Consider the following 63,465-nt stretch of genomic DNA (forward strand, 5'->3'; position numbering starts at 1 on the left):
GACTTTTAGCTCCACCAGGCTCTACTAATTCCTTTTATGGCCCTTAGTAATTGTGTTTTGGTACCGATCGGATGTGTCTACGGACCCTCCAAAAATGTCCAAGTTTATATGGAAATTAGTATGGAAAATGGGTTAAAATTGAAAATAAATTCTTAAAAAATCACCTCATCAATTAATTCATGAAAACACTATATATTTCTAAAGGTATTCTTCAACTGAACACAATCGTGGAACATTGTAAATTTGTAAAAATTCGTTGAGAAAAGTTATTAACTAAAGAAGCGGCATAACTTCAAAACAAGTGAATTTTATTATTAATCATAGCAACCCTGCTTGAATTGCTGAATCAGTTATACACTTGTATAACGATGGAGCTATTCAAACAGGGTTACTATGATTAATAATAAAATTCACTTGTTTTGAAGTTATGCCGCTTGTTTTGAAATCATGCTACTTCTTTAGTTAATAACTTTTCTCAGCGAATTTTCACAATTTTTTACATCAAACAAATCATGTCGCAATATGTAGAAGTAGAATCTATTACGAATGACTCCTGGAGAAATTTTTTCACCGGCATTCCCAACGGCGTTCGTATTGTGAGGATGCGAGTGACTAAACCAATACCTTCTTACATGACTATCGAATGCAAATCTCCGAAGGATGGAGTGACCTATAAGCAAACAACGCTAATCACATATCCCGGACAGACACCAACGTGCCAATTCTGTAACCATACAGCCCGATACGGAAAAACATGCGCCGAAGCAACTAACCGTCGTCTACTACAGCCAACTCAAACAAGCAGCCACCGACACCTTCAGATAAACCAAAAACCAAAAAATTAACCAATAATGCAGGTACAACGACCACGAAAACCGCTCCCAAACCAACGACTAGCATCACCAATAAAGGAGAAAATACCGATGAAGACGGATTTACAACAGCGACCCGTAAAAACAAGAAACGAATAAGAACCTCTCATCGTGAACAGCAAGAAAGCAGTACCGATGATGACATGAAGGGGAACAAGAACGCGAGAGAAGGCAGACTGAATGACCCCCAAGCGGCTTCACCGCCAAGGAAAAGGATCACAACACGCAGCAGCAAGCTGCGTCAACAAGATCTGGAAGACCGACATTCTCAGCATTCCATTTTTTTATTTTTACTTATTGTAAAAAATTGAAAGACCCACGGCTCAGGCTATCAAAAAAAGTCAAAGAACTCAACGTCTGTGCATCCAATTTTGTTTTCAGGTAGAAATGCGGGCCTCCATATAGGACCCGGGCCCCAGGGCAATTGCCCTGGTTCACCCCACCTCTCATCGGGCCTAAAAGTGTAACATTTCGGAATAGAAAGCTGGACGAACGATTTTATAAGTTGTTACAATATAAACAGAATATAGCTTCCACTTTCACTTTCTTTAGGTCAAATTGGTTTCTCATCCGGTGTAATGCTAATAACAGCTTGTTCTCGACACTTTCTAATAGATGAACTTTATCCTATTTGCATTTTGATTTTCATTGAGAGATTCTATGACTTTTAATTCTAATCGAGCAAAATATGCACTTCCCATTAAAAACTAATAAAAATGAAATGGATTACTAGTAATTGAATTTGATATGTGAAGGTAAAAGTATCCTAGCCTCCAATCAATAAACAAAGCCATCCAAACTGCCTGGAGCCAATACTATGACTAAGAGTCTATCTATAGGACTTCACCTAGTCCTACTTTTCGCTTCATAAGGTGAAGAGAATAATTGGAACAAGCTGAGCAGCATGACAGCACAGAAACAAGCACGACAGAAGCCGCATAATCAGCCTCTTTTTGTTTGCAGCGCACACAAAATGAGAGCATCAAACAATTTTGATGTTCTTTTTGTGTGCTTTTTGATTAAAAGTACATGCTCCAATTACTGCTAATGTCTACAAGCTGGATCCTTTACGAACACCGTCGTCGCTGCTGGATGAGGCCGGAAGGCATTTCTTTGAACTCGAAGTGCCTCAAGTAGACAGAGGCAATATGAGTAGAAGCACTTGAAAATAAAGCAGGACATCCAGCAACATTTTCTCACATGAAAAAATAATCTGAGGACTCTTTTAATAAACGTTGCCGGTGGTTACTGTCGGGTGGGAGGAATACAGATTACAGTATAATGAACGGTCCATGAGGGGCGTTTCATTCGGAGCAGACAGCCCCGCAACAACTGTATGTAATTTAATTCAAATTCTGTAATTAAACCACGAATAGGAAAAAAATCAATTTACTTAAACAAAATTTAAAAAACAGTCCAATAATTCAATCTGCAAATATCCGGGCGCTGCATTTGGGAATGCGTCATTTTGCATTCAAACTCCCTTCAGCAAACGCAATAACGCCCGACCAAACGCGACGTTCTGGATAGCACTTTCCGCAAACACAGTGCGCAAATTTCCTCTTTTGTTTGCACTGCTGTACAACAAAGAGGCTGGAATTTTAATTAAAACACCTACCGATTACTGTACTTTCAGTTCACTCAAACAAAGAGTGAACTATGCGGATGGACATGCACACATACGTCGTCGGTCGAAGCGAGAGAGAAAAGCTCCCGTTCGGTTGATGCGCTTCGTTGGGTGCGGGTTGGGTTGCACGGACGAATGAAGGACAGTTAAACGTTTGGCATTTCGTTTCCCGCCGGCCGAGAATGATTTCATCCATTCGGCCCTAATGAGAATACGATTTAGGGTTGATACGTCAGTCAGTATGGTAGTGTGAAAAAAATACAAAACTTTTTGCTCACAAGAGATGGTAATGAAGTGATACGTTCTTTTTTTGGTTGATCATTACCAATTTGGAAGATGAATAAAACTAGACACACGTTCGTTTAAATGATGTTTGATTATGACGTTTAAATGTCCCAAGTTTTCTCTGAGATTAGCATTCTGGAAGTGAGTCAGTTTTTGCCCTAACATGTGGTCAATGAGGCTGTCTCGATTAGACTGCTTCGAATACGGACACAATGCAAATGCAAATGTTTAATGTGCTTAGGCATTGTGAGTGGATACCGTTTGCACAGTCGCATATACAAGAGAAATACGCATTGTAATGCCAGAGTAGGCATTGGTATTTATTTGAAAACGATAGCTACTAGTTTTGAGATTTATAGTACGAGTTTTTTTTCCAAATAAAAACTTTTTCTGGTTGTTCATTTTCTATATAACGACACAAATGAGATACTTTCCATAAATACTCGGCAAAATACATGTAAACATAATAATAACTGCATTGCACAGAAGGAAAATCAATTACATCCCATAGTAAAGACACAATTCAAAATTTAATTATCCTAAAACGATGCTAATCCCGCCTCAAGCTCACTATATTGAAGTTTCATCGTTCCACTGAACCACTATCATCCTTCCTAGCCATGATTTATGATCTCTCGCTGTGAGAATAAATCCTAATATACACATGAATATTTATGCCTGCTCATATTTTTTATTCCCGCTACGAATGAGCGAAAGCGACTCCTCCATGCAATATCCTTTCCGTCCCCGGCGGGACACAGCAGAAGATCCCCAGTGGAAAACTAGGACCGATGATCATTTATCACACCCCACCCACACATCGACGGACAAATGCGCTAGGCCACATGTCGATGACAAATACGAATTATCTCCCGAAGGGGACCCAAGAAAACGAGCAGGACAAAACGCAGCCGGCTACCACGACCACGGGTGCCTTCCTTCATTTGACGGAGGACGAAATTCCAACCGAAAGCTGTCAGCACGCCGCGCCGTGTCGTCTTTTTCTATTCCCCCTCCCCGCCCACATTCCGTTCTCTATTAGATCGGCATAATGTGATCCACCTGTTTTTGATGAGGGTAACGTGAAGAAGAATACGTGCCTATGCTTTCTGCACTGTCGTTTACGGAGATGGCGATCCATGGCTTGCTGAGCGAAAGTTTAAAATTTATGCCTCATCACATCACAGGATATCATCAGTCCTGTCGAGTACCCCCGCCCGCCTACTGTTGGCCAACTATGCAGCGGATCGAATTTCGCGCTAAATTAAGCATTCCGTTATCATTCCGCAATTGTGCCAATATTTCGTCGTCATTTGTCCACAAGTGGCTCGTTGGTTTTTCTGCTCCATTCGGTTCTACTCACAGAGTGCGGCTGCATAATTTGCATTTGTTTGGAACACTCCAATCAGCCAGTTGCAATGTTCAGCAGTACATATACAAGGAGGCAGCCAGTTAGTGATGATGCTGGCTGCTGGCGACTGAGAGCAAATTTATAGCAAATTGCATTTGCATCATCAGCCGGGCTCGTGCTTGGCTCGGACTCTGCTTGGGTTGCCTGCCGGCAGTAGTCTCGCTCGGCTCGTTCGAGCGTACTGTGTTTGCCCGGTAGCTGGGAACGGAACAAAAGCAACCGTCTCCATCGTTTCGGGAGGAGTTGCTTGGTTTATGCTAAAAATGTGTTGGTTTGTACAAGACACATTTCAATGGTTCACTAGTGTCATTCTCATTATGCAACAACGAGTGGTTAGAGTTTTCAATAGATTTCTAGGGTAGAGGAATGTTTATTTTATGTTAACCTAGTTATTTAAGATTATGTATTACTACTTTATCGATATTTGAAGGGTTTCAAGGGGTTGTAGAAGCATTTTTATCATTTTTTTTCTATAGATATAATAGGTCCATTATTTCAGTTAAAATTGCAATCAAATAAACTCGCGAAGAACATATCACGAAATTTTTATCCGAAATATAAAACATTTGCGATGGGACTTGGTTGCCAAGATTACACCAGTTTTTGCTTCTCATAAATCGAGTGATGAAGAACTAACGACGATCAATTATTTATTAGAGCACCAACAGAACCCTAAACTCTCGAAGGTTTCTTCCAGATAAGCTCAGAAAAGTACTCTGTCAAAAGGAAAACCAAGTGACATTACTTGCGACAAGTCTTTCATGAAGGGCTTCAGCATCTATATGTCCGCTCACTAAGTTGAGATCGACGGTGTGGTCACATTGCTCCAGTGAGCGAAAGTTTGTGATGATAATCACATTAGACGCGATAAAATTGTGTATTCTTTTAAAATCATATCGGGCGATCTTTGGCTGGACTTCTTTGCGCTTAATTCAAGAATCGTCCGTTTATTCGTCTGTTTGTCATGCATTGTAGCATTGCTTTAAATACAAGCAAATGAGTCATTGTAACAATATGGCTCGATGTGGCCATTGTGGAGAGAATCAAGAGGGGTCATTGGGAATGCTGAAAAGAATGCTTACTGTGGGGAGAGTGCACATGATCTATTAGCACACAGTGCGTACAGATAGCGACCAAGGAATCTTTGGCGTTCCCATAAAAAATCCTAGCCTTTCATTTACACTATTGCTCTCTTGTCTCAGGAAAAGTGTGACGATCCATATGTGGGGAAAACGTTGAATGTTCCTAAAAATTATAGACAGATGATATGAGGCGGCCAAATATAACAGTTTGAGGAAGCTCTAACACAAGCAAGGAACTGCTGGTCTTAGAAATTTGAGGTCAAATATTCAGTCAGCTTCAAAAAGTCGATTTTTTTCTTTGCTTCAATTGTTAGAAATATTACCGGAGAGAATTCTTTGAAAGTTTTAAGATACAGCTAATTAATATCTAATGCATGTAAGTTTTTTTATATGAATCTTTCTCCTTCTAAAAATGAAAACCATTTTTTTCAAAACTCCGTGCACAATTACAAAAACTACAAACTCTAGGTATAGAAGTTAAAGACGGTTTTTTTTTAGAGAATTCAATTGTGCACAGAATGAACTAAAAATCTTCTTTACAATGTTACACTTACTACTTTCTTTAAAAAATGACTAAAATACTAAACTTATTAAAACTTACAATCACCATAATAGTCTATCCTGTGTAGAAAAGCCTTACGAATAAGGGAATATTCCACTTTTTGTTTTCTGGTAAACAAACGGACTAAGTGGTGCACGAAGTTTGAATAGGCCGCGGCGAGCTGCTGCCCGAGATTGTATATTAATCCGTCATTTTCATTTATTTTGACATTCAAAAAACCTTATTGTTGAGTAAATTCAGGGTGTTTGGTTCATGATAAAGAACCTCTCGAAGGGTGATTGATTGGCATATTTGGAGACCAAAATCGTTCTTCCTATACCATCAAATCTCATCCGTTAAAGTTATTGAACTTTTAATGTAAAAAACTTTTTTCTTAAAATACCTCTAACTCGAAAAGTATACTTTGTATTTGAAATTCTTTAGTTCTATTAGAAAGGTGAGAAAATTCCCTAAAGAATGGTGTTCTAACATCTTTCAGCTAAAAGTAAAGCATTAAATATGACCATAAAGCATTTGTTCCTCGTGCTGAAAAGATTGCTGCAAATTGGTAATTGGTTTTAAATTGTTCTTGCGAATCGTCAATTCTCAACCCTCATATATAATTCAAAAGTCATCTTTCACTCAGACAAGACCATGCGTATTCCCCACGCGCATTAAGTGCCCAGTAGATTAGTTTCCTAGTTGGTCAAATAAACACTAAACAAACAAAGAAATTAGTTTGCTCAGTCTAAAGAAATGTCAGCTCGATTGGCATCAACCGGCGGATACGTGTTCCCTTACAATGCCATCAAATCAAAGAACATTTAAAATTACATGCGGAAAAATATGTGCAATTCAGAATATAACGAAATGAAGACTGCTTAATTATTTGCATTAAAAGAAGATAGGAAAAAAATATTTGCATAATCGAGGTGGATCATTTTCAAAAATAGAACTGCTGATGAATCACTTTATAAAAATAAATGATAAGGGACGCGGACGAAAATAGCTGACCACCGCCACATTTCTGTAACTATTATTGTGTATTATTAACTGAATTTAATTATCTTGTCTTATATCAAAACCTGTTTAAATCCACCTTGTGCAATTGTGCCTCTATCCTCATTGCCTCATTTATCCAAACTATGATTCAATAGCTGGTTGTGTTCAATAGAATTGTGGAAATATCCATTAAATTCCCATTACACTTAGCACGTATCTCACGACTACCATGATAGTCGACGCTGACTCACCTTAAACAATAAGTGAAATAATTATGGTAAAGTGCCTATTCTCATCCTATTTTGAAGGGTGCCTCACTAATTCATTAATTAATCGTTCTACAATCAATGGAATGTGTACAAATTGGCATCAAAAGCATTACTTCATTTTTAAGAACCAAGATAATAACACAAATGCTCTGAAAACGGTGAAATGTTCGTGTTTGAATGCAACGAAAACTCGAATCGAGAGTCCCTATTGTTGCCCTACAATTTGACTCAATGCGTTAAACAAAGATGGTAGACTCTGCTCTAACCAACGGCTTCAAATGGGAAGCGTGATAATATAAATATGGCACAAATAGGCTAATTTCCCTAATTAGCTTAAGTAGCATGAGTTTAATGTTATCTTTATATGATCATAACTTAAAATGCTTGGAGAATGGCTTTGGAAGGGGACTGGGGGAGGATTAGCAGAATGAGAGTGGAGGCTACGTCAGAAATACTTCATTTAATTTCGGTATGCGACATGGATGAAGAAAATGCGGGTATGAAGGTCGTCTAGGGGGAGGGGGGGGGAGGTGATGAAGTAGGGAGGTGTATGGGTAAGAGGAGGAAGGCGATGCAATATTCAACTGCATACTATGCCTTCCATTTGAGACTTTATTTGTGAAAATCGGTTTAGTCATCACCGAAGAACCGATGTGACATTAATTGTGGAATCCGGAACTTCCGGAATGGTCAGTAGTGGACAATATACTCAAAGAATGTTTCATTGGCAATCAGTGATCTAGATCTGCGAATTGCAGTAATTTGGTGTTCATTTCAATAGTTTTTAGCCTCTGAGGTATTGCGATTGTAACGGTTAATATGGGAAATTACAGTGTTACCTTACTAACCAACCTTTAACTCCGGAACCAGAATCCAGAACCGAATAAAATTTATCAACAGTCAATGGGTTTATTGTATCTTTCATTTGAAATCAAGTTTCTAAAAATCGGTCAAGCATTCGCTGAGAAATAGGTGTGATATTAGCTTAGAAACTTGGCGAGTTCCCGGGGGCATCATGAACTGTCATAGGTGGCCAATGTGATCAAAGCTACTTTGAATGATAACACTAGTTCACATCATTTCTGAACTAAATAAGCTAGTGGTCATTTTCAATGTAAAATCGTGTGCTGAATCCGAAAATGAGGTCCAAAAAATTTATAGTAGAACAGTTTTCGAGTTACAGTGAAAAAATGAATTTTACCTTAGAATTAAAAGTACGTTCAGTAAAATCCAAATATCTTCGGTTGTAGCGCATCGATATGCAATATTATTATGTTGAATTAAAGGTAACTGAATGCACTTTTGATCGTTAGAACATTTTGTTTTAGTGCGACTTCTGGTTCTGATGTTATTTACGAATCTATTGAGCTTTTTCTTAATTTTTCGTCGTTTTTTGCACAAAAATGAGAGTGTGGTCAATATTTTCGGCAAGATAAAGCAATCTCCAAAAAAAATTTTTAAGGGTTATTAAAGCCTAATCATAACCAATGAAAATAAGCACTTGCTAGTTTAAATCCGATGACAATTGCGAAAGTTATTCAATTTTTTGTAAAATGGTAATTTTTGTGTTTCTCTGGGCCAACTTATTGAACCGTTTCGATTCCATTTTTTTCTAGGACTTGTTTAGTAATATATGAGGGGCTTTCTGTCGGAATTCTGTTAATCAAGTAAATGGAAGAATTTTTAAATAATTGAATGTGTGGTAATATTCGAACTCGTTTATCCAAATGATTAAGGACTTCTGATAACAATAATTACAGCCTCAGTGGAGTAATGTCATCAAAAATTCGGCATTAAAAATACGCATAATAAAATAAGTCTTGTTCGATGTCCTACATAGTGTCAAAACACGAACTGCTAGATGTTCTAGGAAGGAACACAAATTAAAAGTGTTACAAATTATTAATGTTATAATACTTGACGTATGTAGTATCACATATTTCTACGGAATCGTATAGTTTGTATTAACATTGTACAAAACCCAATTGAGCAGCTAGCGTTTCAAAATACGAATTTTATAACGTGTGCGGGTTTAGTTTACAACGAATTTTGTATCATCAGAGTGTTATTTTATGTAATACACTTGTAAATATTACACGCAGTATTGCATACCAATCATTCGATGACTTATAATTTCATAGACCCTGAAATTATTGTTATCAGAAGTCTTTAATCATTTGGATAAACGAGTTCGAATATTACCCCACATTAAATTCTTTCAAAATTCTTCCATTTACTTGTTTAACAGAATTCTGACAGAAAGTCCCTTATATATTATTAAACAAGACCTAGAAAAAATTGGAATCGAGACGGTTCAATAAGTTGAACCAGAGAAACAGAAAAAATGCTATTTTACAAAAAATTGAATAACTTTCGCAATTTTCATCGGATTCAAACTAGCAAGTGTTTATTTTCATTTAATTTCCATAAAAACATATTTTTAGGATTGCTTTATCTTGCCCAAAATATTGACCAAACGCTCATTTTTCTTCAAAAAATGACGAAAAATTAAGAAAAAGTTCAATAATTTCGTAAATAACGCCAGAATCAGTAGTCACACTGAAACAAAATGTTCTAACGATCAAAAGTGCATTCAATTACCTTTTATTCAACATAATAATATTTCATATCGATGCGCTACAACCGAAGATATTTGGATTTTACTGGACGTACTTTTAATTTTAAAGGTAAAATTTCACTGCAACTCGAAAACTGTTCGACTGTAAATTTTTTGGAGCGCATTTTCGGATTCAGCACGCAATTTTACATTAGAAATGGTGTTCCAATATTGTAGTTCAGAATTTTATTTTTATTTTGTAAACTAGTGTAAATAGTGATCTAGACCTGCAAAAATCAAATGCATTACATTACTTGGACATCATGGCGGTACCAGTTTTTATATGGGAATTTGCTGTGGGACCGCACTCTCCAACCCGTAACTCCGCAACCAAAAGTCGGATCAACTAAAAATTCAACAGCAGCTCACGGGAGCGTTATACCTTTCGGATGAAACTAAGTTTGTGAAAATCGGTTCAGCCATCTCTGAGAAAATTGTGTGAGTTTAAATGACACACACACAGATACATACATACACACACATACTCACATATATACACACATACATTTACCGATCTCGACGAACTGAATCGAATGGTGTATGACACTCGGCCCTCCGGACCTCGGACTTTTACAGTGATTGCATAGCCTTTCTTTATATGAGAATGGCAAAAACATATTTTGAAGATTTTTCGTTCTTTCGGAATCGTTTCAATCAAAACCCTTTCAATACTTCGTTCAGTTGCACAATCATCTGTAGTGAACCGAACCAATTAAATTATTAATTAGTTTGTTTTTGTTTTGTTTTATGTACGTTTGCGTTAGCTTAAAGGCGCCAATTTTGTTTTGTTTTACATTTTGAATTTCCTAATACTAGGGGATTAGGGGGAACTGGGCCAATTCGTATTAGGGGTTCATGGGCTACAGAACTGGTACGTGTCAACTGATTCACAAATTTTTTTTTCCTAAAAGCCTGATCGATTGCGCATAATTTTTTCTAAGGCTACTTTTCCCGATCTTTAAACGCCTTGTGCGCAGAAGTACATAAAATGTCCCAATTACTCCAACCCTCTTTCTAATTCGGACCACCCATTTTCTATCGATTTTTTCAATAGAATTGAAATACTATTTCGGCCAAAGTTGATTTTTTACTAAATTTCGACTTGTGAAAGAAAAAATTCTCTTTGATAGATAAAACTATGTAGTAAATATACAATAAAAAGTAAGAGCTGAGCCAAATTACCTAAAAATAGGTTATGAACTATAACGTCGAAATCTGTCAACTGATTTGCGAAAACTTATGTTTTCCTAAAAGCTTTTCGCTGTCGCGTATCAGATCGTATATACGGCAAACGGTCCGAATGGGACCAACCTATATTCTATTAATCACACACCGATTAAACGAATAATCTCACCCAAAACAAGATATTTAATAAAAGATGTTTTCCGGCAGATTCCAAACCACGATAATGCATTTTACTTATTATATTGTTGTTGCACACAAAAACGTTGATTTTTGGTTTACACATTTTTCAAAAAAAGTGCTCCGAAACAACATTCGCCCCTAGAGCACGCACACGAAAACTGAGAACCGCAGAATTTTGTGAAATAAGCTCTGTTTTATTTCATGACAGCCATGAAAATGATATAGGATGATGAGCCCATTTTTCTATCATCACCCTACCCATTTGAAGCCGTTGGTTAGAACAGTGTCCGCCATCTTTGTTCAACGCATTGAGTCAAATGGTAGCGCAACAATAGGGGCACACGATTCGAGCTTGCGTTGCGCTCAAACACGAGAATTTCACTGTTTTCAGCGCATTTGTGTTATTATATTGGTTCTTAGCAACGAAGTAATGCTGTTGATGTCAATTTTTACGCATTCCATTGATTGTAGGCCGAGAAATTTATGAAATAGTGAGGCACCCTGCTTAGTACCCTATACGCTTTTCATAATATTACCATAGTTGAGAAACAGCTGGGGGTCCGAATTGGCCAGCGGACCGAATTGGGCCACTTCCCCCTACATGTTGACTTTTTTAATGAAACTAAGGAGATTGTATAGCAATCTTATACATATACATGAGGGGGTAATATAATTTTCGTAAGATTAGGTGGGGGGGGTCACATAGTTTTTATGGTAATACGATTACACATTTTTAGCAGGGAAATTATTGTAGCAAGTAATTTTTAACTGTGGGAGATAATTTTTACATCTTAAAACTAGGAATAACTGGATGGCTTGATTGAATTTTGTAAAGATTCGGAGAGATTAATTAGAGCTATTTTTATGAGTAGTAGTAGAGTTGGGCATTTTCAACGATATTATGTAATATAATAGTTAAAACTAGAAGAGACAGGAAGAGCAAAATTCTTCGGGAAGATATTTGGGGGGCAGCGTAAGGGGTAATACTCGAATGGCCTTCATCAGGAAGATTTTGTATGCTTGAGTCCTTGAGTCGATAGGGGTTCCTACACGGAAAGATAGAAATCAGCTCTAGTGCTAAATTCTATTTCTGTTTTTCAAATTAGTTGAATTCAACAACAAATTCCTAAAAATAACAAGCGATTTAGTTAAAATTCAGCTTTTATTTTTCTAATTGAGTTTTTGTTTTAAGGGAAGGTTTTAGTTAAATAAAATCCTGGACACAATCCAGCAAAACAAAAACTAAAAATAAAATTTGTATTTTCAACTTTGTTTGCGGTTGAATTTAGGAATAAAGAAAAACAGCATTCTCAACCAAATAGATAAAGAATGCTATTTTGTTATTTCGGGGCAGTGTATATATGCTGTGAAAATTCAGCACGGCGAATAACAAAAACCTTTACTGAATGTTATAACCAGAAACATTGTTTTTGCTCATGTCAAATTTACTTGAACGAAAAAAATAAATTGTAAGTAATTGGTGTTGTGGCAGATTTTTGCACGAAATATTTTGTGAATTGACGTTGTTTAGTTTTAGTTCAAAAGGATTATTGTCAATAAGTAGTGCACATCATACGTCTCCCAACCTTTGAACGGAACGGATCGTTATATTTCACAGTGGTGTTCGGTGTGTAAATTTTAGTGAATCAAGGTCATCCTTTGTTCGTTCGTTAGCTGCCGTTCTGCTGGTGCCGACAGTAAATCCAGTACATTGTTTTCGCTGGTACGGAACAATCGACGTTGTTTGCAGATAAGTTTTGCTTTATTTTTTTTTTCCTCGTTTGCTTTCTTTCCTTTTCCCTACTTTACTCAAATCAAATAATAAGACACATTCCCGTTTATATAACGCTCTGCCCTCGTGCTTAAATGGCCGAGGGCGAAATACCATCTGATGTAATCATGGAAGTCCCTGATCCCCCTAATACTCGCATTGCTCCCCGTATAAAGCAGTACCCAGAAGGTTCCTCTGGGCCATGGGTGGTATATTTTCGGACCGGAGAGAAACCGGTTAATATATTAAAACTTTCTCGAGATCTGACTGCTAATTACCCGGCTGTAGCTCAGATAACACGTGTTCGGGCAAACAAGATACGTGTTCTAGTGAATGATCTCGGCCAGGCAAACGCGATTGCTTGCTGTGAGCGCTTTACACGGGAATTTAAAGCATACGTGCCTTGTGTGGCCTGTGAAATCGATGGGGTAGTGTCCGAACCGGGCCTGAAATGCGAAGAACTGTTGGAGCACGGGGTTGGCTGCTTTAAGGACCCCTCTCTTGAACAGATTAAGATCTTAGAATGCAAACAATTGTATACCGCAAACACCGAGGGAGGTAAGACTACCTACTCTCTATCAGGCTCGCTTCGGGTGACATTCGCCGGGTCCTCTCTTCCCAACTACATCCTCCTTGACAGGGTTCGCCTACCAGTTCGCCTGTTTGTACCGCGGGTCATGAGCTGCAGCAATTGCAAGCAGTTGGGCCACACAGCCACATATTGTGGAAATAAGAAACGATGCGGCAAATGCGAAGGAGAGCATGAGGATAACACTTGCGACAAAGAAACTGAAAAGTGTATTTGCTGCGGGGGCCCTTCACATGCTCTTAAGGCTCAAGTTACCTCAAGGCTTGGTAGTATGCGTAAGAAAAATTGTGTTCAGCTTTGCCACCAGATTATCCATTTAAACCTTTTCAAAACTCTAAAAGAAGAATATCAGTCGATTTATTAGATCATCACGATTCAATTCATGCAATATACCTGCTGAAAAAGCCATCGGCTTAGCTGGATGGTGCTTTTGAAAAAGTGGCTGTGATTTTTTATCACACTACCACACCGAGCTGGGGTACGCAACACAACTGCGCAATGAAAAAACCACAGCCACTTTTTCAAAAGCACCATTTAGCTAAGCCGATGGTTTTTCCAGCAGGTATTTTGCATGAATTGAATCGTGATGATCTAATAAATCGACTGATATTCTTCTTTTAGAGTTTTAAAAAGGTTTAAATGGATAATCCGGTGGCAAAGCTGAACACAAATTTTCCTACGCACACTACCAAGCGTTCAATTCTAACACATGCTTAAAAAAGGTAACTTGAACCTTAAATCATGTCCTGCGTACAAGCAGCGCGGGGATAAAATTAAGCGCTCCCTTAAGGAACGCTCAAGGCGTTCTTATGCAGAAATGCTAAAGAATGCTTCGCCATCTGTCCTGTCCGAAAATCCCTATGCTGGTTTGGCTAACGTTGAGCAAGAATCTGACGACCCACGAGAGGGAACATCTTTGGTTAACCCAGGGGAATCCAGGAAGAGGAGAAATCCAGCCTCCCCTACATTGCCTCGTAAGGGTGCCAAGGTGTCGTCCACTCAGAGTGCGCCATCTACAACCAATAAATCCAACGGAAGTGATGCACAAAAGCCGAAGCAATTTGCTCCAGGACTTGGAAATATTAATTCTAACAAGGAGTACCCACCACTTCCAGGGACATCCAAAACCCCAAGTGTCCCCTTTTTTCAAACAGATACTCAGTCCAGTAGCGGACTAATGAAATTTTCTGACATAGTGGACTTAATTTTCACAGCTTTCAATGTTACTGATCCTCTTAAAAGCCTTCTGATACGTTTTCTCCCTATAGTGCAAACATTTTTGAAGCAGTTGACTACTAAATGGCCCCTCCTTGCAGCGATCGTATCCTTCGATGGCTAAGTCATCGAACGAGGTCACCGATTCGATCACTGTTCTACAGTGGAACAGCAGAAGTATCCTCCCGAAAATCGATTCCTTTAAATTTTTACTAAATAGTTTAAAATGTGATGCTTTCGCATTATGTGAAACTTGGTTAACTTCCGATATAAATCTCAATTTCCACGACTTTAATATAATTCGTCTGGATCGAGAAAACCCCTATGGAGGAGTACTTTTGGGGATCAAAAAGTGCTATTCTTTCAACCGAATTAACCTCCCTTCGACACCAGGCATTGAAATTGTCGCTTGTCAAGTTTTAATCAAAGGTAAAGACCTTTGCATTGCTTCCATCTACATTCCTCCTAGAGCCTCGGTAGGGCACCGAACGCTTTGTAATATCACGGAATCCTTACCGGCACCGCGGCTAGTTCTGGGAGACTTTAACTCGCACGGTACGGTATGGGGCTGTCTTCATGATGATAATAGATCAACATTAATCCAAGATCTTTGCGATAATTTCAACATGACCATCTTAAACACGGGAGAAATGACGCGGATTCCTACACCACCAGCACGCGCAAGCGCGTTGGATTTGTCGCTTTGCTCGACATCGCTACAGTTAGATTGCATGTGGAAGGTGATCCCTGATCTTCACGGTAGCGATCATTTGCCTATCGTGATTTCAATTGCTAACGGTTCAAGACCATCGGAAACAATCAATGTCTCATATGACCTCACACGGAACATTGATTGGAAGAGTTACGCGACCGCGATATCCATTAAAATCGAATCCACTCAAGAACTTCCTCCGGAGGAAGAGTACAGGTTTTTGGCTGGCTTGATTCTCGACAGTGCGAATCAAGCTCAGACTAAACCAGTACCCAGCGCGAATACCCATGGACGATCTCCCACCCTGTGGTGGGATAAAGAGTGCTCAGAGCTGTACGCGGAAAAGTCCACTGCATATAAGGCCTTCCGGGAAGACGGGTTACCCGCTAGCTATCAACAGTACGCGTCGTTAGAAAGGCGAATGAAGAGTCTAATGAAAGCCAAAAAACGCAGTTATTGGCGCCGGTTCGTCGACGGGTTAACGAGAGAAACAGCGATGAGCACTCTTTGGGGTACGGCTCGACGTATGCGTAATCATAATAGTACCAACGAGAACGTGGAATATTCAAACCGTTGGATATTTGCTTTCGCCAAGAAGATCTGTCCGGACTCTGTCCCGGTACAGAAAACGTACCGCGCCGCGTCTTCTCACGATACCGCGAACGAAACACCGTTTTCGATGGTGGAGTTCTCACTTGCTCTCTTATCGTGCAACAATAACGCCCCAGGGTTAGACAGAATCAAATTCAACTTGCTGAAGAATCTGCCTGACACTGCAAAAAGGCGCCTGTTGAATTTATTTAACAAGTTTCTTGAGGGTAACATTGTCCCTTATGAATGGAGGCAAGTGAAGGCCATCGCCATCCAAAAACCAGGAAAACCAGCCTCCGACCACAACTCGTATCGGCCGATTGCAATGCTGTCCTGTATTCGGAAGTTATTCGAGAAAATGATCTTGTTTCGCCTCGACAATTGGGTTGAAGCAAATGGCTTACTGTCAGATACACAATTTGGCTTCCGCAAAGGCAAAGGGACGAACGATTGCCTTGCGTTGCTTTCTACAGAAATCCAAATGGCCTATGCTAACAAAGAGCAGATGGCATCAGTCTTCTTGGATATTAAGGGGGCTTTTGACTCAGTTTCTATCAACATTCTGTCAGAGAAGCTGCACCAGCATGGTCTTTCACCAATTTTAAATAACTTTTTGCTAAACCTGTTGTCTGAAAAGCACATGCACTTTTCGCATGGCGATTTAACAACATCGCGATTTAGCTACATGGGTCTTCCCCAGGGCTCATGTCTAAGTCCCCTGCTCTACAATTTTTACGTGAATGACATTGACGATTGTCTTGCCAATTCATGCACGCTAAGGCAACTTGCAGACGACGGGGTGGTCTCTGTTACAGGGCCCAAAGCTGCCGACTTGCAAGGACCATTACAAAATACCTTGGACAATTTGTCTGCTTGGGCTCTTCAGCTGGGTATTGAGTTCTCCACGGAGAAAACTGAGTTGGTTGTTTTTTCTAGGAAGCGTGAGCCGGCGCAACTCCAGCTTCTATTAATGGGTGCAACGATCAACCAGGTTTTCACATTTAAATATCTCGGGGTCTGGTTCGACTCCAAAGGTACCTGGGGATGTCACATTAGGTATCTGAAACAGAAATGCCAACAAAGGATCAATTTTCTCCGAACAATAACTGGAACATGGTGGGGTGCTCACCCAGGAGACCTGATCAGGTTGTACCAAACAACGATATTGTCGGTGATGGAGTACGGGTGTTTCTGTTTCCGCTCCGCTGCGAACATACACTTCATCAAACTGGAGAGAATCCAGTATCGTTGCTTGCGCATTGCCTTGGGTTGCATGCACTCGACCCATACGATGAGTCTCGAAGTGCTGGCGGGCGTTCTTCCGCTAAAAAATCGATTTTGGGAACTCTCATATCGATTGCTCATCCGATGCGACATTCTGAACCCGTTGGTAATTGAAAACTTCGAGAGGCTCGTCGAGCTTAATTCTCAAACCCGTTTTATGTCCTTGTACTTCGACTACATGGCACAGAGCATCAATCCTTCTTCGTACAATCCCAACCGTGTCCGTTTCCTAGATACTTCTGATTCTACTGTATTCTTCGACACATCCATGAAGGAAGAGATTCGTGGAATCCCGGACCATATACGCCCGCAGGTGATCCCCAATATATTTTATAATAAATTCCAAGAAGTCGACTGCGACAAAATGTTTTACACTGACGGATCAAATCTCGATGGGTCCACTGGCTTCGGTATCTTCAACAATACTATCACCGCTTCATTCAAGCTCAATGATCCCGCTTCAGTTTACGTCGCAGAGTTAGCTGCAATTCAGTACACCCTTGGGATCATCGACACTCTGCCCACAGATCACTACTTCATCGTTTCGGACAGCCTCAGCTCTATCGAGGCTCTTCGTGCGGTGAAGCCTAAAAAGCAATTCTCGTATTTTCTGGGGAAGATACAGGAGTCCTTGTGTACGTTATCTGAAAAAATCTTATCAGATTACCTTTGTTTGGGTCCCCTCTCATTGTTCTATCCCGGGCAATGAAAAGGCCGACTCATTAGCAAAGGCGGGCGCATTAAATGGTGACATATACGAAAGACCAATCTGCTTCAACGAATTTTTTAGTATTTGTCGTCAGAGGACGCTCAACAGTTGGCAAACCTCGTGGAGCAATGGGGAACTTGGACGATGGCTACATTCGATTATCCCAAAGGTATCAACGAAGCCTTGGTTCGGGGGGATGGATGTGGGTCGGGATTTTATTCGTGTAATGTCCCGACTTATGTCCAATCACTACACCATGGATGCGCATTTGCGGCGTATTGGGCTTGCGGAGAGTAGTCTGTGCGCTTGTGACGAGGACTATCACGACATCGAACACGTTGTCTGGGTGTGCGCCGGGTATTGTGACGCCAGGTCTCAGTTAAAGGAATCCCTTCGGGCCCGAGGTAGACCACCCAATGTACCAGTCCGAGATATGCTGGCAACTCGTGATTTCCCCTATATGTCCCTTATTTATACCTTCATAAAAACGATAAATATCCCAATTTAGCCCCTCTCTTTTATTTCTCGTTTTTAGAGTTTCCTCCTGCCTTGTGGAACCGATCAGCTCCAGAGTGCCACTATGAAATCGCCGTCGCCCTTACCACTACGCCTGCATAGAAGGAAACTGAAGCGAGAGCGACTCGAGGTCCGATGACTTTTGAAAGATTCCCCGCGGGTCCGAAGAATACCATCCGCCAATCCGGTACTCGACGACTTACTATACTGAGGCGCAAATTTGATACGCTGATCCCCCTCCCCCCCCCCCCCCCCCCCCCGTTCGAGCGAAAGTTGCAAGTTTTGCTCTTCTTTCCCTGTCTCTCCCCTGTCCTTGATACAACTGCTGCTACACTGATGCGGAAATAAGCCACCCTTTGAATATCTTGACCAAGCATAAGTTTTAGTTAAAAAATTCAAATTAGTATTCTGTATTCCTAGTTTTAAGATAGCTATAATTTTTACTCTTTATTGAAACTCTTGTCCTCCATCTTGTAAATAGAATTGAATCCCTAGTTTTAAGATTTCTGTGAAATTTCTCATAAATATTTGTTCCCCCTTTTGTGTACTAAACTATATTGTTAGTTTTAAGATAACCGTAAAATATTTCGTAAAATACTATTACTCCCCCTCTTGTATATCAAAGTGAATCCCTTGTTTTAAATTTTTTCATAAAAAAATCTTTTGGCCCTCTTTTGTATATTGAATCTTATTTCTAGTCTTAAGATAGCTGTAAACTTTTTTTTCCTTTGTAAAAAAATATTTCAACATTGTAACCTCCTAGTTTTAAGATATCCAAAATGTAAAAACAAAAGCATTTGGCACCGCCAAGCTAACGCATTTGTGCCTATCAAATAAACGAAATGAATAAAAAAAAAAAATAAGTAGTGCACAGATAAAATGAGAAGTTAATGTTGCATGAAATTGTCCACGAAAAGTGTAATATTTTGGTTGAAAATGGTGGTAAATTTTTATTTTTCTCTGGCCTGGTGGAGTGAAATTGTGGCAATGTATGTATTGTCAAGAAAGAAGACTTAATGTCAGTGAAACAATTATAGTATCATCGCATAATGTATTTATTTAGCATGTTTACGTCCGTTTAGTTCCCTACGTATAAGATGTGTCAGAGGTGGATGTTAAGCGCCATTTTGAAATCCAAGATGGTGACTCCCGGTTAATCAAAATTTTTTGCAACACAATCAGTATAGGATTTTTTTTAAAATGACTGACGAGTGAGTGTCGATGGTTGATGTTTAGCGCCAATTCAAAATAAAAATGGCGACTTTCGGTTTAACGAAGTTCGGAAAAACCTAATCATTAAGGTTATTCTAGGAATGGATCGGATGAGTTGTTTCCAGAGACAGATGTTTTACGCCATTCTAAAATCCAAGTTGGAAACTTTACACGCAGAAAAATTAAGCATATTTAAACCAAAAATATGTTATTGAATCCTATCATTTATTGTTTATTACTTCAAATAACAAACTTATTGGTCTGAAAATATATTTTTTATCACAACAACAATAAAATTTTGTTTTCAATAAAATCATTTTTAATTTCAGTAATTTTGTTTTAATTTCAATAAAATATTTATTAAAAAATGGAATAATATTTTTTTAAACAATAAGTAAATTTTATTGAAATCAAAATAAATAAATTTACTGTCTCCCGACCAATAATTTTATTATTGAATTTAATCCATATTTTTATTGAACCTACAAATACTACCTATAATCTAATCACAGTTTTTTCGAAATGGAGGTGACGAATAAGTATTAGAGGTTGATGTTGTTTAGGGTTTTATATGATTAATCCAGAAATTATGACAGATTCAAATAAGGAATATTTGTCAAAGTTTGTGGTTTACGTTTTTAGATCCCATTTACGGGAATATATTCCTAACAAGAAATTGTTATAAGCCAAGGTTAGGAACCAAGGAAAAATTCTCGCAAATATTCAGCAATCCTATTCGCAAACAACTATACTGAATGAGTTACAGAATTATATTCATCTTGATTGGGTTAACCCTTTGCGACGCGAGTTTTTTTTTTCATTGTTAATACTGTTATTTTTAGCTTTATGTAGGTTTTAGGGCTCACTGATTCTGATTCTGACGTCAAAAATGTAAAATTCAAAATGCGGATCCAGTATAACGACGTGAATCGACTGACGGTAACAAAATTTGCCAAACTCGAAAATAAGGTTGCCATTTTGTAGGCGCCATTTTGAATTTTAGAATTCTGGCATCCGAATCGTAATCAGGGACCCTAAAAACTCTCTTTAATCGAGTTTAATGCGCATTTTTTTTCGCAAAAACTAACCTACGAAAAATTCTGCAAAAAATATATTATTTAGTTCAATGCTTGAGTTATTTTTAAAAAAAATGTTTGAGTCTCTAGGACTTTTAGTTCAGACACAGCCGAATTTATTGTAAAAAACGAGATTTTCGGGTTTTAATTGTTTATAACTAATAAGTAATTAACAAATTCACATATTTTTTGTGCTAGTTATACTCCTTACATCTCTAAGAGTTGATTAAAGGAAGAAATCGTTTTTAGATATCAAGGCCAACTAGTAATCAAATGAAAACTTAGGAGAAGTAAGTGGGACGTGTACGTCCCTCCGCGACGCAATGTTTAAGGGGGAGGGGGGGTTGCAAAGGTTTCAGCATGAAAAAAACACTTTTTTGAGATTTTTTTAAAACTAAGCGTGAAGCGAATTGATTGAAACTTTTATACATCACAGTAAATTATTTCAATAAAATGTTATTATTTTTCTATGCAAAAATATCGACAAACGACTCGGTGACGAAGCTTTTTGTAGAACCCCTCTGGAAAAACATAATTTGCGGTGTTACCTGCCATTCAAAAACTACTCAACCGATTTCTTTCAAACTTTGCATAAACATTCTATTAAAAAAAACCTACCTCCTACGTAGAGTTTTTAAGATAAATTTTCAATTAGGGTTTTTTTACTCATCTATTTTTTTTTTTTTTTCGTTTCGCGAGAAATTCCGCCTTTTTTTAGTAAGCACCCCTTTAATCGAAAAATTATCTCAAAAACTCAACATAGGAGTTAGATATTTTTTACATAGAATGTGTGAGCAAAGTTTGAAATAAATCGGTTGAGTAGTTTTTGAATGGCAGGTAACACCGCAAATCATGTTTTTTTCAAAGACAAAAAGCTTCGACACCGAGTTGCTTGTCGATAGTTTTGCCTAGAAAAATTACAGCATGTTATTGAAAAAATACACTATAATGTACAAAAGTCTTGATCAATTCGCTATTCGTTTTTTTACGCTGAAACCTTTATCACCAAAGCTGTCGTAAATTTAAAAAATTGACATTCTAAATTTAATTACGAAAAATTTTAAATTTAAAAACAGATTGGCTTAAATTCAAAACTGACATTTGTGGAAATCAACTAAGGAAAAAACTAGATTGAACAAAACAACCTCACTAAAATTAGCATATTTTTTCAGAAATTCAACTATATAACTAGATAATTTTAATGCCAAAAATTTTTGAATTTAGAGTATATATTAGTTGAAATAACAGAAAATAGCACTAAATTCAGTACAAAATTTAGTTGAGAAGATGGAGAATGTGTCTCCACTAAAAGTGACAGCATCGTTTTCTCGCCAAATCAGCAGAGAAAACAGAAATTTCAACTAGCATTTTAGCTCTTTTCAGGAAGATCGACAACAATTAATCAAAATCAGCAAATTGAGGATTTGCTTAGTTGTCCTAAATAATAACTAATTCGCATCTGAGCCGAACTTTGGTTCTCCGTGTACAGCCGATTTCGTAGTACGGCATAGATGCAGAAACACCTCGAGTTGCGCGTGTGATGTTAGTGCTTTAGGTCCCGTGTTTCTTGCCTGATGCGACAGAGATGTTTCGTGTCGCCTTGGAGTCGCATCAAACCATCGCGGGTTTATGGTACAGGCGGAAGAGGGCGCTTCTGAGAATGATAGGAACAATAAAAGGAGTTGGTCTTCCTTGGGCCCGGAGGGTATCCATTAGCTGAGAACTACCAAAACTATACTCGGTGCACGCCCAAACAACGTGCTCGATATCGTGATAGCCGTCGCCACAAGCGTAGATACCACTATCCACGAGCCCAATACGCCGGAGGTGTGCATCTAGCGTGTAATGTTTTGCCATAAGCCGGGACATCACACGAATGAAGTCACGACCCACATCCGTCCCTTTGAACCAAGGTTTCGTCGATAGCTTAGGGATTATCGAATGTAGCCACTTTCCTAGTTCTCCATTGCTCCATGAAGTTTGCCAGCTTTCGAGGGTTCTCTGATAAGTAATAGTGAAAAAATTGTTGAAGTAAATTGGTCTTTCGTAAACGTCACCTTGTAGGGCACCCACCTTAGCTAAGGAGTCAGCCTTCTCATTGCCCAGAATGGAGCAATGAGAAGGGACTCACACCAAGGTAACCTGGAAAGATTTGTCAGATAAAGCACTTAGTAGCTCCCGTATTTTCCCCAAAAAGTACGAGGAGTGCTTTCCATGTTTCATCGAGCGATTAGCGTCAATGGGAATGGATGAAGTAATGATCTGCGGGTAATGTGTCCATGACCCCAAGGGTATACTGAATAGCAGCTAGTTCTGCGGCGTATACTGAAGCAGGGTCACTGAGTTTGTAGGAGGCGGTGAACTTTGGTTGAAAATACTGAAGCCAGGTTTGATCCGTCAGTATAAAACATCTTAGAACAGTCGACTTCTCGAAATTTATTATAAAGATGTTCGGAACCGCTTGTGGTCGTATCCCTAGTAACAATGGAGGCTTTTTGGTAGTTTTATAACCCCTCATAAAACTAAGATTGCACTTGTAGCATGCTATAAAACTTCAATTGTTACTTGGGATGTGGTCCGGAATATTAATTAGTTTTTGAAACCGGAGCAAAATTTTGGTTACGTACCTGCGACGAGTGGTACGGTTGTTGATATGCTGCTCATATGCCTCTGTAGACAGTGCCACCAAGCAAAGGTAAAATTACAAGGATGGTAACAATCATTCGTTTTTTTTAAGCTGCTCTCAACCCGTTCAATATTCACATTTTGTATTTTTGTTTTTGAAAGGATTCAAAATTGATAAATTACATATTCATTTTTGAAATGCCAATAGGGTAACTATTTAGCACTTTTGAAGAAAAAAATATTGAGTTTTTAATATCACGAAATTAGTCGCATCCGAACTATTAAGTACAGTCGAAACAAGTCTACATACAAGCAACGATAAACTCCCCCACAAAGCTGTTTAGTAATTCCGCAAGCGGTAATCTACATTGATTAGCTTATCATCACACAGCAACTTGTCTTCTCGTAGCTCGCTTGTATCCGATCAATTCAATTAAAATGTCATCTTCAGTTAAAACACCCAGTACAGCGCTTCGATTCCGACAGAAAAGCGCCCCTCTCTACCCGGATAGTAACTCAAGTGCGATATGAAGCAGTCTCCAACAAAACGACGCCACTGTCTGAAGCGTTCGTCTAATGAGGTGTAAACAGAGATTCCCCCGCGATTGTCCGCGGGTAGCATATTCAACCATGGTCAAGATGCTAACCGTCAGGCGGAGGAGGGTGGTAGGACGGACTTTCAGCTGAACGCGTGACGGAAGACCTTTCTCGGTTCCCCCTTATTAGACGGAAGATCTTTCCCCTATTAGACAGTAAAGGGCATACGCTCAATTGATTTATTTCCCACGCACGCCTCAATTGTTCTGCCTCATTCAAGCGGCACTTACTGGCCCGGGGTGGACGAACCGAAGCGTGTTAATTAAATAAAAGCTCGGCTCCGTTTGAATTACCATCAACTGAAGTCCACCGGTGCAAATGTGTGGTCGGAGAAAGTGTGGGGGTTAGGTTGGTTTCGCCGAGGGGGTCAACGGACCATCGTCGGTCAAAGATCGAAGAAACTACGTAAATAGATGCTCCTCGGATGGATGGATGGATGGATCGAGCGTCGTCAGCTAGGACGTAGGAAGCTGTGTTCGGTGGGTGGGCAAAAATTAATTTTATCACGTCATTTTCTGCCACCATGAGAAAAGTCTTAATTGTCTTATAAATTGATAGATGTTGTGGCGATTATCAGATTACGAGCGGTTTTCTGCTAATTGAAACGAATGAACAATCAGGCGATTAAGGATAGAGCAGCGAGCTGTTTTAGCTTTCTTGCACCGTGCGATTTAGGGTGGGATGAGTTTTAACAAAGCATTGGGTATTTTTCACTAGAAAAAAAAATATTACTACGTGTATTCATTGAGTATGAAAATGTATACTTTGGGAATTAAGATGGTCTGTCCCGCTTGTTAATTCATTCATTTGAATTCATTCGTAGGTGTACGTTACGTTGTTATAAAAATAAATATTCATCATTGATTACAACCTTGATCTAATATCTATTGAAGCCTAGCACATCATACAAAATTCAAGTAGTGTTATTTTCTTAAAACAATCAGCAAAACAAAACCGTTTATAGTGATATTTGTTCCATTCAAAACCTCGTTTATGTTCTTGTAGATGGATAGGGGAAACAGAAAAGTTGAAACGAATCCACACCGGATCACCAGATAATGTTCACAGCTCACAGTTGTACTGGGGGTAACTGTATTATGTATACTATAACCAAACATCAGAGAAAAAGGATGCTCACACTTCGAAGTGCACACAAATTTCCTGTGGTCTGCATATCCAGAAACTCAGAAACAGAGAAAGGGGGGCTAACCAAATATCTTCTGTGGGATCATCATCGGGACGTGATGGTTGCGATGTCCGAAATGACATCGTCTTCTCTACAATTTATATGTGAGAACAAGTGAAACGGTAATGATTGGACCATCTTTAAAATTTATAAACGTTGGGAGTTAAACCACTCTGCATGTGTGGTATTCCAACTTTCGAAACTCAACAAAAAAAAGTACAAACTGTGTAATGTATATGTACATATGAAGCGAACGAAAGTTTTACTGCTCCCCAAGCAAATATTGGCCATTTTTTGTTGCCAACTTAAAAAGCTCGATAAGAACGAAATGTGAGAACCGTGTGTACGTGTGTGGTTACGAGCATGCTGATGAAAAAGATATCCTTTTTGTTTGATGCGTTGGGGATGGTGTACGAGGATAGTTCTATCCCCCTTCCCATCAACAGATGGGGACGACGATGGTTTCGATCATCCTTGTGGCCAGCTTTTATGGCAAATGCTCTTGTTGGTCACGTTCATCAGCATTGCAGTAACTAGGTGCAAAGAACTTGTCTCTATCAGTGCTACGTGACTTGATAGGAGTGTATGCTTTTTGTTTTTTTTTTTGGGGTTCCTTGCTTGCTATCCAAGTAATGTTTCAAAGGACTGTTCGAATGGGCAGCGCTGTAGAACTTGTGTGGCTGAAACTTTTCTGTGCATAATCTTCTATTACAGCCCATAAGGCAAAGTCATATAATACTTAAAATGTTTTGTAAGTTTTTCGGAATCAACATGTAATGATTCATATACCAATGCAGTTGAGACTGTTTGTTCTGCTGGTTTGTAATATTACGTCTTTTTTTCGAAACCCACATAACGTTACTCGTATTTTGTTTTATATCATCGAATTACCCATCTCTTGAATCAAACATTTAGAAAACAGAGATAACCCTTTTGTTCTGCAGTGAGAGTGAATTAAATGCATAAGCGCACATTATATTGCAACATCCATTTACTCCTCTAGTTACATGCATAGAGTTTAATTGTTTAATTAGTTTCGCCTTCAGGAATCAAGAAACAGAATATATTAACTCGATTGGCAGGGGTCCACAACACAAAACAATAAACAGCCTGGTTTCTTCAAATCCGATGAAATAATGAACCCTACTGATGAAGTTTATAACTCTTTATTATACTTGCAACAATTGCATATGCTTCTCCCATTACATACGTTCACTTATGTACGGAAATACTAAAATCCGGACACGCAATTGCATTACATATCAAACGATATGAAGTTACGTAATCGTATTCACAAAGATCACACGAACAACACTCAGCACGCTGAATAGTAGCCATGTGATAATTGAGATTGCAGTGTCCAGTCAGTGTCCTAACTAGAATACTGCGATTGTGTTTGGAAAAATACAGCAAATTCATTGACGCTTGAGAAAAAAGTTATTAAGCAGAAACCGATTGATGCTCAGACGATTGGTAAAATATTCATTCTTTCTAGCACCACTGCAGTTGGCTGTCCAATTATATACAATTTTGTTATGATCTTCTCTTAATGTTTCTAATGTATCTATACTCTTTGACCACTTTGCTAGAGTTTTGAGGGATAAATAGAGGCTTCTTTCGTACATAATAAGAGAAAGTCAAAAATTTTGTATATAACTCGACCGTCAGCATCAGTGATGCTATGAAAAGTGAAATTTTCATCATTTCTCAGGGCATCAAAGGGTTGCATTTGCCCAAAGGCGCGTAGAAAATGCGCGAAGATCAATGAAAAAGATAGGTGAATTTGTCAAGTCTTATAGTTCGGAAAAGGACTCGGGGCTGGTTCCAGTTAGGCTGGCTAGGTTGGATGAAATATTTGCGGAATTTCGGGACGCCATTTTGATTGTACAGTCGTTTTCGTCGACTCCCTCGGCAAAACCATACGACGAACTATTGGATGATGTCGAGGAACGTTACTGTGCTTACAAGTCCGTCTTATCCATGTACTTGCAGAAGCAGGCTGTGTCATATCCAACAAAAACGTGTGAATCGGCAGCTTCAATTAGTCACAAATTCCCGGATCTAAAACTGCCTGAAAAAAGCGGTAAATTTGAGGAATGGCAGACTTTCCATGATTTTTTTTTAAGCGGCAGTACACTCCTGTGCACAGTTGAGCCCGATACAAAAGTTTCATTACCTAAGAGGGTGTTTGAAGTGGGAAGCTTCACGTGTGATTGATACAATTGCGATTTCCAACGACAATTACTCGCTCGCTTGGAAGACCTTGATCACGCGTTATAATAACAAACGGTTTCTTATTAAATGCCACCTTAAGGCTTTGAGCGCAACATTTCCATCTTGAAGCGTCTCGGTGAACCAGCAGAGCGTTGGAATTCGATCCTTGTGTATCAGTTGAGCCTGCGTTTGGACAGTCGTACTTTGCGTGAATGGGAACATTATTCATCCAAAGAACCAGTGCGCGATGATGGAGTAGTGAACGATGGAATGCCTCTTTACATCGATATAATACAGTTTCTACAGGACTATGCTAGAGTTCTTCAGTCCATTGCAACTCAACCCTCGGCCTTAGTTTGCTCTCGACCGTCAGAATCGAAACCGAAACCAAACACCGCGGCTTATCTCGCGGTAGAACCCACCGGGCGCACATGCCCAAACTGTGGTAAAGGTCACTTCCTCGGGAATTGTGGGCAGTTTAGAAAAATATCACCGCATGAACGTCTTGATTTTGCAAAAACCCATCGCTTGTGTTTGAATTGTTTGAAGACAGCATCACAAAGTTGTAAGAGCTGCCCGTCGTCCAATTGTCGGAAATGCGATCGGAAGCATAATACACTCCTCCATTTACCATTACTCGATAACTCTTCGACACAACAACAATCACCGAATGCTCTTGCTTCAAATCAACAACAAACACAGTCGGCACAGTCTCGTCCACCATTCGTTCCTAAGGGGCGATCCATAAATGACGTAGCATTTTTGAGTGATTTTTAACACCCCCCTCCCCTATCGTAGCATTTCGTCACAAACTTCTATATACCCCCCTGATAATTACGTAGCTTGACGGTAACCCTCACTCCTCTTCTTGTCCCCGTAAAAAATAAAAAAACAAAAACGATATTAGTTAGATGAAACGGCTAAGATTGTCGTGACATCAGGTCAACCCCTGGTCCCCTTTAAAAAAGCTACGTAGCATGACATGACCCCCTACCCCCTGTCGTCACACATCATCACAAAACTCCCCCTCCCCAATATAATGCTGCGTCATTTATGGTTAGCCCCTAACCAGAACTCGCCTGCCCCATCCTTGTCGGCACAACAATTGTCGGGTCCGATCAGCAATCATCGATCAAGTCCGACACCCTCCGTTTATTTAACAAGTTCTGCCATTTTGTCGAGACCCAAAATGAGCCCGCCTGAGGTTTTGACGGCCCGATCACAGCTACCCAACGAAATAATACTTCTCTGGACAGCTATTGTCGATTTCAAGGATTGCAACGGTACAGCGAGCCAGGCTCGCATTCTTCTCTACTGCGGTTCACAGTGTAATTTCATGACGGAAGCCTTATACCACAAGCTCAAGCTTGCGCCTGTCGTATGCCCAACTGAGGTGGCTGGTATTGGTTCTAATATCACTCGAGTTGAGCGTTCCGTTGCAGCTTTAGTATCGTCTCGATGTTCGCCGTACCGTAAGCAAATGTCGTTCCTCGTTCTACCGTGTATAACCAGGATGTTGCCGTCTCGTCCAGTGGACATCTCCAGCTGGGAGCTCCCGCGCCACGTGCGATTTGTGGATCCCACTTTCAACACTCCAGCTGTCGTTGATGCGATCGTTGGTAATGATTGTTTCGCTGATATACTGTGGTTTGGAAAAATAGTTTTTGGCGAGAAACTACCCGTACTACAGAAAACAGCCTTCGGATGGATAGTATCTGGAAGATGCCAAGATATAAACAAGGAGGCACCGTTTGTTTCATATCACCTCAGCCGCCTTGATAATGTTGAAGCTTTGGTAGGAAGGTTTTGGGAGCTTGAATCGTGCTCATCAGGAAAAAAAACTGGTCTCCATCGGAACCTTGACCTGAATCCATCCAAATTCCCGCGCGACATTCGCTTTCCGAAGAAGTTTTGGAAGTTCGGAAGCAGGTTTTTCATGTAGCGATTGCCAATGACGATCTCGTTAAACGCTACTCGTCCTACACGCAACTATTGCGGATCGGATCACTCTGTCGACGCTTCGCCAACAATTGTTGTACAAGTAAGGGTTCTCACTTCGGACCGATCTCCAACCTTGAAATGCGTGAAACTATGATGTCACTCGTGCGGGCGATTCAAAGTGAGTTCTTTGCGAAGGAAGTAGTGGCTTTCTCCGCAGGCCAACATGTACCTAGATCTTCTAGCCTGCGATTTCTTCATCCAAGCATCCAGAATGGCCTGATTCGAGTCGGTGGCCGATTAGAACATCATCGCGGCACTCCGTCGCTTCATCGCGCGCAGAGGGTTGTCGAGCACCATATTCTGTGACAATGCGACGAATTTCACTGCTGCTCAACGCGAACTTAAAGAGCTTCGCCAATCGTTTCTGCCACAGCAACACAGGGATGCTGTACTACTCGAAGCCAGTACCCATGCAATTAACTTTCACTTCATACCTCCTCAAGCATCATCTTTGCAGAGTAGTTGGGAACAGTCATCTATCATTTGAAGCTTTCTCTACAGTTCTCGCGCAGATTGAGGCTTGCCGTAATTCACAGCCAATTACACCGATGTCTGCCGATCCGAACGATGTGGAAGCACTTACTCCTGGACACTTCCTTGTCGGGCGTCCGCTTCTGGCAGTCCCAGAACCCGATTTAGACCACATCCCCGAAAATCGGCTCGATCTTTGGCAGAAAATGCAGCGCCTTACTCAACATTTCTGGAAGCGATGGCACATCGAGTATAGGGTTGTGGTACCGGTACCGAAAATCCCGGGAATACCGTCCCATTATTGGTACCGAAATACCGGTACTGAAAAACAATGATTACCGGTACTTTCGGTACTATGTTTTTTGTTTCATTTTCATTGTTTACTTTCCTAGTTGCTGGCGCTAGATTTATTGCCACGAATGCATTGTGCATGAATCTGCATCTCTTACCTACGATTGAAAAGCAAAACATTGCTTTCTGTCCAAACCTGCAGCACAGTTCTAGCGCTGTGAAAGGGAAAGAAACAGATTTACAAACACTACTATAAGTCGTATATGTATGAATGAAACGATAGATAATCACTTGGCTTTAAACTGTCATATTCATTCTAATCCTGTTTACACTTTTGAATGGAGTGCTTTATTCCTTTTGTTCACCATTAATAATGGACTTTGAAGCAAATATTAAGGAAGGAGTTCCAGAAACCTCTGTCTGGAAATATTTTCTAAGAGGAAAGCAGAATCGTGGTAAATGTGCTACGTGCTCAAAAGTGATTAAGTGCGAAGGTTCGAACTCCTCCGGTTTGAAAAAGCATCTAAAAGGTGCTCATGAGATTAATTTGGATAAGCGTCCTGTTCCTCGAGAAGTACCTGAGGAAATTCCAACCACTTCGTCATCATCTAAACCGAAAACAATTAACACGCTTCATCAATACTTTTCAAAAGTAACCCCGCTTGAAGCTGTTCTGTAGCTAGGATGGCTGCCAAGGATAATATTTCTTTTAATACTATTTGTAGTTCGGAAGACATTCGACTAGGGTTGCTTGCGCGAGGGGTCTGTGATGTTCCTAAGACACAGAATGGCATTAAACTTAAAGTTAAATCTTATTCCGAGTTTGTTGTTGGAGAGTATCGCAAGCAGTTTGTGGAAATGAAAAAAATAGAACCGTAAAATTAGTATCACCTTCGATGAATGGACCTCTACTAGAAATCGTCTATATATGAATGTTAATGCTCATGACAGCAAGCGTATCTGGAACTTGGGACTTAAACGAATTGCAGGATCAATGAACGCTGAAAAATGCATAACAATGCTGGATGATAAACTATCAGAATTCGGTTTATCTCTTTCCGAAGATATTGTTTTTGCTACGACTGATGGTGCTTCACTCATGAAGAAAGTTGGTAAATTGATGCCCGCAGATCATCATCTTTGTCTCGCGCATGGAATTCATCTGGCTGTTGTGAGCGTACTTTATTCTCGTGATGAGCCAATGAATGATGAACGTCAACTCAATCAAGAAGGTTTGTGTATTTTATACGGAAATACTTGCATGGTATTAATATATTTTCCCATATTTCAGATTCTGATTCTGTTTTCACCTCCGATAATGAAGATGGATTTGAGTCATTCTTACACTATGGAACCAACAAAATTGTGGTGCAGAAAGCGATGATCGAACTGAAAGGACATATGATGGTTAATTTCTGGGATGACGAAATGGATTTGATTCGAGAAATCATAAACGCTCTTGATCCCATCAATACAGCTGTTGAACACTTGTGCAGAAAAGAATGTTCTTTGTACGAAGCAGATGTGTCATTACATTTTATGCTTGAACAAGTTTCCTCTCAGAATACGACAATATCTAATAAACTTTTCGATGCACTGAAGGAGCGGATTTTGGAAAGACGGTTTGAATACGCTGATCTCTTCGCGAACAGTCAACTGTTCGTCCCACATCGGTAGATTCAGAAAGAGCATTCTCTGTGTCTGGTAACTGCAACAAAAATACGTTCCCGTATGGCAGATGATACATTGAACATGCTTTGCATTTTGAAATCTTATTTTGTAAACTAGAATAGATGTGGAACACACAAGAGTTCTGTTACCCAATAAAATCAATATTTCAAATGTATTTATTTCTCTTTGAAGTTTATTCCTTTCTTTAAAAAACTTCCAGTACCGGTATTTTACCGGTACTACCGGTACTGGGAACTTCGGTACCGTAGTACCGGTACTCGCCAAAAAGGGTCGGTACTGCGAACCCTAATCGATTACCTGTCTACGTTGCAGCTCCGTTACAAGTGGTCCACTGTGAATCAAAATTTGCTGAAAGGATCGATCGTTTTAGTACGTTATGACAACCTCCCTGTCGGAAAATGGTCGATGGGAAGAGTGCTTGCTGTTCACTTCGGAGAGGACGACCTCGTCCGAGTCGCTACTGTGAAGGTTCCTGGGGTTTCCAAACCCATAACACGTCCAATTACTAAGCTTTGCTATCTGCCAATCGAGGTCGATCCAGCAACCATCGAACCAGGTTCGTCGTCAACGCACAACCGGGACGTGCTTTCCGTGGTGTCGGAAACTCAACCAGCTGGAGCTGGTCGATAGTTGGATGTAACTACTGTGTTTAAAATCTAAAGAAATGTTATATTGAAATTACCTTTCAAGGTGGCCGGCATGTTAAATTCTTAACTTATAATTAAATTCTAAATTTCATATTAAACTTAAATTCTATTAAGGCTAAACATTCAATATAATCTTATTATTATCAGCTTAGATCCACCCTACGTAAATGCTGGATGCAATCCAGCAGAACAGTATCCGATTGTAATCGCATTGCTACCCGTCGGCCACGCTTATCAAATGTGCAAATGAACAGTCGAATTAAATCAATTGAACAGAACACATCACATCTCGTCATTGCTCCGAAACGAGTCAAATTTTTCCACGTGTTGAGTTTCGTTTTGCAAACCTTCCGCCGCGAACTGTGTACGTTTGGCCTACATACGTTAGGCATAATGAACGGTAGTTATAATGGACGATTGGCATAATTTACGTTAGGCATAAAAGTAATCGCAAGGCTTTCGTTATTGTAGAGATTTCATTCTTACGCTTGTTTTTTTTTATTAACGCTAATAATATGGGAGATAATCAATATTGAAGCAGCAATATTCGTAAATTCAGTAATAAAATGCATCATTCTTTCTTTCATGAGCTGTTCTTCGAGGGTACATATTTTCTTCTTGGACATTTGCACAATGCATGTATGTAAGAACTAATCTAAGTTATACCTACCTTAATACAAATTAGACTGATTTTAAACAAGAGTATTGTACGTCGAGAAATTAAGGGGGCGTCTGGTGTAAAATGCTCAAACCAAAAGCGATCTCGTTTCACGATTTTGAAAATAAGGTCCATTACCTGTAATGTAGTGTATTTTTACATTCATCATGAACGAATGTTTTCAGTGACGCAGAGCCACACATAACGTTCGAAGAGTAGACGTCCAACCATCACCACGTCGAGGAGTGCCACGTCGAATATGATTACTCTTGATAAAAATGTCTGAAGCAGGAAATTCAATAAGATTTTTAAACCTTAGACTTGCAGTACTCGAAGAACCAAAACAAAAGTTTGAATTTCGGATAAATTTAAAAAAAATTAAGCACGTTTACGTTTTAACGACATTCAATTAGCTAGAGATTACTGGGTAGGGAAAGTTATGAAACTTAGAGCCATAGTACTCAAGTGAGAGCAAGGATGTGAAGTAAACAGATCGGAAAGCTAGAAGTGTCAGGGTCATTAGAACAGGCTTAATATCATGCGGGCTTAATTTTTGCCTTCTGATAATGAGGGTCGAGCTTAGGCAGAATAAATACGAATCACCCGAGTTCACTATCATGTGTCGCCCGCATGATATTAAGCCTGTTCTAATGACCCTGCCACTTCTAGCTTTCCGATCTGTTTACTTCACATCCTTGCTCTCACTTGAGTACTATGGCTCTAAGTTTCATAACTTTCCCTACCCAGTAATCTCTAGCTAATTGAATGTCGTTAAAACGTAAAAAAGAAAATTTGACTAACTCGAAATAAAAAAGGAAAAAAGAAAAAATGTGGAGAATTTTTTTAATAATTTTTTCCGTAATTCAAAGACTGGCTACACGTATTATGTATTATCATAAAAAAACAAATAAATTCGCAGAACAGTTTTCGAGTTATTGTGTCCACCATTGAAAAATGCGGTTTAGAGAAAAACGTATAAAGAGCCAAAAAGGAGTGGATCCATAAACAGAGACATTTATGCGCAGGGTCAGAGAATCTCCTTCCAACCATAAGATCCAGCCATTAGAATAACACAATTTCCATTACTTGTAAAAGCACTGCCTGATGGTTTGATTTAGAAAGATAAGAATGTGAACAACAACAGCATTATCCCAAAGAATTATGCGAGCGGTGAGAGTATTCTTATCTTGTGACTAAAAATTGGCGACCCACGACATCTAGTCCAAGTTGAAACTTAAATGATGCCCTGATGCTCCCTCCCAAACGTAACGGTATTTCATGTTTACATAATGAAAATAATGAATTTAATACAAATAACAAGGATAAAATATATAATAGGAATAATGTGGAATAGAATAAATATAATGCGAAGTTCATTGAGAAATCAAAAATCGACATGCGAAAAGTGCATGTACTTTTCAGACAACAGGTTTAGCAAAAAGTTATTTAAAATCGGTGAAAGACCATGCTGGTGCAGCTTCTCTGACAAAACATTGATAGAAACTGAATCAAAAGCCCCCTTAATATGCAAGAAAACTGATGCCATCTGCTCTTTGCTAGCATAGGCCATTTGGATTTCTGTAGAAAGCAACGCAAGGCAATCGTTCGTCCCTTTGCCTTTGTGTAGGCCAAATTCTGACGAGGCGAAATCATTTTCTCGAACAACTTGCGAATGCAGGACAGCATTGCAATCGGCCGATACGAATTGTGGTCGGAGGATGGTTTTCCTGGTTTTTGGATGACGATGATCTTCACTTGCCTCCAGTCATGAGGGACAATGTTACCCTCAAGAAACTTGTTAAATAAGTACAACAGGCGCCTTTTTGCAGTGTCAGGCAGATTCTTCAGCAACTAGAATTTGATTCTGTCTAACCCTGGGGCGTAATTGTTGCATGATAATAGAGCAAGTTAGAATTCCGCCATCGAAAAAGGTGTTTCGTTCGCGGTATCGTGAGGAGACGCGGCGTGGTACGTTTTCTGTACCGGGACAGAGTCCGGACAGAGCTTCTTGGCGAAAGCGAGTATCCAGCGGTTTGAATATTGCACGTTCTCGTTGGTACTCTTTCGGTTACGCATACGTCGAGCCGTACCCCAAAGAGTGCTCATCGCGGTTTCTTTCGTTAACTCGTCGACGAGCCGGCGCCAATAACTGCGTTTTTTTGACTTTCATTAGACTCTTCATTCGCCTTTATAACGACGCGTACTGTTGATAGCTAGCGGGTAACCCGTCTTCCCGGAAGGTCTTATAGGCAGTGGACTTCTCCGCGTACAGCTCTGAGCACTCTTTGTCCCACCACAGTGGGGGAGATCGTCCTTGGGTACTCCCGTCGTGTACTGGTTTAGTCTGAGCTTGATTCGCGCTGTCGAGAATCAAGCCAGCCAAAAATCTGTACTCTTCCTCCGGAGGAAGTTCTTGAGCGGATTTGATTTTAACGGATATCGCGGTCGCGTAACTCTTCCAATCAATGTTCCGTGTGAGGTCATACGACACATTGATTGTTTCTGATGGTATTGACCCTTTAGAAATTGAAATCACGATAGGCAAATGATCACTACCTTGGGGATCAGTGATCACCTTCCACATGCAATCTAACCGTGTTTAACCGTGATTAACGTATTTATGTCTAATGGAATAAATCCATATCTGACGATATCTAGCGAGCGACTAAATGATCAAAGCCGATGTACTTATGCAATGATAACGACGATTCGAGCTCATTTGGTACGAGCCAGTTTGGCATGCGTAATACCGTCAGAGCAGAGAGTTACATCTAACTCTTCTCTATCAGCTCGTGCAAACTTGGGCTATTTCCTACATTACATTTGTACTTCTGGCGTATTCCATCAATTCAGTGCCTATCAAATTGATATATGAGCTGTCCAAATTATGTGGTGGGCTTTTGCATTGCCACCGATTATGTGGGGAAACCCATTTTTGCTGCTGTATGTCGTTAGGGACATTGCTGCGCGTATCGCAAAAGCTGCAAAATTCTATTAAAATTCAAGATTCAAACGATCGATTATTTAACGAAAGCGGCAGGAGAACATTTTTCCAATTGTGGTGGCGTGAGGTCATCATTCGTCATCTTCGAATATTCAAATTTGTTTGCATTGCACTTACTCGAGCCTAAGCTAATTGATAAGTTTTAAATGTTTTTATTTGGTAACTTTTTCAATCGACATCCATACTTCGATCGACGCAACCCGAATAAATGGACCATCCAAACGCCGGAAACACCAAATGCTTTAAAGTGCTTTTCATTTTATTCTACTTTTTATGTGCACTCGTAAAACGGCTACTTTCACACACCGCCGACTGCACTCGATTATATGTGCTGTGCCGATGATGGAGTAGGAAGGGAACCAGTGCGGTGTTGAAGAGGATATAGCTGCAGAGTTATGAGTGCATCCTGGTTGTTTTAAGCACCCTAACGGAAATTACTGGTAGCTTTTGTCTTTGTTGCACAGGGAAGAAAAAAGGGTAATTTCAACAGGGACTGCATGCTGTTGAAGTGGAACTTGTACGCATTAAAAAAAACTCTCGGCCATCACATCCTAAAGTGCTGCTTTGTGTCGTTTCGTGGAAATGAGCTGATGCTATTTTTTCTGTATTCTGCGCATTGCATTAAAATGTTATTTTGACATGACGGACCGCTTACTTGTTCTAACAAATGTCTTTCTATAAATTTTATCGCCTAAGATTAAAAAGTTTTTTGTGCAATCCTTAATCCATTTAAATCAATTTTCGTTTAACAAGTTTACTGTTTTGATTTTGATTCCTTCAGTCTGGATTACATAATTGAATCGCACGCCACATTAGAATCGACAACATAATAACACCTTGCAAGAACAAACTAGAACCAAACCTGATTGATTTTTATTGTGTGTCTTATATTTAGCTTTGTTCGCTGATTTGTTTAAAACTGCTGCGAGAATATTGGTTTCAACACAATCAAACTGTACAAATCGGTTTTACATCCAATTCCGCTACGAATCGATACCTTGGACTTCTGTCGGCTACAGCCACTGAAAAGCTATTCCAAACTCCCCATCGTTATTCCGATCAGCTTACAGAAACGAGATATTTGTATGATTCCTGGGCGAAAACGTGTGAATCGTAAAATTCTTATGCAAATTATCGCAAAACCAACGGAACAAATCGGAGAAGAAGGCAAAAAGAACCCAAAGCCACACATGGCACTGAAAAATTTACATGTATATCCGGTACGACAGCGAGCGCATTGGGCATGCCGTTCTCGAGTGTGCCATAAGAGGAGTTTCGGTTGATGAGTAGGATGGGGGGGTTTTTTGGATCTCGCCCGGTGGATTTGGACACTTTCTACTGTACTGGGGAGATTCACACAGTCACGTCTCACTCGGCGAATTTCCGGCTGCTGCCATTGCTACTGCTGCTGCTGGAGCAGGTTTCAGTTTTTATAATATATATATTATATATTTATGTTACACTGCCATTCATTTATGAGAAATGGAAAATTGCTATCAGTTCCGGTGCGCCACTCTCCGGTTTCTGTGTTGCCTCCTGGCCTGGTGGATTACGTGCAGAGAACGGAAAGTATTAGCACCTTTGATCCGGTTCTATTGAATATCATAACGGGACGTGCCGGTGAAGCGTTCGGTGTGGATAGAATTTTAAATTGAACCTGACTGCTTCTGGACCATCACCAAATTTTTGAATAATGGATTTTTCGGAGCTGATTATTGCTTCCTTACGGTGTGGGGAAAAATTGTGTTAAAAACTTCTTTTTACTGTTCGAAACGAGTAACACTGTTGGTGAGACACTCGTTTGGTATGCAGCTGATCTGGACTCGATCTCCTTTCTATCCATCTATTTACATTGGAGACAGGCAGAAGGGATGTCAAGAAATTATGCTTTCCTGACAAAATATGTCCTACTTACGTTTTAGATGAATAAATTCCGAATCTTATAAACTCCATTAAAATAACGACGGAAAATAAACCTATTTTTATTATATTACAATAGAGAAGTCGGATATACGCTTCAAGCTAGAAATTGGACTACAGTCTTTCAGCATAAGAATCACCTAAAAGATGCCCCACAAAAAAGTCGGCAAGGATGATCCTCCAGTATAAAAACCGGATAAAAATCATTAATTCGTATGCAAGACAGATACGCAGCCAGATAAAAAATTTGGGTGGGACCCAAGAGTTTTAATGTAAAATACCGGTTTTCAAAACATCTGCGAAAACTATATTTTTATACGGGTTCTATATGCTTCTATATATCTTCTATGGTATCATTTGTAGCTAGCTGTTTGAATGCGACAGAGCTTTTACTCCGAGACTATACAAGAAAGGCCAGTATAGACGAATTTCGCGCTAAATCATATTCAGAGTTGGCAGCACCCTCTCAGATTTTAAGGAAACTTTCTGTACTTGAGAACCTTGTCACAAAAAGCCAATTTGCATACTTTGTTTTTTTTTCAAAAATGATCCAGACTGTCTTTTGAAAAGGGTCAAACTTTTTTAACCAATTTTTTCAAGTGGCTATAGTCTAAAAATAACAAATCCTACAAAAAATGTTGTCGATTTTAAAAATTTAAAGTCGATTTACAAAAAAACCATCTTTGATTTGGATGAAATTTTGTTCCAAAATAGTTAATTATGTTCCCTACCTACCGTCAAAAATTTAAGTTGGGCACTTTTAAGGAAAAAAAGTTATTTGAAAAAAACTTTTCCTTGTACAAACTGAATTTATTTTTTCAGTGTATTTTTATCGAAAACTAAACCAATGAAAGTCATAATCATCTCAGAATCCAATTTCCCAACTGCAAGTTGCCTGATGCATGCAAAAAGTATCAGTAACGAATTTGGTATATATTCATACCAAATTTGAATGAGCGCAAAGATAAGCCATTAAGCATCATCGATATTTGCGAGATTTAACTAAATACTACTTGACCGTGTAAGAAGAAGTATTTTGTCTATGTATCCGCCCGTGAAGTAGAGATTGATGGTGTAGTCTCCAACAGGAGCCTTAATTGCGAAGTATGGGGTTCGCTTCTTCAAGAACTCTTTGCTTCGGCCAGCGAAAATTCTGGCTCGCAAGCCATTGTGTTCAGGAAAAATCAAGGAGTACATGAAATCAACTTATTTTGCATCAGCCTCATTTCGAACCTTTCACCGAATCTTCTCTTCCGAGCTTCGATCTTTTGGACGTGGTTAGCCTACCTGTTCGCTTTTTTGTGCAGCGAGGCATGAACTGCCGTTGTTGCACGCTGTGGAAAAAGCGAAGAGAATCATGAAAAGTTTTCCTACTGTGGGGAGACTCCGCATGATCTCTCGACGTATCCCGCAAATAAATTATGGGGACAAAATGAAACATTCTTTTCAGAAACGCTCCGATAATGCAAAAGACCGCTACGCCACCGACAACGACTAAGTCTGACCATCCCATTGTTGGAACATCGTCTAATATGCCAATAAATTTCCGAAAGAGGAAAATCCGTTCTCTCTCCTAAGCTTGCTCGTAAAGGCCTGAGAGTGTCCCTTGAAGGGTGCAGTTACAAAACCGAAGTAAGTGGATCCTGGTCTCGGTAATATTAGAAACTAGCAGAAATTTCCACATGGGACATCAAAACCTCAAGTGTCTCTATATTTCAGTCCCTACATTTCCCCCCAGGTTTTTCACAATGCATTTGCACCACGATTAAAGATCAGACGAAACAAGTACTCGACGCGAACAACCGTGAACAGTCTCATACTTCGTGGTGGGCAGAGATTGCTTAAAATTATACGCGAAAGGGACTTTTGATCGTCGGATCGGCCGATTTTTTCCCAATATACGCGACGCTTACAAATGCAAATGAAAAACTTGATGAAAGCTCAAAAACGCGATTATTGGCACCGGTCCTTCGAGGGATTAACGGACAGATCATCAGAGAAACAATGTTTCGTCTGGTGACTAGGGCCTACGTTGTGTACTCGATTCATCCTGTGATTGGAATAAATGGAACGTTCGTCGTATGATAACAGCTATGCATCGGTTTTATGCTAATTATTATGACAGTAGTGGTGAGTGCAAGCATAAAAGAGGCTGTGTTGCCAACATTCTCCCCACAAAATTGATGGTTTTATATTTACCTATCAACGACCATGCCCACATCGTTACAGTTACGTTTGATGGAGCACGGAAAACACTATTTGTATTCCTCAGGGAAACATGGGAGTTTTTGAGTACTTTATCTGAAAAATCATAGCAGATTAACTTTGTTTGAATTCTTTCGCAGTGCTCCATTCCGGGTAATGAGAAGGCGGACGCTTGGATTAGAATGATAATGAGAAGGTAGACATTTGGGCATTAGAAGGTGATATTTATGAAAGACCGCGTAACTTCAACGAGTTTTTAAAAAAAAAAAATCTCAGAGGACGCTCGAAAATTGACGAATTTCGTGGATCGATGGAAGCTCAGGGATCCCAAAAGTATCAACAAACCTTGGTCCAACAGAATGGATAAGGGTCATAGCTTCATTCGGGTGATATATCGGGTAATATGCAATCATTATGCGTAAAAAGCCCATCTCCGGCCTATTGAGATCGTGGAGAGCCTCTCTGCGCTTGTGGTGGCGGTTAACGCAATATTAAACATGTTGTCTGGTCGTGCGCTAAGTGTTCTAGTACCACATCTCAGCTAAACGAATCCCGTCCGCCTCGTTCCAGTCCAGTCCGAGATGCTATACCAAATTCGTTACTGATATTTTTGCATATATTATGCAACTAGCAGTTGGGTAATTGGATTCCGAGATGATTACGACTTTCACTGGTTCAGTTATCGATAAAAATACACTGAGAAAAAATTCAGTTCAAATAACTTTTTTCCTTAATTTTTGACGGTATGTAGGAAACATAATTATCTATCTTGGAACAAAATTTCATCCAAATCAAAGATGGGTTTCTTTGTAAATCGACTTGAAATTTTAAAAACCGATTTTTTTAGTGCAGAATTTTTTCAATATTTTTATTCAAAAATTGAACTAATGTAGTTCCGTGAGTATTGAGTTTTATTGTCAAGTAGGAGGGTATAGGCCTTTCAACCCGCATCCTCACTACAAAAACGCCGTTAGGAGTACCCGGGAAGAAGTTTCTCCAACTATCAGGTGTAACAGATTCTACTTCTCCGTATTCCGACATGCATTTTGCAATTGGCTCAGGAGGGGTACGAGGTGATAGGTCATATAACCTTACATCTATATAATCATTCTCAATATATACGGGAATCTTAATTCCAACGTTGTCACCTTCAACCACGTGTTTTAAGTTGTTCCTCAAAACGAAACGCTCGGCTTGTGCTAACGTGTTGAATGATAGTAACACTGCACTGCGAAGATGATGATACTGAAGGTACAACACTTCCGTAAGTCTAAGTTGCATTTTTACCTTTAGAAGGTATTCCACTTCACTAAAACTCGGTCGTTTTAAACAAAATTTAAAGTCAACGACCGCAGCGTTAGATAGGAGTAGAGCTTTTTCGTCAACTGTACTCATGATGACAAGAATAATCCGATGTTTCCTTTGTTCTCGAGACAATGCACACTAGAGCGAGAGGTCATTCCACGCGAAGTGATCAAGGCACGTGTAATCGAACTTCACGGATTTGAACCAAATTTGGAGGAATTGTTCATCTATATGAACAATTCCTCTATATATATCGGCCCTATGGCCGATATATGAAAATCCAATTTTAAGTGTCAATTGAACCACCCCTGCGAATTTCTCCCTTTAAAACGATGTATCTCAGGATGCACTCAAATGATATTGAGATTATAAGTGTTTTTATGTAAAAATATCTGAGGAATGCGATGGCATTAGAATTTTCCAAACTAAAATATATGCATTGGGAGAAAAATTAACTTTTAATATTTAACTGAAAAAATCGCATTTTCAAAAGCCATCTTACGGTTTGATTCTAGAGTAAGATGTAATCAAAAAAAATCAAGGGTTTTTGCAATTTGTCAAAACAGGGGGTGCTCCCGTGGCCCGAGGGGGCTTCGATTAACACAAAAATTTGGGTTTTTATATATTGGCCCTAAATGTGTTATTTAAGATGATTTGCAATCTATTCTCCGAATGATTATATTTACGATAGTGCGTAAAAAGAGCTTTCAGTATCAGTATAGATATTACACCTATCCACAAACAAAAGTCTTTTTTTAAACCTTTTACATTTCTTATTTAATACAATATGCGGTTGGGTAAGTTGGCGGCGACGCACTCGGGGCCAGTTGGCGCTACTATTTACAGTGCAAAAATAGTCATCAAATATTTTCATTTCTGTAATTCACTCCAAAGTAAGAGACTCCTTTTCTTGTGTCTCTCATCAATGCAGGGGACATTTACGTCGACCAGTCGTCGGCTTCGTTATGTCGTGATGTCCCGTCCGAGTTGAAGTTCTGTTCATGCCGATGAAACACACGTTTGACCAATCGTTCGATTGAAACGCAAAGTGTGTTTCCGTTTTAGGGATTTAGCGTGAAGCCGGCGCTTATCTATTTCGACAATAAGTTAGTGTCGGTTTCTGATGAAACGAAGTCGAAACGCTCCCATGTGGTTTCACCAAAAATTTTCGGCCTAGGGAGATATTTCGGTGTTCACCCATTGTTTTTCTCTTCAGACGGAAGTATAGCATAGTTCGGCCAATCGCCTGAAGAATTTCGAAAATTGCTATTGAATATGAAGCACGCGTCGAAGTCGGGGTATGGAGACTGAAATATAATGGCAAGTATCGATTTTTTTTTTATTGAAAAGACAATCAACACACTTCATAAGAACCACTGATACAATTGAATCTCTATTTGATTGCTTATTTACTGTCATCCCGCCAACATACCACATACATACATTCCGCGTATTATATTTTTGTCTCCAAATTTGAAGACAATGTACAAAACATTTTAATAAAATCCAGTGATGTTGCCCTTGGTTAGAGAAAATAATGAAAATTTCTAATCTTTGTCGATCCGCTACATATATAAAGTCTTAATGGGCTGGTGACCTGCTATACAAGATCGAAAAAATTGATTTTTTTCACTTACGGCGATAGATAAATCGAAGAATATATCACAACAATATATGGGGCTCTATTCTCACGGTCACGTCACGTAGTGACTAGAACAAAATTTCCTTCTAATCACTAAGTGACGTGACTGTGAGAATAGGGCCCATGGTGACGAATGAAAATATATTTAAAGTCACGCAAATAAAAGCAATATATGTAGACTTTTTAAGATTCTAACAAACATTTTAACCATTTCTTTGGCACGTTAGTATCAAAAATTCATGCCAAAAATACGTAATTTCTAGAAGACCGCGAAAAAACGGGTACGGTAAATCAAACAGAAGGTATACTTATGTAAATCGGAAATCTTTGGTGTTTCATTGATTTCAACCAGAACTACAATTGCACTTTTCCTGTAACGAAATATTCCTTAAATCCGCCATTTTGTGAAGTTTTTCAAGAAAAAAAAATTATTTTAACTTTCCAAATGGGTGTACAAATACACTCAGGTTTTTTACGCGGGGGATACAGGCCGCGTAAATGAAAACCGCGTAAATTCCAAAATCCGCGTAAAAAAACTACGTGAAAAAATACTGCCCAAAAAACCGCGTAAAAAACTTAAGTGTATACATAAATTTTCAAAAAGTTAGGACGTTTCTTTCCCTTTCAAAAAGTCACGAAAACATTTCTTTTTTATCTCCTAAAGCCGCCACTCCTTTAAGCATACCTATTAATTTAAGACATTTTTTTAACATAAACTACCCAAACAAATTAACGAATGGGAGAAGGCTCGCCTTATTTCATATCGCTTTTAATTGTGTGATTTACTAATCTAATTCCCGTTTGAATTGAAGATAGTTGCTCCCCGAATTTGTCTTCTGCACGGTGTTGTGCTGATGTGCAAGGGTTAATCGCAGATAAAACGAAATTTGTATACTTTTGTATTTATTTACATGAAACTCTCCCTCGAAAAGATCACAATATTTCTGTTAAATTCGTTCTTTTGACAGCTAGACAGTAGGACTTTGAACCCTTGAGCGATGACATAATTGCAGACAGCTTCTTCCAGCTTGCCGTTACTACCCTTCCATTTCAGCAATCTGTAGTGTACATACTCCCCTCCACCTTCCTTCCTCATCCTTCTTGCATGATCACGATACTTTTGCCAGCTTTGCAACTCAATCACTAGCACTTTAGCCCTCGAGCAAAGATAATCTAACACTTTCTGCAGACCCTCATCACCGTGATTTAAGTGTACGTACATTAGTATTGAAAAGCAGAATACAATGTCGAACTGTCTAACTCCAGCTTCTTGCAGAAATTCCGAAACTGGATTGTCAATCTGTTTTCCAACTGCAACATCATGTACATCCATTTGAGCGAACCTTAAACCTTCCAGCAGATATTCCCTATTAGCCTCCTGAACTAGTTTGCCATCTATGTCTACACCCAGCATACGGCAGCATCTTCCACTATCCGCCGTCAGCTTCCGGATAACAGAGAAAACCGATTCTGTCAGTTTACCCCGGTTACAACCAATATCCAGCATGTTGATTTGGTTTCCGAACCGGTCTAGTAGCGGTAGTATATACTGCTCCAACTGACTAGGTCGACTGTCCTCGGAACGAAATTCGTAGTACCGACTGTAGCTGCCATGCCGAATCTGGTCGTTGGACATCATCTACAATTGATATTAAGATGTTAGGATTTTTAATAATACATTTAGTTCATGGGTACATTAGTGGTAGGCAACAAACAACAGTAGATCTTGAAAGAACTATTCGATTTTTAATTGTAGTTAACTAAGCGGTGTCTTATATTCAACTGAAACTCCTTGATATATTGACATAAAATGACCAGATGATTCCAAAACGGAATCTATCTGTTCCGTATATGGTATAGCAAAAGTCTACTCCAACAAAACTTAAAGAAAAGTAACTCAATAACTTTCAGCAGAAAAACTTCAATCATTGCCTTATACAAACTGGACTGCACTTCCGCTTCCATCGTATAAAGTACGTTACATATTCATCAATAGAAAAACACTCATGAACACCTTCTTTGCGTATTTTCGAAATTAAATCTAGCTCACAGCACATGTATCTATCGTTACAATCGATTTTGAATTTTCTGTGGGCCAAAGTTTGCGCACCACTATTAACAGATACATTATTAGTACCTGGTATTTTTTTAAATCGGACATCTAAAACACATTTGACAAACGTTTGTAGGAGGCGCTGAAATTATTGAAATGCAGTTGAAGTGACTGTCAAACACGTGTAGCAAATAGTTGCGCAGATGGCATTAGCGAAACACTGATTTCCAACGTTTATCAATGCAGGACCAACTCCGCGGGATGAACCCTTTCAGTGATGCAAATTTTCATTTTAAAATTCCAACTTTCAGTTCAATTTACCCCAACCATGGTTCAAATTCAAAGCCTCCCTTAATCATTCACTGTCAAGTTGGCGGGATTTTCATAACTAAACAGTGCGTCTTCATTTCAACTTGATGCTTCCAACCAAAGTTGTCAACTGCTCTGCAGAGACTAGTTTGGGTTAAATGTTGACATGTTTTGCGATTTCAAACTTACAAGAGCAGTAAGAAGTATGTTCAGAGTGATTTTGCTTGAAAAATCTGGTGAATCAATACCCCAGTAGAGACATATTCTCAGGGTCAATGAAATTGGAAACGATTGAGCAACTCGACTGTTTGGATGAACGATGCAAACGAACAAATAATGCAAATTGAACATAGTAGGGCATGATTTGAGATTTGTTCTTCCTTCCAGTTCAAAACAACCTGTTGAAAATTTGCTGCTCTCGACTCTTCACTAACAGGGCTTATGAGATAACCGAAATTTGTAATTTGTAATTTATTGTCAACTATTGTACACGGCAACCTGTTGTTATATTAACATTGATTCAGGTCAAGGAAAAATAAAGGATGACAGTGGAAAACAAGGTGTACAACAAACGTAGAAGTTGAATAAGTATAGATTAGTTGCTTATTCTTTTAACTGCTTTCTTGAAGCTTGTTGCTGAAGGCATCGATTTAACTGAAAGCGGCAGACGATTCCACAGAGAAGCACCTTCTATCAGCACATTTCAAATACACACACTGAGATCTCGCATTTTTATACTGGCACCTGCCCAATAAGTCGAGAAGTTGCTGCTTCTCCTCCAAATTCCCCAAGTAAATTATTTATTCTCCTGAAAGCATGTCCAAACGGCTCAAAACCAACGTAGCTGGGTAAAACGATTACCCAGGTCCTGGCAGACTGATACGAACCGTTTAAATTTAGAAACCTAAAAGAAAAAAAAATGTATAGAAACATGTAGCTGCATCTACATACCGTTCGTTATCCGAAAAATTGTATGTTTCAATTTAGCAACTATCCAATAGCTTCAAATTCATAGCAGAATAAATTTAACTAACGATTTTGATTTCATGTTATTGTTGACGTATTATAAACGGCTCTGATCTGACAGACCGTGCTATAATTTATGGCTATCGTATAAAAGATTCATTCAACTTGCATGCAATATTATCGAAGACATTCAGCAAAAAGACTGGTAATCATAGATTCCAAAAAATAGGTTGTAACTACAGACACTATATACACAGACTAGCGGAGAGAAAACCAGTAAAACTAGCAACCATGAAAAAGACTATATAAAAACTGACCTCACTGCAAATCGAGCAAACTTCATTATTGTAGAAAAGATTTTTTTGAAGTGTCGTCAAAAAAAATCGCTAACGTTTTCGAAAAAAAAAACTTCAAAAGTTCGGTGGAATAGTGAAAATGTATTGTTTTTACAAATATTGCACAAATAATTCACGAAATGGAGTACGATATATGGCGTTTTTCCGTTTCCCTTGCGAAAAGGCGGAGCGTAGAAACTGGCTAGCGTTCTGTGAGCTTCCGGAAGATTTCCAAATACTGGGAAGCCATCGTTTGTGCAGTGTGAGTATTTATTCAAAATAACAAACAGAATTACCTGATTTACTATTACGATTTTAGTTGCATTTTGTCGAATGCGATTTGTATATGGATTCCAGCGGTAAGATTCGGAAAAGTGTACATGCTGTTCCCTTCTACAAGACGGTTACCCAAGTCAGCCAACGCAGGCGTAAACGCAACGATTCCGTCATGGACGTTGTCAATGAATTTGCGACGATGTTAAAAACGAAAAAAATATCGAAGAATTTCGATGAAAGCGAGTGTGGAAGTGATACTGGAAATTCGTCAGGTACAGTACATTTGACATACTATCTTCTAATTGTTTTCAAACAGGATTTTTCGAAGATGGAGCAACTGGTTGTCAACCACAGAATAAGCCACAAGACAACATAGATTTTGAATGTCTATATGAATCTTCAGAGGAACTGACCTTGAATAACAATACCACTACTGAAGTATATCATAGCCTTGCATCGACAACTGATAATGGTCAACAGCAGAATCAATCTAACGCACATACAAAACCAGAGTATAAAAGAGCAACCTGTTCCAACAACTGCGAACAGTGCTGTAGGTAGGTTTGCCTGCCATTTACATAGCTTTTGTCACTCATGGGTATAATATTTCAGCAAACTACAATATCAGAACGAGCAACTAAAAAGAAAAGTTCACGAGCTAGAAAATTTCCGGGATAATTTTACTGAAGTAGACACCGTTCAGAGGATCGTCGGGCACGACCAATTTCTTTTAATGGCATCTAAGGTACAGAGAATTAAAAAATGGTCAAGTGAAAGCGTACTCGAAGGCCTTCGTACTAGATATTCTTGTGGAAGAACTGCATACGAAGAAGAAAGGAAGAAGCGCTGTTTGCCAAGTTGTCGTACTCTGAACGAAAAATTTCAAGGACTAAAATTTGAAGCCGGGTGCCTTGATGAAGTCTTCATGTTTGTGGAGAACAAGGTTAAAGTCATGAATGAATTGGATAAGGAATGCGCGATTATGCAATATTTTAGACCAATTTACGAATTAAAATAATAAATTATATTTCATGTATTGTACGTATCATACGTGGTCAATAGGAGTATTTTCAGAAACCCGACCCAGATTACTCCTTATAGACATTCAGTGGGCGTAATACGATCGTCCCAGTAGCATTTGCAGATAAAATGATTATTCTCTGCGTGCCACTTTTATATACAAATATTCGACTGGAGCGCTAATCTTCATCTCCTTTCAGGCAATAACAAACGATTATGGAACGACTTTGGTGTTCAGCATACTCAAGCAAAAGTTCTCAACAACAATCCTATTAAGCATCCGACATGTCCCCAACGAATCTTCGAAGTAATTCCTGACCCTGTTCACATTTATAAGAGCATGATTCAAGGATGGATTTCGAATGAAATTATTGAGCTTCCTAGCTGGTCAGTAAACGAACAGGACTTAGCTACACCAACGGCCGACATCAAACACCTTCAAGAACTTGTATTGTATGAACAAGAGTGTGATTTGAAAATGGCATCGGATCTGAAATTAGAAGATGTCAATTTCACAAGAAAAGCATCAAACTTTGATAAGATGAAGGTGCAAAATTCAACAAAATATGTTCAGCAGCGTTGAAAGCATATAGTGTGCAAAGTGGCAGAAAAGATGTCCTAACTACAGCGTATCTAATCGAGAGTGCGAGTACTTGGTTCACCTATATTACTTCGAGGAACATTGATACAGCATTGAATCAGCGCAATGAGGATGCTTACATTCGAGCGATTAATTCATTGAAGACATTCTAAACTATGATTTATGATTGTAAAGTGGGAGGTAAAGGTCTGTGGAAACCATGGAAATCTGCAGTGGTATTGGCAACGGATACCATACTTCGTCTTCAAGACTTTTTCCTGAGAGAAGTTGGTGTTGTAGCATGAAAACCGAACTATCGCATTGGAGCGGTGTAGCGTACGATCGAGCCAGTAGCCAAACCCTTATCTATCTCACACAAACACGCATATCGATGCGGATAGTAATCACGATGGTTCGGGTATACTACCTACCGCCAGAGCAGTCAGTTCAGATCAGTCCGTTGATCACGTCGTTTGTGCCCGAAGAGCAATAAAAATATTTAAGGCATGAAATCTTTATTAGTATTACTTAAATAATAAAGTCAATTTTGCATGTACCACAAGTCGCGAGAGTGATCTTTCGAAGTAGTTATCCTTCCGTATCGGGTGTGCAAACCATTCTATTTTGTGCGTCACTTTAATAGAGTGCATAAAATCACCGAGGTGCGCTCCCCTGTGCATCGGCTGTATGCTACAATAGGGCTGCGGATGCGTGCTAGATTTGTGCACTATTCTGCCTAGTAATCATTGGCCCAAAACGCAGGCGAGTTTGTGCAATCATTGTTCTCAACAAAGTGGTGCCGTGACCAGGATTGCATCCTGTGCATGCGAACGTGAGTACTTTAACCGTTGCACTCGAACACGCTGCGCTCGATCGCCATTGCAAAAATACGGGCAAACCACGCCGGTACGCCATCTTATTGTGGACAATTGCATGCCTATTGTGCCGACGACAAAGGAGTTCCACCATTGCTTCCGTGTGCCGACCGCGTGGGAATCACATCATTCACGAACAAATATTGCATGACAATTTAATTGTACAAGGCTTAATTCCTATAGGCAGAAGGTTAGTATCTGTCCATCCTGATTCCGTCATCCTCGGGTGCGCTTGAGATTTGTGTTCTCTTTTTCTTCCTGCGAGCGTCACCTGTATCCACGGTTGTATTTTGTGTCCAGTCCAATTACGATTCCGACGCATGCTGACTTAATTCTTCGAAGAAGCTTTCAACAACGACAACTGAACTGAGCTCTACCAGATAATCCGATTTGAGACCTGCATGTACCGAAACTCAGGTTGCGAATCATCCCGCTGCTGATTGTTTAAGAATTTCCGAAGGCAGAAAGCAACTGAACTGGTTCGATTCCGGCACATCAAATTTTGGCGGAAAGACCGGAAGAGATTTTAACGATTTATCACACCGTCGTGTGCTGATCTGTGTCAGCTGGTTCCTGTTCCTGATTTTGATTTGTACAAGGCACTCATTTGCCTTGGAATAGGTACGTACCTCTCCAAGTTGCATAAATTTCCAACCAGGGCTACTGGTCTTGCTTTTCCAGAACCTGCTCGCTTTCACCGTTGCGTCATCATCGGAATAACCTATCGTTGCTGTACGTGCATCCAATATGGCAGAGATCCAAGAATTGCGGCAAATGGCATTGCGGCGTACATCACTGTTGGCTTCTCTGGGACGAGCAGGACAATTTCTGGCGGCATACGAAGAGGATCGGGATAGGCTCGAGGTAGCGCTGCGACTTGAAAATTTAGACACGATTTGGCACGAACTAGAGGATATCCAATCGGCATTGGAGAGTACCGAGGAGACAAGCAATGGTATGTCCTTAAACGTTAAAATTCGCTCCAATTTTGAGGGGCAGTATTTCAAGATAAAGGCTGGTCTGATTTCAAAGTTGCCTCCCACTGTTCCCACTGTCAGTACCACCGTTTCGTCCCCCCCTACGGTTTCCTCTAGCCTCAAAGGGCTTAAACTTCCGACGATCACATTGCCAGAATTCAACGGCGACTTCAATGAGTGGTTAGCGTTTCACGATACATTCCTCGCGTTGATCCACTCAAATCCGGACGTTCCCGCAATCCAGAAGTTTCATTACCTCAAATCGGCGGTTTCAGGCGAGGCCGCACAGGTGATTGAATCGTTCGCTATCAGTGCCACTAACTACCCATTGGCTTGGCAGGCACTGATATCCAGGTATGCAAACGAGTACCTCCTTAAGAAGAGACATCTGCAGGCATTGCTGGAGATTCAACGGGTAAAGAAGGAGTCGACAGCTTCGTTACACGGGATCGTTGATGATTTCGAGCGGCACACCAAGATTTTGCGGCAGCTTGGAGAACCAGTGAATGCATGGAGTACGATGTTGGAACACTTGCTGTGCGTTCGCCTTCCAGACGATTCTCTCAAGGCCTGGGAGGATCATGCATCTACGATCGAAACCCCATCCTACGAGTCCTTGATCGAGTTTTTGCATCGTCGAATTCGCATATTGGAGTCGATTTCAGTGAATCATACTCAACCGGTACCACAGTATGTCACATCCTCTCATGTTTCAGCAAATCGCAATTCCTCCCATATGAAATCGTCCTCTAGTTCTGCAAACGATAATGTACCTACCAAGTGTTATGCTTGCGAACAGCGCCATCCATTGGTAAAGTGTGCGAAGTTCGAGAAGATGAGTGCTGCTGATAGGTTACGCTTAGTCAATGAAAGGCGGTTATGCTTAAACTGCTTCCGGAACGATCATTTCTCCAGAAATTGTCAGTCGAAATATACATGTAGATTCTGTAGGAAACGTCACCATTCACTTCTCCATTCTGGGTTTGGGGACAATTCCGGTCAATCCCGCTCCGACCAAGTCCCATCCTCGTCTGGTAATGCTGCCCGCCTGACAACCAATGTTAACGTATCTTCTCCGAGTGGCGATTCCGCATCATCCGTCCTTTCCGCTGCTACATCCATTCAATCAACGGAAATTACCTGCAGTTTACCATTACAAGGTGTTGAGAAGAATGTCTTTATGCTGACGGCATGCTTATGCTTATAGTCGTCGATCGATATGGAAAAGAGCATTTGGCACGTGCTTTACTGGATTGCGCATCCCAACCAAACTTAATTTCTGAGCGCATGGCTCAACTTCTACGACTAAAGCGAAGCAAAACAAACGTTCTGATTCAAGGAATAGGGGACCAACCACAGAACGCTAGAGAATCCGTGCACGTCAAGGTACTTTCCAGAAAAGAAAAGTTTGCCGTGGATACTGATTTCCTGATTCTTCCGCGGGTCACTCCTGAACTTCCAGCGCATGATATTCCAGTTGATCACTGGAAGCTTCCACCGAATATTTTCCTCGCAGATCCACAATTCCACAAGCGTGCACCAATTGACATGATTTTGGGAATTGAGCACTTCTTTTCATTTTTCAAGACTGCAAGCAGAATTAACCTGTCAAAATCACTGCCGATGCTGATTGACAGTGTTTTCGGATGGCTAGTATCCGGTTCAACCAGCAAGGTTCCTCCCGCAGGACGTAATCCTCCATGCAGCATAGTAGCTGTATCCTTGTTCACTCTAGAGGAGAGCGTTGAACGTTTCTGGCAGGTGGAGGAGTTGCAAACCAGGTCTGATTATTCTCTGGAGGAAAAGCGTTGCGAGGAAGTGTTTTCGGATTCTACGACCAGGAATGCAGAAGGACGTTACATGGTCCGTCTACCTCGTCGGTCCAACTTTGATGAGATGGTGGGAGCCTCGAAATCGATGGCAATGAAACGTTTGCAACTCCTGGAGAAACGGCTTGCTCGTAATCCCGAATTGAAGGATGAATACAATAAATTTATGATGGAATATCTCTCCCTCGGACATATGCGATGTGTTCGAGAGGACGACACGCAAAATTCATCATATTTGCCGCATCACCCGGTAGTGAAGGAAGCCAGCACGACGACCAAGGTACGAGTGGTTTTTGACGCTTCGGCCAAGACCTCTACAGGCTTCTCCATCAACGAAGCGCTGTTAGTAGGTCCTGTGGTGCAGGACGATCTCCTTTCAATAATTCTTCGGTTCCGGACGTTTCCTGTGGCGCTTGTGGGAGACATCGCTAAAATGTACCGACAGGTCCTCCTCCATCCGGAAGATACACCCTACCAAAGGATTCTGTGGCGTTTTGATACAGCAGATCCTATCGAAAGCTACGAATTGATGACGGTGACGTATGGATTAGGCCCGTCGTCGTTTCTTGCGACTCGAACATTGCAGCAACTTGCATCCGATGAAGGTGATGCCTATCCCCTTGGCAAACCTGCCCTCCGTAAGAGCTTTTACGTGGACGATTTTATTGGCGGAGCCCAATCCGTCAGTGAAGCAATCCAATTGAGATCGGAACTAAGTGAGCTTCTGGCCAAAGGCGGTTTTGCTCTTCGTAAGTGGACATCAAACCAACTACTGGTTCTTGCGGGATTGTCATCAGACGAGATTGGCACACAATCGGCGATTAAATTCGACACGAACGAAACAGTTAAGACGCTTGGCATCACCTGGGAACCCGAATCAGACAACCTCCACTTCAACTCCGAGATACGCCAACACCAAAATGCACCAACGAAGCGTTCAATACTTTCAGCGATTTCGCGGCTGTTCGACCCGTTGGGGCTAATCTCACCAATTATCATCAACGGAAAGATGTTGATGCAACGCTTATGGTTGCTAGCATGTTCGTGGGATGACGAGGTTCCAGACTGCATTGCAACTGCTTGGGAGAAACTATCAGTGCAACTCCCAAAAATTGCCGATTTTCGTGTCAGTCGTTATGCACTTCTACCAAAGTCGACCATCCAACTTCATACGTTCTGTGACGCATCGGAATCAGCGTATGGGGCGTGTACGTATGCAAGATGTGTCGATTCTTCCGGACAGGTTCGTGTACAGCTCCTAGCATCCAAATCTCGAGTAGCTCCGTTGAAGAAAATTTCGCTACCGCGTTTAGAACTGTGTGCTGCTGAGGTGGGAGCGAAACTGCATAGCCGAATAGTCGAGGCTCTCCAGATTCCGTTAGCAAGCTCGTATTTTTGGTCTGATTCTACAGTAACCCTTCAGTGGCTTCGTGCTCCTCCCAGTACATGGAAAACCTTTGTGGCAAACCGGGTATCGGAAATCCAAACTTTAACCCATGGAGCATTTTGGAACCACGTCGCAGGAACGGAGAATCCAGCGTGTAGTAGATAAGACCTGCATAGAAAAGATATATAAATTGAGCATACAAAAATATCTTTTCATTGAATATGGCTAGTAAAAAAAAGAAAATAGTCATCCCTATTATTTGTAAACGACACGATTCGAGCATAAAGTACGAAGGTGCCACCAGAATAGAACTTCAATACGTTGTCCCGTTGTAATAGGCGTGTTTCGGAATTCAACATTGCTCAACAATTGGTCATCGATGACCAAATTGTTGAGTTAAACATGGCCGCCGCGATTTTTTTCGGTGAGCAAAAGAGAAAGTTTTGCTCTGTTGTGATACAAAACTTCGGATGCAACATTGCACGTTGGAGAGCTGCGACACCCATTCCCCTCTCGCTGCTGAGCAGCAAAGAGAAACTAAAATAAGCTGGTACCAGTGATGCCACATTCTATATTATTTACCGGGAATAAAAAAAATCTCACTACTTTTTCAGAAAATTTGTACGGAAATTTACAGCAATAAGTTAATGCAAACGTTTTGCTAGTTGAATAATATTTGGTTAATTTGGGTGTTTTATACATCAACCTTTCCAATCTCGCTTTATTTTTCCGTCAATAATAAATAAAAAACACTGAGTTCTTAGTGCAAAAATCATTTGTTCTATTGTTAAGGTTTCAATAATAAGTTCATTCGCCAGTAAATCATTTGTTTGGAGTAGTCAAATTACAAAATATATTTGTATTACACACCAAAGAAAAACAGTTTCCGTAATTTTATATATCCTATATACACTTTCTCAATATTACTAGGTATTAGAAATGTCAAATAAAACTATTGTTTTACCATTTTATCTCCAAAAATATCTACCATGCTGTAGTTTCCTTAGACATCATTTTAATCTGTACCTATACAATTCAAATAATCTGCAGCTTTATAGAAACATCTGTACTTTTGGTTGCACTGCGCGGTACGCATACAGATCTGTCAATCGCGCTTCTCATTCGTTCTTGAAATGATGGTGGGGGCATGCAGTCGGCTGAAATAAATTCCCATTCTCACAACATGTGGTCGGCACCCAGCATGCTATCTCTTTCGCTTCTTTTACCTGTTGTATAAGCTTCTTTCAAGAATGCGTGTACCACCGTCAACGATGTTTTGGCGTCAGTGTGCTCTTGGGCTCGCATCTGGTAGGATGGTTGCTAATTGATGCGCGCAGTTGTATGATAAATAGGGCATTCAAGTTTTCATTGCGCTCAAATACAGTTTTTCACTATTCTCGGGTTATTTTTGCTATTATCAGTTTCTCGGTTATGGTTTGGCCGATTATCACAAATGCCTCAAATTAAAGGTATGTTTTCCTGCTACAAAATTTCATACGGATCCGTTGTATGGTTCCGGAAATATAAACTGTTAATCGTCCGGTCACATGAAATTCCCATAGAAGAAGGAACTAAAAAATTCTAAGAAATCGAATTTGAATTTGGGATGACAAATAACTTTAAAATGCATGAAACATCGAGATTTTAACCAAACCATTTTTGGTGTTTATTATATGGGCATCCTTCCTATACATTGTACGAACATAATCCTGTTTCTCCTACCAGCTGATCAAGACGACCAAACTCAAACCGCTGATTACTGGTTCAAGTTATCGATTTGATCGGTCTTTTCTTTTACAAAATTTAAGAACTCGAATATTGATTTCTTGTATATAGTTGTCATGTCATGTATAATGAAAATGTATTACACTCAGGTTTTTTTTACGCGGGGGATACGTACCGCGTTAATTGGAAAATCCGCGTAAAAAGCCGCGTTAATTCGAAAATCCTCGTAAAAACCGCGTTAATTCGAAAGTTCGCCTAAAAAAACTCTCAACACAAGACTTAGAATATTTTTAAAAGTTTGTTTTTTTTACACGGATTTCGCAATTAATACGGTTTTTGCAAAAATAAGTCCTTTTGAATGCAAAAGACAGGCTTTTTTCCTACAAAAATGCTGAGTTCTTTTAACCCATTATAACCCAGCTATGTTAAAACTTTTGGTAATTTATAAAATACTTCGTGAGCTCTCATATTATGCCGAATTAAGTATGGGAAAAATAAAATAACCACTTTGGACCGTTTCGTTGCGAAAAAAACTAACGTATGAAATTTCATACGCTGGGCTGATAGGGTATCAAAAAATCATTACAGAGAAAATTCGGCTAAAATCTTTATACTCAGCATAAAATCGAATAATATCTTCAACCTTGCGAGATCATTCATTTAGCAGCTTTTTTGAATGATTTTAACACTACTCTCCTCTCTCGTGCCGTTTCGTCTCATGATTGGTTCGTTGCATCAAACCATCTTTCCCTCAAACTTAGTAATTATTTTAAGAAAAAGAACATTTTCTTACGAGAATTTACATAAAAAATATTCCGGGTAAAACCAGGTATGATTTGCTACGTATTAAGCATTTGTTAGCCTTAAATGTACTGATTCAACTTTAAAATCAGCGAGAAAATTGTAAATCTCCTCCTAATCCTAAAGAGGAAATAATTTTGCCTTGGGAAAAAAGATATCGGTTCAGCCTAGCGTATGAAATTTCATACGTTGAACTACCAGCAGAATGTTTGCAATTGTTTCACCAATTTCTTCCATTTTTTCGCACTGAGCCACATCTTTCACATCTCTTATGGCCATTCGTTCACAATCCGAAACAAGAACTAGTGATTTAGAAGAGAAAATTAATAATATGTATTGTTCACATTTTGGTTTGAATTTTATCCAACTTTGACATTCGAAAACACAATGGAATTTAATAAACAATGATTATTGAGCATACACATTATAAACTATAGGGTATTAGTTAACATTCACAGAAGACCAGAAGTTTGAAAACGGCTTTATTGTATAACAAGTATGATCCAGAAATGTGTTGTTTTTGCGTATGAAATTTTATACGCTAGGACATAATGGGTTAAATCCAAAGAACTTAGAAGAATTTTGGCAGTTTTTTTGCGCGGATTTCGCAATTAATACGGTTTTTGCAAAAATAAGTCCTTTTGAATGCAAAAGACTTAGGCTTTTTCCTACAAAAATGCTGAGTTCTTTTAAATCCAAAGAACTTAGAAGAATTTTGGCAGTTTTTTTGCGCGGATTTCGCAATTATCTCGATTTTTGCAAAAAAAAATATGCCTAGTCCTTTTGAATGCAACAGACTTAGAAGATTTTCGGAAAGATGGAAGAGACGGGTCTGGACTCCTTATATCCCGCCCTCAACAATATGGGTATTTTCTGAATGGTCTTGACGAGTAGGTGCCAGAAATTGATTTTTGGTGTCATTTTGAAATCCAAGATGGCGACTTCCGGTTTAGCGAAATTCGCTACAACCCATGCAATATGGGTATTGTCGGAATAGTCTTGACGAGTAGGTGCCAGAAATGTATGTTTGACGGCATTTTGAAATCAAAAAGGGCGACTTCCGGTTTGGCGAAATTCGTTATAACCCAATAAATATGTGTATTTTCGGAATGGTCTTGAGAGTAGGTGCCAGAAATTGATATTTGACGCTATTATGAAATCCAAGATGGCAACTTCCGGTTTAGCGAAATTCGCTGTAACCCAATCAATATAGGTATTTTCGGAAAGGTGTTAACGAGCAGGTGCCAGGAATAAATAAATAAATAAATCAGCATCTTCAGCCCAAGGTTGTCCATGAAAAATTGATTTTGGAAGCCATTTTGAAATCCAAGATGGTGATTTCCGGCTTAGCGAGATTCTCTACAACTTAACCAATATGAATATTTTCGGAATGGTTTTTGACGAGCAGGAGACAAATGTCGATGTTTGACGTCATTTTGAAATTCTAGATGGCGACTTCCGGTTAACCGAAATTCCTGAATGGAAAATCTGGGCGATCATCCAAAACATCCTCGAATATAAGATCTAATCATAAACCAGCGAAATGTAAAATATTTTTATTTGTGCATCCTGAAGAGTGCGGTGAGAATGGAAATGAGAGAAGAAAGAGATGTATGTAATATGAGTTGGGGGTTTTAATTGATTCAAATTAAACACATTGCTAAAATTCAAGTAAATTCAACTGCTTAATTAAAGCTATTTGTACATCCCATACTGATTGGGTTATAGCGAATTTCGCTAAACCGGAAGTCGCTATCTTAGATTTAAAAATGGCGTCAAAATCAATTTCTGGTACCTACTTCAAGACCATTCCGAAAATATCCATATTGTTGAGGTGCGGGCCATAAGGAATCTTCCAGACCCACGTCTTCCAGCTTTCTGAAAATCTTCTAAGTTTTTTGCATTCAAAAGGACTTAGAATATGTTTTTGAAAAAAAACCGTGTTAATTTCGAAATCCACGCAAAAAATAAACTGCCAAAATTTTTCTAAGTTCTTTGCATTTCAAAGGACTTAGAATTTTTTTTTTCAGAAAAACATCTAAGTCTTTTGCATTAAAAAAAGGAAATTTATTCATTTCAACTACCATCAAAGGCATTTTGAACATCAGTCTTCATTAGATGTACAATATATGTGAAAAACTGGTGCGAGTATTACGTACTACTATTGCACTGGCGGATCGCATTCATTGCAATTGAGTGAGTTTCAGGCAACCTATATTTTAACTAAAGATTAGGACAAATCAGACTTATGTCCACGCTGGCACGTAGCCAGAGGGAAGGAGGGGGAGTCTAAAGGGTAACTCCGCTCCCCCACCACATTTTCGGGAATAATGATAAATGATCACAAATAAAAAAATAATAATTCCAACAAGCGTGTTCTCAAATTGATGTGAAAATGATATAGAATAAATTTAATAGGAGAATGAGCATTGGCAAAATCAAATTCTTACATTGGCGATCCTGCCGGTTATTGTAAAAAGAATCCAGCTAGAATCCCCCACGCGGTTAAATCAAGTAAGGAAAGAGTGAAAGCGTGTAAACTGAAAGGCTTCCCAAAACAATATGGCGACTCGAAAGAAAAAAGAATTGTGAAAGCGTGTAAACCACGTGCCTTTTCATACTAGCAAAATTGCTGCTTGGTCGCCTGTCATGAAAAATGGCTGCTTTGTAGCCTGCAAAGAAAAAACTCAGCAGCCGCATGCATATATTATATTTCGCAAAAATCGCCTTAAGGGCCATCCATATACCACGTGGACAATTTAGGAAAGGGTAGAGGCCACGAGAAAGTCCATGCTTGTCCATTGGGATGGGGGTGGGGGTATGGGTAATGTCCACATCGTCATATTTTTGTCTTTTATATAAAAATGAAACAAATTTGTATTGTCATTGGTGTGAGCGGTTATATTCAAATTTTTTCAAGATTTTTAAATAGTCCAAGTGCTTATAACAGCAAAGTATATGCGTGTGCATCACGTGTGAAAATTGAAAACATCTATGAAGACTATTATCGAAAAAATTATAAGAACTCGCACGAAAAAGAATCAGAATTTTTTATCTAGGGTAACTGTTCCCTAATTCATCTTAGCACCTCTATTCATCTCACCCATTTGAACACATTAGTTAGAGCAGTATCTGCTATCTCTATTCAACGCATTAGCTCAAATGGTAGGATGAACAAGGGTACGTTGTGCTCGACTTTTGGCTTCGCTCAAACGCGAGTATTTTACATTTCCCAGGAAAATTTTTTAAACTGTACTGCTTCTTAGGAACGAAGCAAAGATGATGATACCTATTTAAGCGCAATCCACTAATCCAGTTATCAACGAAATAGTGTGATATCCTGACTAATGAGATGAATAAGGGCTCGTCTACCCTAAATCACTTGATGCAATCATCTGTAACATGGTCTAATCACATTAATTTTGGATTTCATAGCTAGAGGTTGAAATTACGAACCAATTCAAGAATTCAAAGGTTATTTGTGATGAATCTTTGAAATGTAAATATAAAATATCATAAATCGTTGAGATTTGAACGATTTTCATAAGGTTTAAGGGTTCAGAAAAGAGGGGTTTTTTGTCCACGTGGTAAATAAACGGCCCCTTACAGTACGCCACATCGCAATTGAATAAAAAAGTTCGCGCATAAATATCAGCAAAAATACCTTGCCGCAATGAAAACTAGGCATGACGGTTCGGGACAACCACATTATATTCAAATCACAAAACAAATAGTTTTCCTTTTGTTCTAACATAATAACATCGCATAATTGCATATAATCAATCGTAAGACTAAAACAAAATGGCCGCCAGCATAAAATATTACCGCAACAAAGCTTGGCATGGCAGATCGGGACGATCGCATTGTATTCAGCTAAATGCCTTGAGCAACACGATTTTTTGAGCCATTAATGCATTGCTCGTATACTGTGCTCCTGTTGCTCTCATTAAAGTGTAATACCGTGATGGGATATTTTCAAGCAATGCAATCAAATTCTCAAATTTTGGTCTACGTGGTTTATGAATGGCCCCTTGTCTCTCTGGTCGTAACAATTTGGTGTATACAGTGCTACCCAGCGGTGAAAACACGACCCATGGGCTTTTCCCATGTAAATTATCAAAAACGGTTCACCAGAAGTTGCCATCTTTGTTTTCAGAATTGCGTCCAAAATCGATCTCTGGTATCTACTCGTAAAGCCTGTTCCGAAAATACCCATATTGATTAGGTTAGAGAGAATTAAACATTTGCCACAAAAATGGGGCAAAATAAATAAAAACAATTGTGGCGAACGTTTCAGTGGCATTCAATTTTTGAACCACAATAAAAATTAATTCACTTCGTAAATATTCTATGGGCATACTTTTTCGATCGATATGCTTCTTTCTATAACACTCAGCAAATGATCAAAAAACTTTTAAGCAGGTTTTCACTTGTTCAACAAATATTTTGGTTGTAGTACAGAACCTACGAATCAATTGTCGACAACCGACCAGTGACGGCAACCGACCAGTTTCCCCTACCTACTACGAAACTATATGAAGTGAAACAACGAGAAAAATGTTAGCCATTCGTTAGGTGTAACATTTTTGTAACAAATAATTCAAAATTATTTAAAGCCATATTTAAATGTTTTTGAAACCAAATTGTTTGTTAGAAATTCAGAGTTTGGTAAATAATGTCTTTGATGCGGTTGGCCAACACGAATCGGTACCGAAGTGGATCATGTGTGGCTTCAATAATACTGTACAAAGATAATGTGGTCAATCGATAAAACTGATTCAAAACCTTTATAATAACTTTTAAAGCATGTAGAAAATCACAACTAAAATAAGATTGAAACTTCAAGAATTCAGAGTTTTTTTTCGGAAGCAATTTTAGTAGATTTACTGATATTAATATATACTGGTGACTGGATTAAGGTCCATATAAGTTCTAGAATATGAAGTGACCAATTTTACACAAACTCGAATTCAAATTCCAATTAGTTCCAATTAAAGTTAAAAAATTCCTTTGGACAAAAAGAACACCGCATTTAATGTAAAATTTGTGAATTTTACATTCATCAAGCAGTGACCGCTGGCTTATTCTTTGTTCTGGAACTCTGTGGACTCTCGAAAGTATTTTCAAAATAGCATTGCAACTATTGCGCTTTTTATCTGTTTTGCCTAAACAACTTCAAGGTACCGAAGAGGGGCAGTAAAGCGGTTTTTGCATGTCGCTAAATATTGTATTTAAACACTAAAGTGTGTTTTTAACTACGCAAGAGACCTCAATATATTTTACATTCTCGTGTTCGATGATTTTTTTAAGACGGATCAGAAAACGTAGAAAAACATCTATGGTCCCTTAAGTGATTGGTATACATCAGCAACATTGAACGTATTATTGTTTGAATTATTTCCCAACAGTAAATATACTGTTTGTTTAGGCTTAGGTGCTTTTCTGATCTAACAGGTAGGGTGATAATAGAAACAAGGAGAAAATCTGCTCGTTACCTTATATTTTCATAAAAATATACAGGCATTTTCCAACGTCAACGAAATAAGCAGATTGGAAGCTACACCATTAATTTTGTTCTACCGACTCTCACTTTTTCCGCAACTTTGTACCAAGTTTTATGCAGCCGAGCTAACCAAGATCTCAGTACAAGTGACGTTTGTTTTGCTGAAACTCGGAAAATATATTACTGAAAATCAGTAAATTGAAGCCACGTTGCTGAACTATCAATTGAAAAAATTAACTGACCGTTCAGCTGTGCGGAAAACACCGAACTGAAGATGAGATATTCAAATTTTGAATCTTCAAAAGCGCGAACAATTTTAAAGAAACTACTTACCACCGAATCAAACTTAAATTATAAATGCTAATAACAGTTTTGGTTTCATCTCAATTAATGCCTGAAGCTTTGAGACGAGTACATATAGACCTTTTTAGTAGACCCAACACGAAAAACACTCAAATAGCTATATAATTAGCTGTAGGAAGCTAAAAAATGCATTTAAAGAATAGTCCATAAAGGAAGAGTATTCTGATTGCAATTGAAAAGCGAGATAGTGAACTTGTTCTTTGTTTATTGTCTTATTTTCAGAGTGCGCAACTAGTGTTTAGGATAAGCAATTTATCAACTAAAATGTACATAAGATGCGCATAAGTTGCCAGGCCGAAAATAGGAAAAAACGATAGGCGCAAGTCCAATCAGTTACTAAACTGCTCACTCGACTGACACGCAGTAGTGAAACTTATTCACCAGCAATTCAATACTAGCGCATGCCAAATAACTGGTGTATTGGTATGTGTACTTTAAAAGTCTCTTTCCTCTCGATGCCGTTTGTTGACCAAATCATCGGCCCTCACCGTACGATGGATTGTTGAGCTGTCTGATGTGATGATCTCTCTCTCGCGCAACATAATCAAGCTTTGTTTATGTTGCACATTGGTGTCACAGCGCGTCGCTTTACTCTCCCGCAACAAAAAGTCATCAAAATACCGATGAGTTGCTGGTGGATTTTAGGACGCGCCTATTGTCAACTGAGCGAAAGCTTTGTCGACGTATATGTTTTTAGTTGTGAGAGTTGGAAATGAGAGAAGGGAATAGTAAATCCTTCGGTTTTGTGAGCAAGTGTGAGTGTATTGAATGTGGCAAAGAAAGTAGGCACGCGATTATTAGGCAGTTTTTCGAGCACAGTTGGTGGGTCAAGACGTTTTGGCCGGCAGTTGCAGAGAAATGATTCGCAAGGAATGCGACAATGGCGCAGTGACCGGTATGTACTTCTAATAGTAGATTCTTTTTAAGGTTCAAGTTACCTTTTTTAAGCATGTGTTAGAATTGAACGCTTAGTAGTGTGCGTAGGAAAATTTGTGTTCAGCTTTGCCACCGGATTATCCATTTAAACCTTTTTAAAACTCTAAAAGAAGAATATCAGTCGATTTATTAGATCATCACGATTCAATTCATGCAAAATACCTGCTGGAAAAACCATCAGCTTAGCTGGATGGTGCTTTTGAAAAAGTGGCAGTGGTTTTTTCATTGCGCAGTTGTGTTGCGTACCCCAGCTCGGTGTGGTAGTGTGATAAAAAATCACAGCCACTTTTTCAAAAGCACCATCCAGCTAAGCCGATGGTTTTTCC

General features: G+C 39.4%; 2 protein-coding genes across 2 annotated transcripts; one reads left to right on the forward strand and one right to left on the reverse strand.

The window, feature by feature from the left end:
• Window positions 1-43,920: 43,920 nt before the first annotated feature.
• Window positions 43,921-46,631, reverse strand: LOC131680844 (pre-miRNA 5'-monophosphate methyltransferase). The gene is made up of 2 exons (XM_058961555.1): window positions 46,518-46,631; window positions 43,921-44,843 (listed from the first exon to the last, which is right to left on the reverse strand). The coding sequence occupies exon 2, from the start codon at window positions 44,841-44,843 to the stop codon at window positions 44,112-44,114; it is 732 nt and encodes a 243-aa protein (XP_058817538.1). The 5' UTR covers window positions 46,518-46,631; the 3' UTR covers window positions 43,921-44,111.
• Window positions 46,632-51,882: 5,251 nt separating this feature from the next.
• Window positions 51,883-53,976, forward strand: LOC131686254 (uncharacterized). Its single transcript, XM_058970521.1, has one exon. It carries the CDS (start codon window positions 51,883-51,885, stop codon window positions 53,974-53,976), a length of 2,094 nt encoding a protein of 697 aa, XP_058826504.1.
• The last annotated feature ends 9,489 nt before the right edge of the window (window positions 53,977-63,465 follow it).

The sequence above is a fragment of the Topomyia yanbarensis genome, chromosome 2, assembly GCF_030247195.1.
Source record: "Topomyia yanbarensis strain Yona2022 chromosome 2, ASM3024719v1, whole genome shotgun sequence".
In the NCBI taxonomy this organism is placed as follows: domain Eukaryota; kingdom Metazoa; phylum Arthropoda; class Insecta; order Diptera; family Culicidae; genus Topomyia; species Topomyia yanbarensis.

What these genes read in the sequence shown, in the direction of transcription:
- LOC131680844 (XM_058961555.1), bottom strand. Translation starts at nt 44,843, where the DNA reads ATGATGTCCAACGACCAGATTCGGCATGGCAGCTACAGTCGGTACTAC.
- LOC131686254 (XM_058970521.1), top strand. Translation starts at nt 51,883, where the DNA reads ATGGCTCAACTTCTACGACTAAAGCGAAGCAAAACAAACGTTCTGATT.